This window comes from Hydra viridissima, unplaced genomic scaffold (genome assembly GCF_058129835.1).
Source record: "Hydra viridissima isolate aposymbiotic clone 2 unplaced genomic scaffold, HvirCarnegie_v1 scaffold_9, whole genome shotgun sequence".
Lineage (NCBI taxonomy): Eukaryota > Metazoa > Cnidaria > Hydrozoa > Anthoathecata > Hydridae > Hydra > Hydra viridissima.
In genome coordinates this window covers 13,773,627-13,845,715 of record NW_028324308.1, presented here as the reverse complement: position 1 = coordinate 13,845,715, position 72,089 = coordinate 13,773,627, and the positions used below count along the sequence as shown (strand labels likewise).

Below are 72,089 nucleotides of genomic sequence, written 5' to 3'. Positions count from 1 at the left end.
ACTCGTGAAATGGCACACTGGCGTGTATGTTCCTGTCATTAAAATATTTTTAGGTAAGCAGTTTAATTTTTACTTTAATCAAATAAGTATTTAATTAAATAAATCTAAATATAGTTATCCAATTATAGGTTTTTCCTTTTTTAATCGTAGATGGACATGTGATCATGTGACCTATCGGGTCGTACTTATTTACATCAAAAAAGATATCTTGTTAATTTGCTTACCAGCTCGTTCGTCACACATTTTGTAGCCATTAGATGTCGATGTTTATTGTCATTTCAAAGTAGTTTGGCGTAAATTAATTCAACAGTTTTATGCAGAGACAAAGTTCAGCAACTTATCAAAAGAGTGCTTTAGCCAGTTGCAAGAGAAACATTTCAGCTCTGGTGAAGTTTTTACATGCATCAAAGTAGTCACTGGATTTCAGAATACTGGCTTGTTTCCACTCGACGTCAAATTGATCAGTCAAAATTGAAAACTACTAATATGTTTGAAACACCGTCAACTCAACCTGAGCTTTCATCATCTTGACCTCCAAAATCTGATAGTATCACTACCACTGCTAGCACCAGGAACTACACCATCTCAGCCACTGCCTTCTACATCTACACTAGCAATATGTAGCGTCAGCATATTTGCATAGCATCAGCTTCAAAGTCACCTCCAAAGTCAATTCAGCTGCAAAAAACTTTCAATATTCTAGTAACTCCAGCTATTCAAAACGAAATCCAAAAATATGTTGAAAAACTATTGCAATCGGCCCAATCGCTTGCAGCAGCTTTGCAGCAAAGGTTTCTCATTCAATACGCTGACACAAAAAAGCGAAAAAATGTAGACGTACTAAGGTTCAAAGGGGAGTGTCTCAATAAACCTGAAATACAAGAGCAAAAAAGCAGCAAAGCAAGCTAAAAATACACGTTAGCTTGGTTTTAATGTAATAGCTGCAAACCAAGTTAAATGTAAAAAGTGCGGTAAAGTTTTAGGCGAAGCTTCAACATCTCAGTATATGGAATGGTACCAGTGTGAAAATTCAAAATGCAAGGTTTGGCTTTGTCAAACATGCATACCAAATGGATATGTAAAAGGCGCCGAATTTCATTGCACCAAAAAGTGCCGCACAAGTGACAACTCAACTCAACCTCTAGTACCTCGCATCATCCCAAGAATAAAGTTTCATTCAACTCAATGAAATTTCATTCAACTCAAAAAAATTTCAATCAACTCAACATCATCCCAAGAATAAAGTTTTTTTCTTTGGTTGTTTATTTAATTATTATTATTGGTTACTTTTTGTTTTTTTAAGTGTTATTTTAATTACACATGGATTTGCGTATTTCATTCGCCCAGAATGTGAAGGTAAAATGATATTACTTTTTTTTTTCAATTAAATAAAGTTTCTTATAAACTAAAAAAAAAATTTATTTGAATGTATATATTTAAATACAGCTTAAAGTTCTCAATATTTTTTTTTAAAAAAATTAACAACTTTTTACCGTAAAAAAAATGATTAAAGTTAAAGTGCTTAACTATTTCATTTGACGCCATTTTACTCTAAATTCTTTTGATTTCGGTTTATTTCAAGCGACTGATGTAAAATTTTGTATTTTATCTCAATGAGTTTGTTATTCATAGAGAAAAAAAACGCCTTTGGTTACTTCATTACAACATTTGTTGTATTGTCTCAATTTTAAATGCTGAAACTTTCATTTAAAAACTTAGGCTGTTAATATTACGTTTAATGTTTTGTTTTCTTTTGTTTTCTAAGACAAATCAAATGGAACATCATTTGTTTTTGGCTATGGTCCGTACAACTGCGTCGGGAAAAATCTCGCTCTACTCGAAATCAAATACGTTGCAGTTCAACTCTTGCTGAATTTTTCATTTTCTCTTGATCCGGAATTTACAGATTATAAGCGACGTAGTTTTATAACGGTAATACCATGTAAGGAAATAATGGTGAGGATGAGATGTGAATAAAGCTTTGTTTTATGTGCGTTCGATTTTTTATATAATGAAGTGATTGTTTTTTATTAGTTTGTATTTATTATACGTATTTTATTAATTTGTACATATTTTTTTATCTAATTTGTTAGACCTGTAAATGTTGCACATGTAATGATACCAATACACTTTTACACTGGAATCGCTGGATTTAATTTTTCAACTCTTAAAGATAATATTAAACTAAGAGCGCATCCATCGCCCATCCTCATCCTTATCCCAACCCTTATGTTTACCCCTATCCTTACCCCCCCCCCCCCCCCCCATGCTAACTCCTATCTCTCCCCTTTCGCTACTTTTCTTTTCCCGTCTCTGTTCTCTACTTTCTGAAATGAAAAATAGTTTCAAAAAAGTTGGAAACAATTATCAGTTTACTCCAGCTTTATGTCTTTTAAATGATTTTGAGAAAGTGAGTCCATTGTTAGGATTTTTTCATCTTTTTTCAATACTCTTAAAATTCTTTTGCTAGATTTTCTCAACCATTATTTTTCTTGAAGAAGTACAATACAGCAGAAACATCGTGTGTGCTCAATTTTTATTGATATTTCTTTATAATGGTATTATATTCACTGCCGAGAATTGATCTTCATTAGAAACTTTTCCGTATTTGCAAAACGATTTAATGCCATTGTACAATTGTTTCCAATTGTCTATCTTCTTTCCAAGGTATCTTCAGTTCGTATCCTCCAAATTACTTGAGTTCTGCATTATATTTAGTACTTTAATGTCATCTGGGCTCATTTCATTTCCACTCCGCAAATCTTCATCACGTTCTATTTTCCATAACTTCCTATGGTGTTATGTATTCCATGTCCTTGTTGCTTGATGCTTTTTTTGTAAAATACGTTGATAGGTGTTATGTTTCTTGACAGATCCAAAGAAAAGTTCGATTTCAGTAAAGCTTTTATTTTTGATAAAGAATACCAATACAATACAAATAATATCACAAACTAAATTTTTTTAGTAAAATAGAAAGTTCCTAGAAAGATACAGAGCATTCTGAAACGTTATTATATATCTAGAGGGTTCTATGGAAGATTCTCGAATGTTCTGTTGTATCTAGAAAGCTCTAGAATGGACCATAACATTTCCTCGCCAGCTTAGCTTTAAGGAAAGCAAGCGTTTTGATTATTCTTTGATTTGCAACTACTTGATCGTCTTGCTTTGACTTGTTTTTTATCCTGATCTGTAGGCTCACACGACAACAAAGCGGGCTGCACTATTATCAACTCCTCCACCTCCCCGGAGTCGTAGCGATGCCTGAGTTGTTCAATATGACGATGCCAGACTGGACCATTAGGCTTTGTCTTCACTATGACAGATCGAGGACCGCATACATCAGTGACAATAGCCGTAATCCATTTTGAGTTGTAATCATTATTTGAGCTAAAATTTTACAACTTTAGTCCATAGATTGCTTTGATTGTTGTAAATGAACTGGGGATGGCAAAAGCAGATCGATTTGCGCCCGAATTTGTCTGCCATTGAGTAATTCACTAGGGGACAATCCATTTGCTAAAGGAGTTCGGCGGTAGACCATAAGAAATTCTTGAAGAGCATTCCAAGGAGGTATGTTTGATTTCTTTATGACTTTTTTGAAAGTTTAAACTTGTCGTTCGGCAGCACCATTTGTGACGGGGTGATATGGAGCACCTTTGAGCAGGACGATACCTCGACTATTACACCATTCTAGAAATTCCTGAGAAGTGAATGAGGAATAATTATTGGTAACCAGAGCATGTGGATAACCGAAGTGTGCAAAATCTTCTTCCAGCAAATCAATGGTAGATTTGGCACTGATAGAAGACGTAGAAAGAATACATGGATATTTAGATAGAGCATCAATCATGATAAGCCAATTGGTACCCATGAAATTGATTGCATGATCAAGATGTAGACAACTCCAAGGGCGTTCTGTTAGCATCCATGGATGGACTGCCGGTTTCGATTGAAGGTTCTGATTTTTCGCACTTTAGTACACTGGTGTGCTAGATTAGTGATAGCTGAATCGATGCCTGGCCAATATACGGCAGATCGTGCGAGTTATTTCATTCGTTGAATGCCGAAATGACCTAGTTGCAGTATCTTCAAGACTTGATTTTGAAGAGTTTTGGGGACGACAATACGTGGACCATAGAACAAGCATTTGCCTGAAACTGGGAGAGCTTCGGAAAGTTTTTGGAATTCCCGTATCTCGTCATTATTGTTGGATTCGACCCAACCATCTCGAACATTGCGAATAACTACAGTGATGACAGGATCTTTACTCGACTCGCGGACCAGGATATTCGTATCATGGGTATTGATTTGACGACTAACGGTTTTCACCACACAAATCATTAAATTTTCTTCACTACTTTCCTCCCCATTGAAATTGCGATCATGGTTAACCTGTAATCGACTGAGCGCGTCAGCGTTGCCGTGTTCAGCTGTCTTACGAAACTCGATTTCATAATTGTATTGGCTAAGAATTAGAGCCCATCGAGCCAGTCTATTTGCTGCCATAGCTTGAGTAGCCTTTGTTGGACCAAACAGAGCCAGTAGTGGTTTATGATCAGTGACGATGGTAAAACGACGATCAAAAAGAAATCGATGAAACTTTTTCAAACCAAAAATTATTGCCAATGCTTCTTTGTGAATTTGACTGTAGCGACGTTGACAATCAGTCAAAATCTTCAATACATTTGCAATTGGACGTTCAGAGCCATCTGCCAATCGACGAAACAATATGGCACCAATACCAACTTCTGAAGCGTCTGTTGCCATTCCTAACGGTTTCGAAGGATCGAAGTGAGTCAGAACTGAATCAGATGATAACAACTGTTTCACAGCTTCAAAAGCTGACAGTTGTTCGGATGTCCACTGCCATGGCACATCTTTCTTAATTAGGCGATAGAGCGGGTCTAATGTCATAGACAAATTCTGAGGAAGAAATTCGCCGCAAAACTGTACTTGACCAAGAAAAGATAGCAGCGTATTAACGTCTTTAGGAACTGGGATTGCCAAAACAGCATCAACTTTGTTACCTTTAGCAATACCTTCTGAAGATAACATATGGCCAAGATATTTGATCGAAGAACTAGCGAAAATACATTTTTCTAGACAACAGCGTAGTCCTTTTTTGCTTAGTCGTTGTAGAAGACCACGCAAGTTGGAAATGTGATCGGCTGCGTTGTTGCCACTGACGAGAATATCATCGAGATAGACAGCCACACCAGGTAGATCACTTGTTAATTTATCCATTGTCTCTTGAAAGTACCCCGGTGCTTTCTAATATTGCAACAATATTAATGCTCTTAGATGTGTTTGAAGCAATTCGCCCACTTGTGCTAGCACTACAAAGTTCGCAAGTAGGAATTAGTCTCAGCGACATTCCAACTTATGTCAATCAAGCTAATCATAGTTTAAATGATTTAATTTCGGGTACTCGACAAAAGTATTTCACGGAAAAAAATTTTATTGAAATGAAATCAGTGACTGATGAAATAAGTTTTTCGTTACCTGCCACAAGCCGATTAAAAAAAAAAAAAACTTTGACCTAAGTGAGTTTGAGTTAAACATTTTTAGATCTTTTGTTAACAGTTTTAAAAGTGAACTAAAAAACACTTTCGCGCAAATGGAATTTTGGCAATCGCTTTCGATTTTTGACCCAAGACAATTGCCTAAAACACTCAGCCAACTGTCTAGTTATGGTAAAGAAAGCTTAGAGCAACTTATAACTCACTATGGTAAACCAAAAAGCAGTAATAAATTTGGAGCATTACACATTCAAGTTCCAGATATCTCAGAAACCGAGACAAAAACCGAATTTGAAAGTTTTAAAAATATGTCATTTACTAAACGCCGAGAATGGGAAAACAGTTTCGATATACGTATATCGAAAGAAAAAGATCAAGAGATTTTCATTTTTTCATTTGAGACTACAGACAATTGGTGAATACTTAATGTTTGTAATTTTTTTCACGGAATGTTCACGGTGACTTCTTTGTATTCCAGCCGTGTTTTTACAATTTTTGTTTGTAGCAATATGAACCAACCTCAAAGTTCTGTTGTAAAAATTTAAATGCTACACTTATAATAGAAAAGTAAATGAATAAGAAAGAATTTTGTTCTTACAGCCATACAAACGGTTATTGTAAATAATCGTTTAAACTAAAAAACTTTTGTAATGAACGAGCTTTTTTTTTTTTTTTTTTTTCACTCGTCAGCCGACACCATCCTAAATTCCCAATATTATGATAACGCTGTATAAATTTTATTCCTGGATAACACACTGATATTAAAAAGAAAAAGTTCTTATATATGTAAATCATTGTTTTACATTTTCTTATTCTGGTAAAAGGTCTTCATCAAAAACTTGACTACTCTTAGTAAAAATAACTCTATTCTCCTGACCACCATTAAGGCAAAAACAGGGAAGGGAGGTCCTTTATTAGTGTCAAAATATTTAAGAGAATTAAATTTCGAGTAACAAAAGGAATTTTTAATAAATGGTAGCAAATTACTGTTTACTAAAAACTATTGAAACAAAGTGGCCATATATAAAAATGATCAGATTAGTGCCATATACAGTAATGGCAAATGTTCAGTTATTTTTAATAAATTTATTTAGTTGTGTGCACTTAACGTATTATAGACAATTTTCTTTTTTAAAGAAACATGTATCAAGGGGATACCAAAAAATTAATAACTCGTATAATTTACGTTCGCTTTATATTAATCTTATTAAAGTTCATGTTATAAAAAATATAACAAGAATTTAGCTTTACTTTTTCGTCAATTAAAAGCATGATGAAGCGTTATTATTTTGTGTCAGTAACTAAAAACGTTTTGTTTTGAACATAGTAATGTCGAGGAAAATGGTTCTGGCTTACACTGATATGACCTATGTCAGTTGTAAAATACTCAAATAATGTTAAATAATTGGTAAATTGTTTTACCTCCGCATACTTTTTTAATTTTACAGATGGTTTAGTTTTTTCAATTTCAAGGCGTTTTTCTAAAAGGGCATAGTTAAGGTTTCGCAACTTTAAATTGTGAAAAACAGCCACTATAAATTAAGTAACAGACCAACCATAACCCGTATTACGGGTTGTTTTATTGCTAGTTAGTAGTAAATCTTACAATGTTATTGGTTAACGGACTGTTAAAAACATCCCCAAGTGTTTTTACATAATAAAATGCGCCACGCGAATAGATGAAATCTTTTTCTTCAATTTGGTCTTTACAAATAGCAGTCCAGTCTGCATTTCTTAGCAGAGAGTGTTTTCCTAATGCACGGACAAATTCCAGAGAAGTGATATCAAACTCTATGATTTTGTCAAGGTAAATGTCATTTACATAATCTGGTAGAGTGTAAGTTTCTGGATCAGGACCAGCACAAGGTACAAAAACACGAATAAAATCAGTGTTAGTAAATAACGGGATAAGTAGTTGGCCTTTATTTAGAGAATTTTTTTTTTATCATTTATTTTAAGTGCATTTCTAATATGTCGTGGCGTAATAATGCTTGTATTATTTCCTTTATGGCATCTTAACAAGCATTGTTTACCAAATATAGCCGCTGCACGTTCAATATTTGACACGTTCAATTACTTTTAAAAAGGGGTGTGAAGTTTTGTGCATTTTGTGTTTCTTATTTTTTGCTACGGTGAAAGTATTTCCATAAAACCCCAGCAAATACGAGCTTATGGATACCAGTAATATATATTTGCCAGCGGTGAAGGTTAATAGAGCTGGATCGTTATATATTAGCATCTTTTAATTTGAGCTCTACTGTTTTTTTCAAACTAATACAAGCACCCTTGAACATCAATTGCAGTTGATCCTGCGAGGGATAAATTTTAATATCAATTTTGTTAGCCTTCTTTGCTTAATATTTTGTTTTTCTATGAGCAAAACAGGTTTAAATTACAGAATGAAAAATCTTATAAAAATATGACCGAATGATAAAACACAGAAGATCTCAAAAAACTTACGTTGTAACTCAAATAGAAGATCGCCGTGCAACTTAAAACCACCCTTAACCAGTTTGACACTAAAAAATGGGAGGAGCCAGGCAGTTTCAGGACCCTAGCCTACAGCCACTAGGTATGCATCGCATGATCTTATCCGGTGGTAACTCAGTCCCATCCGCAACGGTGTATTGCTCTTCACGGACGAAGCGCTTGGGAGGTCCATCAGTGAGAGTTTAAAGGGCAGGCTGTCCCTCCTGTGTCATGACTGAATCAACTATCTAATCATAAACAATGATATAATTGGTAGCGCGACGGCGTCCGCCTTCCAGCTCGCCCGGCGCCTACAGATAACGTACGAGAGAGCCAGAAAATATTACAGTTTCCTCAAGACCGACAGCTCTACGAGCTGGTTGTTACGGTGCCTGAGATATATTTACATTCTCAATGACATCTTTAAGCTTCACACCTAAAAACCTGGTTGGCTCATTATAGAGGGCAACAAATACTGATGGCAGTGACCTCATACACTTGGTCCACCTTTCCGAAGAGCCGTGCGCTATCAAAAACATCTCCTTAGCATACTGCGCACTGAATAGTCTTTTAGCAAGAGTGAGATTAAAACGCTCGATTATTCCTTGCTCGCAATGGCTTCTGGCAGCTGTTATCCGCATCTAAACAACATACTTGAGGATAAATGTAGTAACTCCCATAGATTTGCAACCGGGATCTACCTGAAGCAAGTGTGGTTACGATAGATGACCAGGCTTGTATATGTGAGCGTGAGTGTGACTTCCACCGCGATCTTGCTAGTGAGTGCCTCAGCTTCCTTGTAACGACTCGCCACATCAACAACAACCAGAGCACAATTATAAGCCCCGACCCATTCTGTTATGTGGTAGGTGCAGTAAGTCCGCTAAGTGGACCACATAAGGTTTTCTCTCATTAACCATAGGCCTAGCTGTGTCATTGGCTGGAAAGTAGATCTGCCAAATAACCTGATTCCTTAACCATTCATCATCAGCCTTCTCAGAAATTTTCGTGGCTGCCGCGAATTTCTTGATGGCGCGATCTTGCTAGTGACTGCCTTGCTAATGAGAAATTATGATCTACTTGCCTTATAGCTAGCCAAATGGGCAGGATTGGCACGTATTCGCATATGTTTTCAGCTGGTAAGACTCTACTTAGACGTTTTTTAAGTTGGCTCCGCTTTGACCCCGTAATCCGGTAACATACAGGTCAAACTTCTCTCTATTCTCATAGATCCGGTCTCTCAGTTTATCTTGTTGAGCATAATTGAGCTTTTCTCCAAAAGACATTGTCATGTACGTTGTAAGTTACCTCACTATATGCTATGGAAATATGTATTCTCTAAATAAAATTTAATCTTCAGATCATTACAAACCTCCTCGCTTCAGGACAATCATCACACAAACATCCATATGATTGTTTAGAGACTTCTTAAGTGTGGGATACATATGATAAGTGTCTGCTTCTAAGGTGGCTCCCAGCTAAGCTATAAACATTATCAGATTTCATCGTGTCGGCTTCCCTTACCGTAAAGTAAAGGGTGTTTCTTAGCCAGAGAGTCTCTCGCTCAGTATCGAGCAAAGGAGGTAGTGTCTAATCCAACGCTGAACCTATATTTCTTAGAAAAAGTCGTCAACGCTCGCATGGGTTAATCACATTAGCGCAATCCAGGTCTACTAAACACCCTTGGTGCCAGTGCCGATGCAAACCAAGTACCACCACTCCCCAAACCTGTCTTTGCGTATGTGGTACCAGATATGATCCTCATGATCCGTGACTATGCTCTGGTCTCATGATTGCGGACTAGCAGCTTCTATGATCCGAAGATCGACTATTGCCGATTTTTCAATTGCCTGAGCAAGGCTAGCAGGGATCCATTTCTTGTCCACTATCATCTCCCTAGCCCATTCGTCTATCATCAGATAGCTAATCAACTTCCCAGCGTCTTGCATTTCAAATCCAAGCCCAATCCTCAACACAAGTTTTGGTCTAAGCCGTAAGAGATGGCCAGGACTTCAACGCCGACAACTGCGCTAAGATAAGCAACGTCAGCTAATGCTTTCTTATATTCAGGTGCGCGGTAATCATTTTTGGTGACCAGCAATAGCAATTTTCAGAGTAACATGACTTCAATTGGAGCCTAATGTCCAGGCTAGTAAGTGATCAACTGAGTGCTGTGGTGATCCTTCTCTTAAAAGATAGAAGCTCCTTTATTCAGATTATTGATGAGATAGGGGGCGGTATAGACTGGTCTAAAGTTGATGAAATCCGATCACACCTCGATTTGAGACCATATGCCGCTGCAACAATATTCACCAATGATGATAGAGGTGTTGCGCTGCTATGATTTTCTATGCTATCCATTTGTTTCTGCTGGCGTAATGCTTATCAGCCCTGACCTATGTAATAACTTGAAGGAAGAGTCTAAACAGACAAATCATAAAATCAATAATGGCGGAGTTTCTTGAAGAGTTGGCCGGAACAGACGCGGATGAGCCTGTCGAAGATATCCCTGAGCCACAAAAATATAGGGCACCGGAACAGGTTACTGCTATTTATACGGAATATACCGCAAGGATGGGTAGGAGCATAGGCCAAATTGAGCTATAGCGTGGTGGCTGGCCACTGCTGTGAGCAGCGGAAGTAGTAAGAAACTAATCGCGAAGACCTTACACATGACAATTTAAGTAGGATAGATTCGGAACAGGTTACTGCTATATTTACAGAATAAACCGCAAGGATGGGTCGAAGCATAGGCGCCGGGCTTAGCCAAATGGCCACGTCAGCATACACGGGACTTGTCAAGAGATTATTCCCTGTGGGTGACCATGTAGCTCTTAAAAACAATCTCGATAATAACCCACTATAATAACTCGATAATAAATCCGTAAACCTTGATGTTGAGCATTGTTTAGCATTTTATTTAAATCGTCCAGCCTGAGCTGTTTAACATGATCAACGTGGTCAACACTTTGTTGATAAATGAAATCAGAGGATCCTGATTAGCGTACTAAAGTTGTAAATTTGTTAAATAATGATGAAAGAACCGGCAGTTACCGTAGAACAGACAAGTGAGAAGGCTGTTAAGGTGGCAGATCTTCGGCGCCCGCACTAAAAGAAAAACAGTTCTTTCTTCTCGAGTTGGTGGAAAAACAGAAATTGGAGATTGTCGCGAGAGCTGAAAAAAGGTAGATGAGAATAATGCAGGGAACTCCCAGAGACAAGAAAGACCAAAACCAGAAGCTGGCGGTGAGAGGGCCAAGAAAAGAAGGACAAACAAGAAGCGCTTCACTACCGGATTTACTACGGACCCCGGATATATCGCGTTCGACATAGGAGATGTAGCTCTCATCTTTTTCATTGTACAATCGTAAAATCGACAGAAAAAGGCTGATACATAAGTCGAATCTCATTCCCTGGTAGTGGTACCACTCCTGATCTCAAAGCGACAAGTATCAGCGAGGAGCGTGGTTGTGGCAATGCTGAAAGTGGTTGAGTAAGCGCCTTGCATTTTCATGCAGCCTAAAAAACGCAATATCTTCGAGATCATTAGCCGCCATTAAGGACTCTTCATATCAAGGTATCGCTATATGTCTTCGAAAGTTTCGGATTTTCCTTCTATCTTGCTGCTAGACGTTTTTTGCACATCCATGCCAAGATTGTAGAGATAAGCCCTACATTTTTCTTCGAGAACCTTAAATTCAATGACAGTAAATTCTCCATCATTGATGGCGACACTTATGACATCCTGGAGGAAGGTAACTGCCGCACAATGTTGGGTATATAGAGTGTGATAACTCTTCGAAGAATTATCACAATCTATATACCCAAAGATTATTATCTTTTTTCAATGACGCTGAGCAGACTCGATAGGATGCCGCATGTTGCACCAACATATTTAAGAGCTATAACCGGAATTGAGCTGTTTCCAGACGCTACAAGATCAGTAGTGATGACACCAGTCAGAGACTAGTCTTATCAGAGTTAGCAACATTATGTTATACTCGATTATTATTACTCGATTATTATTAATCGCTTATTACCTCACAGAATGTTTGAAGAAACATGTTGCTGCCTCGGTGGTACTAATTGCAGCACTTCTCCTGAGACAAATATAGTCTTTATCGAGTTATTCACCCAAATTTTTACCTATAATGATTGGTATGCGAGTAACCGACAGTTCCTCGCTATTGACTTTTGTATCACTGGCAATCAACATCTTCATGGTTCAGGTTTAAAACTGGGAAACAAGGGCGATAGTATAACTATAAATATAACTCGTACCTCGTCCGTAGCTGATTGTCGATGTGAACATGTTCATCGTGCTTGACGCTGTAGCAAAGTTTGATGGTGGGCGCCACATAGATAGCGCTTATTGAAAGACTCTGTCTCAAAGACTACTGCACATCCAGCCTCATCTGTCGCTACACCCCTACTGCAATTTACCCTGTTAGACGCTGTATGATCCAATGTGTTGACCTTTGGAAAAACCAAGCAGTTAACCAAGCCAAAATCTTAGCCCCTAACCCCCGGAAATACCTCAGATGTTCTAAAATGCATTACCAGGGGCTCCAGATGAGATTGGGCTAGCCCACTTTGTCGTGGAAGACTAAGTGCACCAACAGCTATTGTTGCTGTTGATCAAAGCCTGGCTGAACCAGGTCTGTTGAAAAAAAATTGGAGTTTGATGGAGCTTGCTTACTGTTTAAAACAGCTATTAACTGCTTTACAGTGGCTAGTGAAATGGAGACTGATAAAAAAAATAGTATGTATTGTGATACGTGCCAAAGTTAGTTTGGGTTAAACTTATATCAAGATGCAACAGGTGGTTACTGGTAGTAATATAAAGGTTTCAAAAAGCGGCCTAACAGAGTGTAAGTGTAACAGAGGAATCCTTCTTCAGCCAAAGTCAGTTGGTACTTCAAAAGTTAATTTGTTATATTTATGGATGAAGTTGGAATATGTCACTAGGGTGGTCCATTTTAAAATTTTTTTTTAAATTTTAACGGGGTTTTTACTAGTAATAACATTTATCTAAAATCGCTAAATACCAAAAATTTCGAATTTAGAACGAACTTTACATCCCCCACTAGACATTGGAAGTTCAAGTAATGGATTACGCAAGTGTTGCGCAAAGTTTTTACTAACAAACTGTTGTTTTTTCTTAATGGGGCTCACACAATTTACTTGACAATCACTAAGGAATAATTCTACAAAAATTTGTTAATTTACGACTTATTGTACTTATCCCACAAGAGATTTGTTTTAAAACACCACAGATATTGCGTAACATAATTCAATTTAGTTACTCTTATTCCAATACATTTCAAACATAACAATATCGATACTTTCGTTCCATTATGAATTTAATATTGTGAAATTGCATTTAAGGAAGTGATTAAGTCTTAATTCTCTTGAGACAACTATAGTTCTTAAAAACATGCCGCAACGTTAATAAGTTTAATTTACAACGCTTTAAATGAACCTTATTCTGTATCATTTTAATGTTGCAAAGTATATATCTAAACGTATAGTCAATAACAGCGGTCATATTACAAGCTTCAGTCTTGTATTAAACCAAGACAATAGCTCCCATACTAAAGAAGAGTGCTAGTAAAAGTTTTGGAAATAATGTATCTATTGATGCAGAAGAGTCAGTACTTAGATCAGGAGAAAAACGTTAACTAAATTCGATACATATTCCAGCTGTTGCTGTAAACAAAAGTATTGCCGATAAAAAAAGCAGACATTCTTCTCGTTTAAATCATTGGATTGTTGGTTTTTCCTTAGAAAACTTTAAAGGAGGAAAGCTACCAATAAATAGAGCTGTATTGCAAAAATATCTTTTTGAGAGAGAAAACAATCCTAGAAAAGAAACAAGACTCATTGCAAATCATCTAGCTAGCAAAATTGTTAAAAACTTTTGACTACCTGCTTGCATTCCAACGAAGCATAACAAGAAGGACTGTGCTGATCAGATTGTCCGTTTGGTAAAAGAATATGAGACACTGAAAAAAATTCTTGAAAGTAAAAGACAAGAAAGAAAAGTAAAGCAAAAAGCTACATCTTTTACAATTACACTGGACAGTCTGTTTGATATATCACATACAGACACTTACACATTGCTGAAACACTCTGGTAAAGACGAGTGGCTGATTGACTGAGAATTTCTAAAAAGCCAGCGAAAGTTTCCTCAAGTGGGCTCAATGGCTTGAGTTGACAAAATACTTGCTGAAAAAGAGCGACAACGCTACATCAAACTATAGTATCATGAACGAAAGAAAAGAAAGGAATTGCTTCATATTAAGAAACAACAACTCAAATGTTTAACCATTACTGATAATAATGAAGTCAACGAGGGCGACGAATTTTTTTCAGATATCATGGAAGAAGATGAAAGAGATAAAGGTTTTTCAGTGAAAGAGGAAAAAAAACATCGCAAATCAGCAATAACGATGAAAATTTCAAAAAGAGAACTATTAAAAGAAACGTGACTACTAGACATTGCCGATTCTGGCGCATTGACATTTTCTTAATACTACATTGACAGTTTTCCATAGTTAATGAATTCAAGATGGCGTCGTATTTTTACGATTCTGACGCATTGACAGTTTTCCATAGTTAATGAATTCAAGATGGCGTCGTATTTTTAATTTTCTGCAATCATGAATTGTGAATTCTAACGAATTGTCATTTTTGTTGACTTACCTTTTTGTGTCCTCGATAATCTTTTTGCATCTGTCTCTACCTCGTGTTCTGGACCAAAGAGTTGATCATAGTCCATAAATGTAAAGCACGGTTTTATAATTAAAAGGTTGGAGTGAATTTCCACCCGAGTTTTGCAAACAGATGGGAGCAAATGTCGTCGTAAAATCTTTTCTTGTCGATAGTCTTTAAAACTGAAAAATCTTCCAGACGACACGGGTGACTTCTATTTTGGAGCAGCTGAAACAAAATGTACTGCGCGTTCATGAAACTCTTTCTTTTTAATTCTTTCGGCTTGTCTTTTCCGTACACCAGATCGTACAAGAAAGACAAATCTTTAAAATCTTTGATCAGCTGTTCTTCGAGGTATTCTATATCGTCTCGCTTGCCGACGAGCACGTAATAGATGTAGTTAACGTTTTCATACTGATTCGTGTAGTTGAGTTGTTTGAGAAATATTAAAATGTGTTCTTTGGTGATGCGAGAATATTTCACGTTGGTGTTTTCCGAATCGATCAACAAGTTCAGCGCCTTGAATTTTTTCTCCAATTTTTCAAAGACTTCTTCAGGAATCTTACATTTTTGTTTACCCTGATATTGTTTGATGCATTCTTGAAAGTGGATGATACGCGAATAAGTGTATTTGTTCATCGAGTTGGATCGATCGTTGTCTTTATACGAGACAGCTGTTTCTAGCATTTCTTGCTGCCCTGAACACAAGAGACAGTATTTTTTATTGCTATCGTCCATTTCAAACTGGCTCAGGTCATCGTTGATGCAAAATTTACATTTAGTATGCAAGACAATTTTTTGGGTAATTTTAATATCGGTCCACTGTCGTTGAGAAAGCATTTCTTCTGCAATGGTAAAATATTGACATTTTAGCTGGTTTTTTTCTTCGTCAAATTTAGCACGGTCTTCATACGAAAGTTGCGTCGGCAGGATGTCTTGATATCGCTGGATGAGATGGTTTGTCTTGGCGATGAACGTTATTTTTTCAGTCTTGCGTTTATTCAATTCGTCCTTGATCTCCAACAGATGCTTCAGAGCTTCCTCCGACAGGTCGTGTTTGTTTTCCAAAAGAAGAAACACTGATTTCAAGTGCTCGATATCATCGATGTTATCCTTGTCAAACTTATCCATAATTTTCGTGTTTAATAAGGCAATGCTCATTTTTTTAATGAGAGCGAGTTCATTCTTTTAATTCGTCATCGTATTTTTTCTATTCTACAGTAAACGATATACAGATAAAAAAAATTTGAATTTTGAGTTAAATAAATTTCTTATGTAATAAAAATGGATGAAATAGATGAATTCGATCTTCTTTATATTCTTAATAATGAAGAAGTGAAATATCGTAATGAGAAATCTAGAAGATATCTTAAATTAGAAAAAAACGTTCGAAAGCTTCCAAAGTGTGTTAAAAAATCGTTTATACAAATGATTCAAATGCTATCATTCGAAGAAGTTTTAATAAGATTAAAATCTGCTATTGATACATATAATCATATTGAAATGAGAAAAACAGTGAATAGAAGTTTAGTGCATGCTAACGATGACAAAAGAATTTATCGTGATTATAGTGAAGATATTGTTCAGAATACGAAAGCAAATTTCAATATGAGTAAAATTAAGGAATAATTTTATATATCTTTATATATAAAATTTACAAGAGTTTATTCATAGAATAGCACCTAAAAAGGGAATGCTATTAAAGGGTGAGTTAGGTCCGAGCAATAATCCAGATCCAATAGATTGATAGCCTTTTCCATTTTTAACAAAGAGTCCTTCACCAATAGTAGGTTTCACCCAAGGTCTTAAAAAGACTCCTGATCCTGCAGCAGTCATTTTCATTCCACTTCCATTCTTTTTCAAGTAAACGATTCCTCTTCCTGCAATTTTATCAACCATAGCAGAGCCAGCAGAAGAGCCTACTCCTGCTAACAATCCAGTAGCGAGAGCTGGAACTACTCTTGTTGCAAGTGTGCTGCCTAACATACCTAATAACGGTAAAAGAGCTCCGATAAATCCACCTTCAATGGTTGAGTTGTGTGCAAGTTGTCTTTTGCTTAATTTGAGTGTGACTCCTTTACCAGCTTCATACGCTTTTGTAATTTTGTTCAATTGCGCATGAGTGATAGCGAGAATATGTTCACCGTTCAAGTCTTGATGAGATAGTCTTATATTAACATCAGTCTTGTCTTGAATCGCTTTTTTTATTTTGTCAGATTGACTTTGTGAAATGTTTAATTTTACTTTTTGGTAACTCATTTTTTAAATAAAAGAAAAAAATTATCGTTGAACAGCGCTGCTCGTAAAAAGATCTTGAAGAATAGATGTTATTCTTTCTCTCACGTGAAATCTGAGGATAATGTCTTCACCTCTAAAGTCGATCAAGTTACCGTTTTGATCTAAAATTCTTGTTTCCATTCTTGAAATTCTACCCACCACGATAGGTAAGTATATCAAGTGGAAAGGTTTTTCGGTAATTTTGTAGCCTGGAGGAGTGTCAGGATGAAAAGAGTAAATGTCAGATGTTCTTTTTCCGTCATCATAAGATGCTCCGATTGCATCGTTTGTGATTCTGATGATGGTCACATCGTCTATTCTCGAAAGTGCTTCAGACTCGTAATAGTCAATATAACTTGTGACTTTATCCGGATTAGTCGGATCTTCTTTTTTCTCTACATAGGTATATTCTGCTTTATTAAATCCAAGAACAGGAGCTAAACTGTTATTCACGTTAAAATCCACCCAATATTTTGTTGTAGTTCCAGGTTTTCCAAATTTCAGTGTAGATCTTAAAGTCATTAGGTTTGCACCGATAACAACACCATCCTTTCTATACAAGGTTCCAACTTGTTTTTCCATTTCCTTCTGAAGATAATCATTAATCTCGCTAATTTCATACGCTCCTTCTTCGATGTAAATGGTGTAGCTGTTTGAACCGGCGTTGGGACTGTATCTGAAAACATTATTTGTCGAATTGATGTTGGTATAGCTGTGAATAGTGTCAAAGCCAACAAGAGCCATTTCATACTTTTTATTAGGATCAAATTCAATGGGGTTGTCAAACTCGGTTTGGATGACGCTGTTTCTTATGGTTGGAGTTTCTTTTTTTGCTTTTGCAAGGAGATAAAATCCGCTCATCTTTTTATATAGAGTTGGGAAAATAAAAATTGTCGAATCCGCTTCGATATTTCCCACAATCCTTTTTAGAGGATAAATCAATGACAGCGAATCCGTGAGGTTGAGACCAACAATATTTACAAAACTTTTTAAACTCTTCTATCTTCATATCGCTTGAAACGTGATCTTGATAAATGTGGTTTATGTTTTTAAAGTCTTGAGGAAACAAGCAAATGAAATTAGCATTTTCTCGAATGGTTTGTCTAGGTAGCATAAAATAGTTTTGAGCGAGGTAAAAGCAGTCAACGTTAGAATGTCTTCCTCGGATGTAATATTTTTCACACTTGTTTTGTTTTGTCAATTGCAAATCGTCAAAGATCATTAAATTGTTTTTGGATGAATCAAGATCTTCAGGATTAGGCACATCGTCAGCCGTTTCGAAAAATTGGCATTCCATATCTTCTGTGTTATCCCATTTTTTTGAAATTTCATTAATAACGCATTCAGGGCTTACGTTTAATTCATCAATTTTGTTTTGAATGTTAAACAAATTAAGAATAACTTCCTTTGGCAATTTCTTCTCGAACGAGTTTTTGAGTATTTTATATTCTGGCTGAAAAAGGGATTTTCCAAACACTTGCAAATGATTATAGTCTAACCACCCAGGTCTTAAAAGTAAATTGAGTAGCAACGTTGTTTTTCCACATCCTGATTTCCCAATAATGATTCCACGTATACTTTTAGGCAAAAGCTTGTTGTTTTTCCTTTTGCTTTTATTTACATTCCATGACAAATCAATCACTTCCATTTTTTTATTATGTTGAATATAAAAAAATGTATTGTGTCAAATGCAAAAGAATAACAGAAACGAACAACTTGTACCATTCTATAAGCAAAAGCAATAGAAATATGCTTAAAGGAACTTGTGCCGTCTGCGGAAGAGGCAAATGCAAGTTTGTTTCTGCGAATGAAGTCAATGGAGGAGACTTGGTGGAATCGATCAACAATTTTTCAAAAAAAATAAAGCTTCCATGGGCAAAATTTCCAGGAGAAATGCACATTCCAGGAATGAATTTTGCAGGACCTGGCACAAACTTGGACAAAAGACTCACATCCACAGACATGTATCAAGAGTGGAGCAAACCGGTGGATAGAGTAGACAATGCAGCATACCACCACGATTTAGCTTACAAATATTTAAACGATGTTAAAAGCAGAAATGTAGCAGATCAAATGATGCTTGAAGAAATGAACTCCATTCCAAACCCCACTCAAAAAGAGATTAACGAAAGAAAACTGATCACTCCCATCATCAAAGCCAAAGCTAAATTCGGATTAGGTTTTAAAAAAAAGCACCGGAGAACCTGAAATGGACGGATCAGCTTGCAGAGGAGCTTCATAAACCAGTAATACATCATTTTAAAAGAAGAAAAGTGTTTGTGAACGACATCGATGAAATATGGGCTGCTGATTTGGTTGACATGCATTCGTTTTCAAAATTCAACAACGGTGTAAAATACTTGCTCATGGTGATCGATGTGTTTTCAAAGTATGGATGGATCGTTCCGTTAAAGAGTAAAACTGGAGTTGATGTAGCTAGCGCTCTAAGCAAAATATTTGAGGAGAGAAAGTGTACAAAGATGTGGGTGGATAAAGGAAAAGAGTTTTACAACAAGCATGTACAAGCTCTAGGTGTGCAATTATACTCCACTGAAAATGAAGAAAAAAGTTCTGTTGTTGAACGATGGAACAGAACGATGAAAGAGAGAATGTTTAAATATTTTTCAGCCAACAACACTCATAAATACATTGACGTATTAGATGAAATGGTGAAAAATTATAACAACACCAAGCACTCTTCCATCAAAATGACTCCAATGGAAGCTAGCGATGAAAAGAATAAAGGTAGGGTATGGTGGAACCTGTATGGAAAGGATCAAACATTACCAGCAAAACCAAAATTTTCAATGGGAGACAAAGTGAGGATCGTAAAAAAGAAGTCTCATTTTGAAAAGGGGTATACACCGAGATGGACTGAAGAGGTTTTTACCGTGTTAAATGTTCAGCATACGAATCCACCCACGTATAAAATCGCTGATGCTAACGGTGAAGAAATTAAAGGTACATTTTATGAACAAGAAATGCAAAAGACGCAACAAGACATATTCAGAATTGAAAAAGTCATTCGAAAGCAAAAGAACAGATCACTAGTCAAATGGCTAGGATATCCAGACTCTTTCAACTCATGGGTGAATAATGAAGAAGTGATTTCTATGAAAAAAATGATCTAAAAAATCGTAGATTTTCATTATTCTGAAAAACGAGTTAAATAATTTTCTTTTCTATATAAAAGAAATGAGTTTTATTACAATTGAAAATTTTGATGAGAGTAAATTATCAGTTGGAGAAATTTACGCAGCAACCAAACCAGTCGTATATCAAAAAGTACCAGTAAAATATTCTTATCCAACTGGAGATGATCCTCTTGTATTACGAACACCTATATTATTTTCGTATGGCGTATGCGAGAATAAAGAACCAGCAACACAAAAATTGACTAGTTATTCCATGTCCTTCGTTTGCTTTGATGCTAAAAAGGGAAAGACAGAAGAAGAAGAAAAGTTTATTAGCACAATGGAAAAGATTACTTTGTTCATTAGAGGTGAAGTGGATAAATTGTCACCTAAACTTAAAAAAGGAGGAAGAAAAAAGCAAATTAATTCAGACGAATTGACTATTTTAAAATATAAAGATTGCCATTCTGAAGCAGCACCAGTCTTTTATGCAAAGACATATACTAAAAATTCGAAGAATTTTCATGGATCTGAAGGATCTAAAAATAATGAAGATGGTATACTAATTACTTCTATATTTAATAGAAAGAAAACAGATATTGATATACAAAATGGAGTCAAAGGAGAACGTCATAATAAAAATTTGGTTAGATCTTCTGGACATGATTTTATCAATCAAAGATGTTATGCTATTGGAGGACTTAGAATTGAGGGGGTGTATATTGGACCATCGATTGTGTCTATTCAAGTTAAACTGGTCGAAGCTGTCATCGTAAAAAATGCATCTTTACCTCATAGCATCATGATGTGTGATGACTTGAATTTAGAGGTGAAAGAAGATGAAATAGAACAGGATGAAATGTGATTTTTTAGTTCCATGTAATTTCACTTGTGAAATTTTTAAAATTTTTCTGAATTTTAAAAAAATGATCAACGTTGAAGGAATTGTACTACCGAACAAACCTCTGACCAACTTTCAATTAATAGATGCTGTGAAAAAGCTCAAAATTAAAAACTTTAGAGGTGTTTTTGTGAGGGATGAATTGCCAGAAAAGACAATGAAAAAAGAATGCGGCATTGTGAATACAGGAGATTCGAGCACAGATGGATTTCATTGGGTGTGTTGGTATAAAGACGCTGACAAAAAATACAGTTTTGACTCTTATGCTCAACCTCCTCTTGTCGAGCTAGTTCATTATTTGAAAAGCCCTGTTTATTATAACAGCGAGAGAGTTCAATTTGGTGATACGTCTTATTGTGGACACTTGTGTCTTTACGTCTTGAAAAAATTACAGGAAGGAGATGACTTTCAAAGTGTTGTTAACACACTTTGGTGAAAAATTTTTTCCCTCATTTAAAAAATGATTGACAAATTTGGAAGAACTGAATTAGGGAGGTATTTTTATGATCCTTATTCAGCAACAGCTATAACAGGTGATCTCTATGTCAGAACAGATGGAAACAGCACCATCACTGCAGATTTAGATTACAATTCTCATAAAATCATCAATTTGGGTGAACCCACCAACGCACACGATGCAGCTATGAAGAATTATGTAGATACGCATTCGTCAGGAGGATCATCGATTGGAACTGCAGACTTCGATTTGAACTTTCACAAGGCGATCAATTTGAACGAACCGACCAATCTTCATGACGCCGCCACCAAAAACTACGTTGACGTCAGCTCAAGTCAGTGTGTTAAAACAGACGGATCCAGCACCATCACAGGGATCATCGACATGAACTCTCACAAGTTGATTAATGTAGCCGATCCAACCAATTTAAAAGACGCAGCAACAAAAGGGTATGTAGACACCAAAGTCTCTTACAACACTATTTCATACACCGACATTAACATGACGTCGCACAAATTGACTAATTTGGCTGAACCAACATCAGCTTCGGATTCAGCTACGAAAAATTATGTAGACACGCATGCTTCAGGTGGTACTACTGTGGGAGCTACAGATTTGGATTTGAACTCGCACAAATTGATCAACGTGACTGATCCAGTCAACGCGCAAGATGGAACTACAAAGAATTATGTAGACTTGCTGTTGCAAAAATCAAGTTTGACCAGTGTCGTTCCAGGATCTAGTTTTACCAGTTTAGGGTTTAAGTCTCAGACGGTAGCAGCGTTAACCACTTCTCCTGTGTTTGCGTTTTCTGGAAAATCAGGAGTGCTGAGAAGATTGTGGCTAGCTTTATACAGCTCCTCTGGTACGAATATTCCCGGCCAAGTTTTCATTCGAATCTTTACTGATGGAGAAATCAATGTAGGGAATTATGCAGAAGTGACTGACGGAATTGGAGTGGATCAAACAGGACTTGCCACTGATTTGCTTTTTTCTCCTTTGGGAGGAGCTTTTTACACCAATTCTTTACAGGGATGCAACATGTATAACACCACTTCCTTGGGAGGATATTTCACATTGGACATGCCTTTCAGAAACGACGTCTCCATTCAACTCGTCAACAGAAATGCTACTGCTATCACGTATTGGATTCAACCGTTCATTTCCACACTTGCTTCCATTCCTGCAACCATCCCTCTTTACAAGCTGTACAGCAGAACGTTTCGATATATGAATACCACTTACGGCAGCGAATACGTTTTGATGAACACCAACGGAAAAGGAAATGGTGTGTCGTTGAAATACATCAGGATGCACATCATCGGAGCTTCTGGAAACTGGTGGGAATCTAGAGTCCGAATGTACGATGGAAATTTACCTCCAGGTAACGGCACTGTTCTCACTCCTTGGACACCGTACAACACCAACAATTACACGTATTTTCCAGGATATGACGGTGACAGTACATGCTTCTTTTCCTCCTCAGGATTGGAAGATTTTTATTTGTCGTCATGGAACGGCTCAAATTTAACTTCATTCAACAACACATCGACTGGACTGCTGTATCAATCCACATCCTCCATCGGATCCACCACCACCATCTCCTTTTACAGAAATTTCGGAGAAGCAGATTCTATGCCTACTGTCGCAGCTGGTAGAAGACTCGTTGTCACGCTCAACTCTGGTGATGCTCAAGTCGGTCAATCCGGAAGCTTTTACCTTCTTCTAGGACAAGTCTATTATTACGCTTAAAAATTCGAAGAATTTCCATTGATCCAAATGATCTAATGTACAGATAAAAAAAATTTGAATTTTGAGTTAAATAAATTTCTTTTCATATAAAAAATAACAATGAGTATGTCAGATAATGAATTTTTAGAAGATCAGTGCGATGAACTCTATGAAAGCGAAGACGATGATAGTTCTGTTGCTGAGGATAGGTCTTACAATAGACTTATATTTGTTGACGCTGAAGATGATGATGATCCTGAAGATTTGCCTTACAATGGACCTTACAATGATACTATAGTTTTAGATTACAATTCGATGAGTGTTGAAGAACAAAATGAATATGATGATTATATATATAATGAATTGTTACAAGATATGCGTAATGAAACGGGTGGAAACAACTTTATCATTTACATCAATGATGAGGAGGAGAAAAGAAATAGATTAAAGATTGAGGCGTTGATTGAAGGTTTTAAAAAGGATGAATATAGAGTGTGTGCTTCTGCTGCTTAAAACGATAATCATTTTATTCCTCACATATAAAGAATAAAATGGTGTATTATAAAAATTAATTTTTTTGTGATAATAAAAATGGAGAATCATGTGCATAAAAAAAATTTTTTTAATAACGATCGAAAGGCTCGTCATAAATCATATCTTTTTTTCGACAAGTATTTGAAGCATCCTCCTGTAAAAGTGGGAAGTAAGTATGAAATATTTGCTCAAAAAGACATTACGCTCAATAAACTGAGTCATCAGAAAATAACTTTTATGTTTGGAATAAAACTTAAAAGCGGATTAGCTTTAGTGAATTTGAGGGAAAGCATAAAATCAAAACTGGATTATTTCAATGATCAAATTATAATATCAGAGTCGGTGGATAATGTGATCATGGAAATTCACAGTAACAGCAAGTCAGATGTCATTATTAAAAAAGGGGAAAGTTTAGGCTTTGTCAATTTCATTAATGAGTGAAAAAAAAATATATTTTTTCGTTTAATATAAAATGGAATACAATTACGATGTTAAATCTAACGCAAAAGCGCATGGACTTTATCCAGTTCTTCCAACAGCTCCTGCAGATGATGGAGGGCATGTTTATAGGCTTCAGAAAATAAGCGAAGTCCAAAAAGAGATGGACAACGAGAGGAAAAAGAGAGTGTATTTAAGCAAAAAGTATCATCGCGCTTTCAGAATCATTTCTTTTGTAGACTCTACGTTGCAAGCAGGTGGCGTTGCACTTGGAGTTGTTGGAATTGGAACTTTGAGCATCATCGCTGCTGCTCCTATTGCGATTGCGTGTGAAGGTGTGGCTATTGGAATGGGGTTTTTATCCATTGTAGGAGGGCAAGTCAACAAAAAACTAGCATTAAAAGCGGAGAAGCATGAAAAGATTAAAGTGTTGGCCGAGTCGAAATTGAACACCATCAACAGTCACATTTCAAAGGCATTAGTAGACAACATTGTGAGCGATTCAGAGTATGAATTGATTTTAGACGAGCTTCAAAAGTTTAAGAGTCTGATGAAAGAAATAAGAACTAAAACAAAAATCAACATTGACGAGATAACTAAAGAGTCGTTGATCCAAAAAGGAAGAGAAGATGCAATAAAAGCGTTCAACAACATGTTTAAAAAATCATAGATTTTCCACGGATCCAAAGGATCTAAGAAAAATTAATTTAAAAAACATAGATAAGTTTACGTTTAAGTTTTTTCTTGCGTTTTAAAAAATGTCCTTTTTTAAAATACTAGACCCTAACAAGAGGGATGAACTGGTGAAAGAATTTGTTGAAAGAAGAAAAAGAATCTATCAAGATAGTTTGAATGAGAATATTTATGATGCTAATCTTCAGACTGATTTGAGCAAGCTTTACAAGCCTCTGATTGAAAGCAATGAAAAGATGATCAAGAGCATCGAAGAAAGACGCAATGAACAAGCACCTCCCAGTTTTGATGAGACAAATCATTTAGGAGACATTTCATCCGTCTATTTAAATAAGTATAATAAGCGATTCGTAAACGATGTTAAAAGAAATTTCGAACTTAGTAAAATTAGTGATAAATTATACTTTGGAAAAATGGAGGTGGAGGTGGATGGAAATGATATCATTGTTGGAGGAGAAAGGTATAAAGGAACAAAAGGCCTTTGGGAGCTTATGACAGAATCTAAAGCTCCAAACGAATTAATGAGCAATGTTACCGATGAAGATTTGGAAAATTATGAAAAAATTATTTTCAACTCTGGTGCTATTTTTTCTAATGCAAATCCAAACAAGCCAAAAGCCTCCAGAAGCGAAAAATATCGGAAAATTATAGGTCCTTTTTGGGATAAATTTAAAAGTGAAACTAAAGTCAAAAAAGGCAATGGTGTGATTATTCTTCCAAGCGATCCAAATGCTCTTGTGGAAAATCTCAACTTGAGTATCGCTGCATGGCATGCTGGAAATAAAGAGTCGAGAAATGTAGCTGTTTCCATTTGCGATGAGCTGTTGAGGCAGAATAGGATTAATAAAGACGAGTACAAGGCTATGATGGCGTATATCGATATGAAATAAAAAAAATCTTTGGAAATAAAAAAATGATCGTTTATAGAAATAGATATGTTAAGAAGCATATTGTAGGTGGAAGTGGAATAATAGACACGCTTAAGAATTTCTTGAGAAGAGCGGCATCTTCAAGCGCTTCAAGAGCGGCATCTACTTTGGCTAATAAAATTGCAAAAACTGAACTGGGAAGAGAAGCCATCATGGCTACTAAATCTGCAGGAAAAGAGCTAGCTTCAACAGCCATTTCCACTGCTAAAGATGTAGCTATTGATAAAGGTAAAAAGACCATTGAGAAATTGTATGCCAAGACTGGAACTCCAAAGCCAGCTGCAAAGAATGATCTCAGTCTTAAAAGCAAAGAAATTATTTCGAGCATTGTTAACAAAGCAGCAGCAGCAGCAGCACCGGTTATGAACGAATATTCTATGTTTGGATCAGGATTGTCGAAGAACAACGCGATTAGAATACAAGACTTGGTAAAAAAGGGAAATGGACTTTTGATTGCATGAGGATGCAAAAATTTTTTTCTTTGATGTATAAAAATGGCAAATTCCGATGTTTTAAATTTTACAGAAGAGATTATGGTGGATGAAGAAATTGAGAGATTTGAGTTTCACGAATACGAGCCCGTGAATAAAAATATAAATGTGGATGGAGAAATAAGGATCAATATTGAGCAGCAAGATTTGTTCACGCTTCCATCTGAGGCATACCTTTTGGTTGAAGGAAGACTTTTAAAAGCGGATGGAACTTCTTACGCTGATACAGATGTTGTTACTTTGGTTAACAATGGTTTCATGTACATGTTCAGCCAGATTTCTTATCATTTGTCGAATAACGAGGTGGAGACCATTTACGAACCTGGACAAGCTACCACCATGATTGGATACCTCAAATATCCAGTAGAGTTCCAAGTGTCTGAAGGAATGAATCAGCTGTGGCAAAGAGACACGACAGCTTTAGCAGATCTTGTTAACAACACTGGATTTAAGCAAAGACAAGAATACATCATTACAAAAAGTGAAGAAAAAGGAACGTTTTCGTTCTGCATTCCTTTAAAACACATTTTTGGATTTTGCGATGATTACGATAAAGTGCTCTATGGATTTAAGCATACAATTGCTCTTGTGAGAAAGAGCGATAGTGATGCTATTTTTAGAACAGCTGCAACAGCTGCAGGAAAACTGGATTTGACTAAACTGTCTTTGTTTATGCCTCATGTCACACCATCTGTAGCGGCTAGCAACAATCTTTACAAAATCATTGAATCAAAAGTAAATGTTCCAATTTCGTTCAGATCTAGACAATGCGACACCATCGCTGTTCCTGTATCCAATAACTTTAGTTGGAGATTAAGCGCAAGATCAGCTAGCGAAAGACCAAGGTATGTCATTGTTGGATTCCAAACCAATAAATCTGGAAGTCAAGAACTAAATCCTGCAGTCTTTGATCACTGCGACTTGAAAAACATATATGTCACTTTAAACAGTGAAAGATATCCTGCTGTTGATTACAATTTGGACTTTAACAACCAAAAATACTCAAGAGCTTATAAGGACGCTTCTAAATTTGACAATAGACTTTATGGAGTAAGCGATATCATAAGTCAACCTAATATATCTGCCTTAAACTATAGATACATTTGCCCTCAGTTTGTTTTTGATGTGAGCAAACAGGCTGAGAGACTAAAAACTTCAGTGATAGATGTGCAAATAAAAGCTACATTTAATGCGAACGTTCCTGCAAACACCCAGGCTTTTGCTGTTCTCATTTCTGATAAATTGCTTAGATTTGAATCAGATGGAAGCAGATTTAATTTTGTTTATTGAAAGGACTCAAAAATAATATTTTTAAAATAAAAAATGAGATATACGAAAAAGGATTTGAAAAAATTGCTGAAAGAAAACGGAATTTCCAAAACGTCAAACAATAAAATGTCATTATTAATGCTTGCGATTGAAAACAACTTGATTGATAAAAACATATTGATTAAAGACGTGAAGGAAGATCGACCTGTGGGTAGACCGAAAAAGGATTTAAATCTGTTAAAAGAAGAATAAAATGATACAGTTTTTTCCGTTTTTTCTAGAATGTAGTATCAAAGAGACTGACGCAAATAAAAAAAGACATCTTGAGCTTCTTGCATTTGGAAAAACAGGTGTGTTTCACGAATCTGTTTACGTCACTGAAAACGGAAATTTTAATATTCCAAAAGAGTACAGTGAGGAAGAGAGAGGCAAGCTTTACCTACTTGTATGGAGTGGTGAGACAGAATATTCACGAATGGAAAAGAAAATCAAAGAGCATCTCAGTACTTGGAAAGTCTTGCCTAAAAAAGAAAAGCTAAGAATGATTGACAATTATGTGCTTGGTTTGGATTGTGATTTCGAGGAGAAGAAAAATATTTCTGGAAATCTAAAAAGCGCAATTTTAAATCACTCACTAGGTTCCAATGACATTGTGTATGAAAACTTTAGAATCCTTCAAATCCATGTAAATTCTTCAGATGTTAGAAATGAAAAAAAATGATTTAAATAAAATCTTGATATAATAAAAATATGCCTTACACAAGAAAGTTTTTGAAAAATTTGTTAAAAGAAAATAATGTTTCCAAAACGTCAGACAATAAAATGTCGCTCATGATGATTGCGGTTGAGAACAACTTGATTGATAAAGATGCCATTTTGGAAAACTCGAAAGAGGTGAGACCAGTGGGAAGACCTAGAAAAAATGAGAAAAAAGAAAAGAAGCCTCTTGATCCTAAATATGTTAGACTTGGTTTAATTAGAAATAATCCTTTAAATTTAAAAATAACTCATGTTGATACTGGTGAGGTAGTGGAATACAAGTCTGCTTATGAATCACAGAAAAAGACTGGACATGGATGGCAGTACTTTGAAAGTAGAAATGGAAAAGTAGTAGATGGGTACAAATATGAGATTTCTGGAGTAAGAAGTTTTTAAATTCAATATAAGAATTTAAAAAATTGAAAAATGATATAAATAAAAATCTTGTTTTAATAAAATGGAAAACAAAACGGTGAAAGAATTAAAAGAAATTGCCAAAGGGCAAAAAATAAGAGGATACTCTAAAATGAGAAAGGGGGAACTTATAATGGCTTTGCAGCCTCCTAGAGTTGTCTCTGCTCCTGCTACTTTTCGTAGACGAACGACTGAGGCAAGACCGCTGCCTGAAAGACCTACCATGGTTAGGTTTGTTCGACCAGCTGTAAAAGTTTCTATAAAGCCTACAAAAGTTTCAATAAAGCCGGCAAAAGTAAGGTTTGTTCCTTCTGCAGTGGTAAAGCCTCCTATTGCTCCGAAACCAGCAATCATTCCACCAAGACCTGCAGTAAAACCTCCTATTGCTCCGAAACCAATTCATTTGCAAAAAAACATCCTTGATGAGCCTGTTTTAGATTTAACACCTGTCATAACACCAAAACCAGTCATTCCACCGAGACCTTCATTTTTTTCAAGTCTGAAGACAGCTTCAAAAAGTGTGGCGTCCTATGTTAAAACTAAGTTTGATGATGTTAAAGATTGGATAGAACCCTACGTTCCTGAAGTAGTCAAGGAGAAGGTAAGCAAATCAGCAAAACAAATCGATAAAAAGATAAAGTCTATCAAATCGCTTGTATCAAAAACAGAGTATAAACAGCCTGTACCAAAACCAATTAAAGTAAAGTTTAAAATGACTGAACATTCAGCGGAGGGTTCTGTGAGACAATTTTCTTATAGACCTTCTTCTCGATATACCGACCTTGCAACCTTTTTTAATTTGGTAAGAGAGTCTAGCATTCAAACCATGGAAGGGGAAAGAAACACCAGAGTAAGAATTATTTTAACGTGTGAAATGAAATCTGTAAGCATGATGACTGGTGAAGAAGTGACTCGGGAAGCAAGCTTTTCATCAAGATCAGAGATTGTTCTAGCAACTACAAATGTAAGAGAGCTCATGGGTGAAATGGAAGGAAAAGTCTTGGAAAGTAGTGTCAAATACAATGCTTTAGGATCTAATTGCACTATATCTAAGATTTTAAGAATGGACATTAACTTTACTGATTACGAGCCTATCAGCGGTTCTTCCTATATTGAGCTGCCTAAAGAGCTGAAAGACAAAAAGGCAATCATCAACATGGAAAACAAGGACGATCAATGCTTTAAATGGTCAGTCACTCGAGCGTTGAATTTAAAAAATAGAGACAACGAAAGAATTGATAAAGACTTGGTTCTAAAATCAGAAGAACTGAATTGGGAAGGAATGGAGTTTCCTGTCAAGCTTAATAAAATCAATAAGTTTGAGAAAAATAATCCAGACATTAGCATCAACGTCTTTGGGTATGAAAATAAAAAACTTTACCCTTTGAAAATATCTGACTTTGTAGATCGAAAGCACTGCATTGATTTGTTGCTTATTTCAAACGAAGACACTGACCATTATTGCGTGATTAGAAGTTTGAGTCGGTTATTATCTACACAAACATCAAATCATCAGCACAAAATGTATTATTGCAGAAATTGCTTACAAGGTTATGACCAGGAAGAAAAGCTTCAACAGCATCAACCTTATTGCTATGACAACGATGCAGTAAGAATCGAACTTCCTAAAGAAAGAACGACCGTTCATTTTAAAAACTATAACAAGTCTATGAGAGTTCCATACGTTGTATATGCAGACTTTGAAAGTTTCATCAAACCTCTTAACACTTGCACACCGAATTCGAAAGAGTCGTACACCAAACAATATCAAAAGCACGTTCCAAGCTCCTTCTGCTATTATATCAAATGCTTTGACGATAGACTTTACAAAGGAGAACCAGTCATGTACACAGCTGAAAGCGAAGAGGATGACGTAGCTCAAAAGTTTATAACCATGCTTGAAGCTGACCTTATAAAGATTCTCGACAAGATTGATATAGTAAAAAAGAAAGTGGTAACGGATGAGGATGAAAAGAATTTTGAGACTGCAACTCTATGTCATATTTGTGAATCAGATCTTAACAGTGACAAAGTGTGGGATCACTGTCATTTAACTGGAAAGTATCGAGGAGCTGCTCATAACAAATGCAACTTGAATTATAAACTTCCAAAATTCATACCCATCATTTTCCATAATTTGTCCGGTTATGACAGTCATTTGTTCATCAAGAAATTAGGTGGAAAGCTCAATTGCATACCCAACAATGAAGAAAAATATATCAGTTTCTCGAAAAAAATCAAAGTAAGAGAATTTATTAATAAGAAAGGTAAACTTCAGGAAGTATGGAAAGAGCTAAGGTTTATCGACAGCTACAGGTTCATGAGTTTCAAGTTAGAAGATCTAGCTAAAAATCTAAACAACGACCAATGCAAAAACGTTGCTCAATATTACTCTGGAGAAAAGTTTGATTTATTAAGAAAAAAAGGTATTTACCCTTATGACTGGGTGGACTCGATTGAAAAGTTCTCCGAAACGCAATTGCCTCCTATTGAATCATTCTATTCCAAACTGAATGATGAGGGAATAAGCTGTGAAGACTATGCGCATGCTCAAAACGTTTGGGATGTATTTGGATGTAAAACGTTTAAAGATTATCAAGAACTGTACAACATGTCTGACGTTCTGATACTTGCTGATATCTTTGAAAATTTCAGAGACGTGTGCCGTACCTATTACAAGCTTGATCCTGCTTGGTATTACACCTCACCTGGTTTGGGTTGGGATGCCATGTTAAAACTAACTGGAATTCGGTTAGAGCTTCTGTCTGATATTGATATGCTTAATATGATAGAAAAAGGGATACGCGGTGGAATTTGCATGATCAGCAAACGACATGGAACTGCTAATAACAAATACATGAGTGATTATGATCCTTCACAACCTTCGAAATTCATTCAGTATTTAGACGCCAATAATTTATATGGATGGGCTATGTGTAAGCCTCTTCCTTTTAGAGGATTCAGATGGATGACTGAAGAGGAACTCGCTAATTGGAAATCCATGCCTTGTATTCTCGAAGTTGATTTAACCTATCCCGAAAGCCTACACGATTTACACAACGACTATCCTTTAGCTCCTGAAAGACTAAAAATTAATAAAGTGGACAAGCTCGTTCCTAATTTAAACAACAAAGAAAAATACGTCATTCATCATGAAAACCTAAAACTCTATGAACGACTTGGATTGATCACTACTAAAATTCATCGAGGTGTCACCTTTGAAGAAGAACCCTTCATGAAACAATACATCGATCTCAACACTGGATTAAGAGCAAAAGCTAAAAACGAGTTTGAAAAAGAATTTTTTAAACTCATGAATAACTCTGTCTTTGGAAAAACCATGGAGAATATTCGAAAGCATGTTGATATTAAACTAATCACCACTAAAAAAGAAGTCTTGAAATTGTCAAGAAAGTCTAATTATGATAGAAATACCATTTTTGATGAAAACCTTACTGCAGTTCATATGAAAAGAACAAAACTCTTTTACAACAAGCCTGTTTACTTAGGACTAAGCGTTCTAGACATAAGCAAAACTTTGATGTTTGATTTCCATTACAACTATATCAAACCTAAATACGGAGATCGCGCGAAACTACTCATGACTGACACTGACTCGCTCATCTATGAAATCGAAACGAAAGATTTTTATCAAGACATTTCTGGCGATCTTGAAACCAAATTTGACACGAGCAACTTTTCTAAAGACCATCCTGCTATTGAAAACGCTGGGTTTAAAGTAGGGTTAAATAATAAGATTATCGGCATGTTCAAAGACGAGGCCGGTGGAAAACTAATTAAAGAGTTTGTTGGGCTTCGTCCTAAGCTCTACTCTTACAAAACCTATGAAAAAGAAGAGAAAAGATGCAAAGGGGTTAAAAATAAAGTCGTTCAAAAACACATCACTCATCAAGATTATAAAGACTGCTTATTAAGTGGAAATGAAAAGCTTGCAGCTATGAACGTTATCCGATCTCATCAGCATAACATTTACACCGAAGAAATCAACAAAGTCGCACTCAGCGCTAACGATGACAAAAGACACATCTTGCAAGACGGAATTCACACGCTAGCCATTGGACATTACAAACTAAAACCGTGCTTTACATTTATGGACTATGATCAACTCTTTGGTCCAGAACACGAGGTAGAGACAGATGCAAAAAGCTTGATCGCAGAGTGCAGAAAGATTATCGAGGAAAACAAAGAAATTTCAATTAAGTCAAAATGCTTGATCGCAGAGTGCAAAAAGATTATCGAGGACACAAAAAGGTAAGTCAACAAAAATGACAATTCGTTAGAATTCACAATTCATGATTGCAGAAAATTAAAAATACGACGCCATCTTGAATTCATTAACTATGGAAAACTGTCAATGCGTCAGAATCGTAAAAATACGACGCCATCTTGAATTCATTAACTATGGAAAACTGTCAATGTAGTATTAAGAAAATGTCAATGCGCCAGAATCGGCAATGTCTAGTAGTAACGTGTACAGTTGGTGATGGATCCCGTGTTAGTGAAAGACAACAGCTACTTATTTTGGGAAAGACTTAAGTATTAGGTGAAGCAGCTTTAAATGATGTTACACTTTCTTAATCATTAGTTCACAAAGCAAGATCAGCTAACAGAATTGAAGAAGTTAAATTAATTGAAAAAACTTGGATTCCACCTGAATATTTGGAAAATCATTGGGATGGAAAAACTTTCAAGCAAGCTGCTGGAAAAAAGGAAGAGCGACTTGCTGTGTATGCTGGGCCACTTCCTAAATTGCTAGGTACTCCTAAAATTGCTGACGGGACTGGTCAAACGTAATGTTGTTTAGTGATGAACCTAATTGATAAATGGCAATTAAAAACTTCTGTTGTTGCACTTGTCTATGATACAACATCTGCAAGCAGTGGAGCATATAATGGAGCTGCAATTCTAATTGAGAAGCAAATTGGTCGTTATCTACTCCGACTTGAATGTAGACATCATATTCCAGAGCTCTTTATAAAAACAGCATCCAATACTATTTGTGGTTCGAACAAGTTACCAAGAGTTAGTTGTTTGAATATTTCAAATAAGAATTTCATAACCTTAACAAGAATATAAAAGAACTTAGAGTGTGGGACTGGCCTCATGATCAAAATAGTTTTTTATTTCAACAAGCACTTGAAGTAAAGAAATGGGCAATGGATTGCTTGGAGAGGAAAACATTTTCTCGTGAGGACTATCACGAACTACTGGAGCTTACTCTTTTTTTTTTCGGTGGACATATTAAAAGAGGTTTCCGCATTCCGTATGTTGGTTCTGATCATCATACAAGGTGGATGTCAAAAGCCATTTATTATATAAAAATATACCTACTATCTCGTACTTTTGAACTTACTGATGAAGATGCAAGAAAGCTTGAGAGGATGGCTTAGTACATTTATCTTTTTTACGCAAAGTACTTTCTTCAATCTGCTATTACTTCTGCTGCTTTAGCTAATGACCTGCATTTCTTTTATTTAATGAGGAAATATAAATCAATCGACCTTGAAAATGCAGAGGAAACCATCAAGTCTTTTGAAAGACACCTTGGATACTTATCTGAGGAGCTAGTAGTCATTTCCTTGTTCGACGACTCTGTGAGTTATGCAGAAAAGACTATGATGGGTCAGGCACTTATAAACTTACCAAGACCTAAAGTATTTACTCCATATAAGCCGATGATTATTTGGCGCGACGAAGAAAAACTTTTTTTATTGTCTTTTATTGGCGAAAAGTCATGGTTGCTTTTTCATTTGTTAAAGTTAAACAGACCCCAACCAGTGGCGGATTAAGACTTTTCGGGGCCCGGGGCTATTTAAAAGTAGGAGGCCCCGTTCCACTAACAACGACAAAAATGAGTAAAACTAAGACTTTCTTAAAAACGCTATCACGGATATTTATTTATGTACAAATTTTATATTTATTTTATTGAACTAAGTTGAGTGATTTTTTTCTGCTTTTCTTCCCCGCAAAATCTGCAATCACATCGCTGAAATCCAAAGTTTCTAATAATTTTGACTCAATAGTTAATCTTGCTATATTACTTAAACGACTATGGACCATTGTTGATCGGTGCATGTTCTTAACTCTTTTAAGAGTAGAGAATGATCTCTCAGCCTCGCAATTTGTTATGGGAATAGTTAGAAACAAGCGATATGCTATATAAACATTTGAAAATACATCAATAATATCGGTTTCAACAATCCAATTTAAAACATGCAGAGGAATCAATGTGTTTTCAGTCTCAGATTTATCTTTTTTATGCAAAAAAAAACCCTGGAGGCTGCAACTTTAATAATGTTACAAATTGTTCTATTTCAAATATGAAACTATCTTCTAAATCATTTGAGTACACGTCTACAATTTTTTTCGCGCTAACTTGCAATTCCATGGTACTAATAGTTAACAGCTTCGATAGAAATCCAAATAACTTATTTACGTGGTTGTAACCATCACTTCTTATAGTTAATTGTGTCACAGGTTTGTCAATAATGACAAAAAATGTATTCACTCGAAACTTGTCGGATACGCTTAAAGAATCAACTTGGTTTTCTCCGTTGCTCAATTTTTTAATTACCTTTCTTTTGTTCTTATCCGAATAGTCTTTTTCAATAAACGAGCTAAGTTTTTTTTTGTAGAAGTAGTTGCGCTCCTTCGTTGTCAAAGACCGGAAAAAAATATATAATGCAGCGTTTTTGTTGACAGTTATTTTATTTTTGTGCTTTTGTTTTCAGACAGTTTAGTAAATTTAACTTTGGCTCTTTTAAGTTAATAAAAGATTTAATTTTCAGAGTTAATAAAAAAGCGAGGTATCAAGCTTATAGGAGACATCAAAGACAAATGTTTTGATCAAGTACAGAGAGAACAACTTGCTCAAGTTGTGGAAAAGCATTGAACCAGCTCTAAAGGTGCATATTTCTCAAAGAAATCAATTGAAATTAATTTTCAACAAACAAACAAATAAAATTTCATTGACGTTATTAATTGTATATTTATTAGTATTTCAATAAATCTTTGGTGGGATATGTACAAATAGTCGTAAATTAATAAAATTTTGTATAATTGCTTTCTAATGGTTAATAATTAAATTGTGTAAACCCCACTAAGTAACTATAACAATAAGTGAATAAAAAAGTTGCCCAACACTTGCGCAATCCGTTATTCTAACTTCCAATGTTTTGTGGGGATCTAAAAGTTGTCCTTAATTCAAATTTTTTTGTATTTAGGGTTTTTAGATCAAACTTTATTTCTGGTAAAAACCCTGATTAAAATTTCAAAATAAAGTTTAAAATGGACCACCCTAATATGTCACAGAGAAACATACAACATGAAACCTAAATGAATGATTCTAGCCATACATTACCTGATTAGAGAATCTTTTATTGAGATGTCAACGTAGTCTACCTGGAAACAAATCCGACAATTATAAGCAGTATTATTGCTGACGCGACACCAATTTTTGTCAAGCTTTGATAAATCTAAAATCTTTAACCGTAATATCATTGTGGGTAGTAACACCCAGGCCATTCAGTATTTGGTGGAATCGAGAGAGAGCTAAGAAAGAGACTTCGATAAGAGAGTAACGCATGAAGACTAGTTTACATTGCTTTTTCGTTCCTATCTTGTTTGTCTCGTCAGTATGCTATGTAGTTCACAAATGAATCAGTGTTTTTTAAAAGGGCTGATTTGCTCAAAACCCGTTTTTGAGAAAACTAAAAAAAACTCTTTATATCTTTTAATATTAAATATACAGAATTTGTGTAATATATTTTTAAAAAATATATGCAAGAGTAATATCTTAGTAGACTTTGATAATTGTTATAACATTTCGTTTGTTAATAATTAATTAATGAAATTTCGAAAAATTGGCCCTTTTAAAAAAAATCGAATATTCCGAAATCTAAACTGTTTATATTTTCCGCGTATTGCGGCTAAAAATACAAATCAGCTGGAGAGTGATTTTTTTAAAAAGGGCATATTTGAAACAAATTTGCCTTTAAAAAAAAAAAATGAAAAACTTTTAGGTGGCTTTATTTCTGTAAGAAGATAAAATTTAAACACATTTTTAACATAAATTGATGAAGCTATCATAGAAGGACACAAAACACACAAAAAATGAATTTTAAAAAAAATGTCAAATCAGCCCTTTTAAAAACACTGATTCAAATAAAACAGCTAATTTCATAGCCACATATCTTTTGAAAACATAGCAAGAACAATAATTGTAGTATCCTACTTTCTATAATTATTAACAAGTAATTAGTCTAAAGCAATCTGAATTTACACTATATTAAAATATAAATTTAAAATGTTTTTACATGATTATTAATATAAAATGTAAATGCAGTGGCGGATCAAGGGGGGCTAGGGGGGCTATAGCCCCGGGCCTCACAATTTTAGGGGACCCGATTCAAAGTAAATAATTTTTTATTAACTCTGAAAATTAAATCTTTTATTAACTTAAAAGAGCCAAAGCTAAATTTACTAAACTGTCTGAAAACAAAAGCACAAAAATAAAATAACTGTCAACAAAAACGCTGCATTATATATTTTTTTCCGGTCTTTGACAACGAAGAAGCGCAACTACTTCTACAAAAAAAACTTAGCTCGTTTATTGAAAAAGACTATTCGGATAAGAACAAAAGAAAGGTAATTAAAAAATTGAGCAACGGAGAAAACCAAGTTGATTCTTTAAGCGTATCCGACAAGTTTCGAGTGAATACATTTTTTGTCATTATTGATGTGATAATAGCTGATCGTTATAAAACTTTATTATACGTTTATATAATTCTTGTCATTATATACGTTTATATAATTCTTGTCATTAAAGTTAATTGATGTAAGTTATGAGTCAAGTCATACGCTATTTTTGTAGTTGTCGTATTTACATTTTATGACTTGACTAATAACTTAGTCAAGTCGTACGCTATTTTTGTACATAATTACGCCCTCGAGAATTTTTTGTTTCTGTATAAAAGTTGTAAAAGAATTGAATAAAAAACAGTAGAAAATAAAAGCAAACAAAGTTGTCGTATTCTACAAGCTATTTCGGCAGTATGGCATCCATGGCAAAAATGATTGGAAAATTTGATGGATCTGGAGATGTTGTAGTGTGGTTGAAAAAGATCAAGCTGGTGGGAGAGCTGCAAAAGTTGGGCGATCTTTCATTGATCATGTTATGTTTCTTAACAGATCCAAAGAAAAGTTCGATTTCAGTAAAGCTTTTATTTTTGATTCAGTAATACCAATACAATACAATAATATCACAAACTTAATATTTATAGTAAAATAGAAAGTTCCTAGAAAGATACAGAACATTCTGGAACGTTATTATATATCTAGAGGGTTCTATGGAAGATTCTCGAATGTTCTGTTGTATCTAGAAAGTTCTAGAATGGACCGTAACATCTCCTCGCCAGCTTGGTTTTACGGAGAGCAAGCGTTTTGATTATTCTTTGATAGGCATCTACTAGATCGTCTTGTTTTGATTGTTTTTTTATCTTGACCAGTCGGCTCACACGACAACAAATCGGGCTGTACTATTATTGACTCCTCCACCTCCCCGGAGTTGTAGCGATGCCTGAGTTGTTCAATATGACGATGCCAGACTAGACCATCAGGCTCTGTCTTCACTATGACAGATCGAGGACCGCATACTTCAGTGACAATAGCCGTAATCCATTTTGAGTTGTAATCATTACTTGAGCTAAAATATCTGGCATAAACCAAGTCTCCCACTGAATATTTTACAACTTTGGAAGAGTCCATAGATTGCTTTGATTGTTGTAAATGAACAGGGGATGGCAAAAGCAGATCGATTTGCGCCCGAATTTGTCTGCCATTGAGTAATTCGCTAGGGGACGATCCATTTGCTAAAGGAGTTCGGCGGTAGACCATGAGAAATTCCTGAAGAGCATTCTTAGGAGGTAGGTTTGATTTCTTCATGGCTTTTTTGAAAGTTTGAACTAGTCGTTCGGCAGCACCATTTGTGGCGGGGTGATATGGAGCACCTTTGAGCAGGACAATACCTCGACTATTACACCATTCTAGAAATTCCTGAGAAGTGAATGAGGAATAGTTATCGGTAACTAGAGCATGTGGATAACCGAAGTGTGCAAAATCTTCTTCCAGTAAATCAATGGTAGATTTGGCACTAATAGAAGACGTAGGATGAATACATGGATATTTAGATAGAGCATCAATCATGATAAGCCAATTAGTACCCATGAAATTGATTGCATGATCAAGATGTAGACGACTCCAAGGGCGTTCTGGTAGCATCCATGGATGGACTGCTGGTTTTGATGGAAGGTTCTGATTTTCCGCACAGGTAGTACACTGGTGTGCTAGATTAGTGATAGCTGAATCAATGCCTGGCCAATATACGGCAGATCGTGCGAGTTGTTTCATTCGTTGAATGCCGAAATGACCTAGTTGCAGTATCTTCAAGACTTGATCTTGAAGAGTTTTGGGGACGACAACACGTGGACCATAGAACAAGCATTTGCCTGAAACTGAGAGAGCTTCGGAAAGTTTTTGGAATTCCCGTATCTCGTCATTATTGTCGGATTCGACCCAACCATCTCGAACATTGCGAATAACTGCAGCGATGACAGGATCTTTGCTCGACTCGCGGACCAAGATATTCGGATCATGCATATTGATTTGACGACTAACGGTTTTCACCGCACAAATCATTAAATTTTCTTCACTACTTTCCTCCCCATCGAAAATGCGATCATGGTCAACCGGTAATCGACTGAGCGCTTCAGCGTTGCCGTGTTCAGCTGTCTTACGAAACTCGATTTCATAATTGTATTGGCTAAGAATTAAAGCCCATCGAGCCAGTCTATTTGCTGCCATAGCTGGAGTAGCCTTTGTTGGACCAAACAGAGCCAGTAGTGGTTTATGATCAGTGACGATCGTAAAACGACGACCAAAAAGAAATTGATGAAACTTTTTTAAGCCAAAAATTATTGCCAATGCTTCTTTGTGAATTTGACTGTAGCGACGTTGACAATCAGTCAAAATCTTCGATACATTTGCAATTGGACGTTCAGAGCCATCTGCTAATCGAAGAAACAATATGGCACCAATACCAACTTCTGAAGCGTCTGTTGCCATTCCTAACGGTTTCGAAGGATCGAAGTGAGTAAGAACTGAATCAGATGATAACAACTGTTTCACAGCTTCAAAAGCTGACTGTTGTTCGGATGTCCACTGCCATGGCACATCTTTCTTAATTAGACGATAGAGCGGGTCTAATGTCATAGACAAATTCTGAGGAAGAAATTTGCCGTAAAACTGTACTTGACCAAGAAAAGATCGCAGCGTATTAACGTCCTTAGGAACTGGCATAGCCAAAACAGCATCAACTTTGTTACCTTTAGCAATACCTTCCGAAGATATTATATGACCAAGATATTCGATCGAAGGACTACCGAAAATACATTTTTCTAGACGACAGCGTAGTCCGTTTTTGCTTAGTCGTTGTAGAAGACCACGCAAGTTGGAAATGTGATCGGCTGCGTTGTTGCCACTGACGAGAATATCATCGAGATAGACAGCCACACCAGGTAGATCACTTGTTAATTTATCCATTGTCTCTTGAAAGTACCCCGGTGCTGAAGTGATTCCAAATGGAAGACGTAGCTGAAGAAGTACACCAGTATGTGTACTGAGAGCCAGTCGTCTCTGAGAAATTGGACCCAAACGAATTTGATTATAAGCGTCAGCCAGGTCAATTTTTGTGTATCCATAACCGCCACGCAGTTTACGCAACAGGTCTTCTGGCAACGGCATTGGGTAGCGATGAGGTTCTAGCTGAGTATTAATGGAGACTGAATAGTCGCCACAAATTCGAATCTTTCGTTTTGTTTGTCCCGGAAGCGCGGTCTTTTGAATAGGAACCACAGGTGTACCTTCGTCGTTGAATTGAGTACGTTTCCAAACACCATGCTTGATACCAGCTTCGTAAGCGTCAACCAGATCTTCTTGAATAGCGAAAGGTACAGGTCTTGGACGGCAGAAGATAGGCTTGTAGTCAGGCTTGAATTTTATTTCAAGTTCAAAGTCTTTCAAACAACCCAATTCTGGTTTAAACAGGTCTGGAAACTCAGAACATAGAATTCTGCACCTTTGTTGGAGATCTGTGTCAGGTTTGAGATGCTCAAAGACCTTAGCAACAGTACTCTTGGATGATTTCTTAATCTTTTCATCAACTGAAAGATCAAGTAGTCGAATACCCGATCGGCCAATAAGATTTAGTCCAGGAACAGAAGTTACGTGGAACCAGATCTTGCAACAGGTTGTTGGAGCTTTAACTGATAATTCAACTTTCCCTAGTATCGGAAGTTGATGCTTGCTTGCTGACTCGAATTGTAAATCCGACGATTGAAGATGTGGTTTACCCAAACTTTGCCATAAAGTATGGGTGATGAAATTGGCGGGAGCTCCAGTATCGAGTTCGAATCTTATCGAATGCCCATTGATTTGGAGATTTTGTGTAATTTCATCATCAACATTGATTTGGTTGACTTGGCGAAGTGCTTTAGTCTGTCCATAAATGAATATAGGCTTGACCGTCTTTCGGGATTCAGCTTTTTTCTTGAAACAAACTGCTTCAATGTGACCATTTTTACCACAAAAATTACATTCGGCGTCCTTGAAACGGCAATTTTTGCGTTCATGGGTCGATTTGCCACAACTTCTACAAGCGGTTGACTCAGTCTGAGATTTGTTTTGTCGAGGAGCTGAGGATTTGGATTCCGATTTATGTTGCCCCAACTTATTGATTGGGAGAGACATCGGAGACTTTGAGGGATCAACGGCAGTTTCCTTGGCTACCTTGGCGGCCTCCTCGGTTTCGGTTGCTATTTCTACCGCCTTGGCGAAAGTTAGATCTTCATTTTTGCACTTGAAAAGAGCTTTGAGCACTGCTTCATTTTTAATAGAGCAGATAAAATGTGTTCGAAGAGCTTCATCCAGTGGATTTGTGATGTTAGCAAAGTCGCATGTTGCAGCCAATTGTCGAATTCGAGCAACCTGTTGTGGAATAGATTCACCTTGATTTCGACCAATGCTTGACCAAAATTTGAATCTTTCACGAACAAGAAATTTGGTTGGATTGTATTGTTCTTTCATGAATTGAGCAATTTGATCATACGAAAGATGGTTGACTGTCAAAGGAGTCTCTTGTTGGCTTGCAAGATTGCACAACTGTTTGTAGATGACTGGAGTTTGACAACTGAGAAAATAAGCAGCTTTGTTATTTCTTGTTATACCCCGAGCTTTAGCGAATGTTTCGAATCTTTCCTGATAGTCGACCCATAATTCAGCTGTTGAATCAAAAGCAGCAAAATCTTGAGTGACCTTTGATTCATTGTCTTCAAGCAGTTTGACAATGGCGTCTTGTTGCTCTTTGATTTGTCGCTGTTGTTAGGCTAGTTGTCGTTGACTAGCTTCTTGCAGCTTCTGCATTTCTGCCAATATCGCTACCAGAGTAGCACCGTGTTTTTCTTCCATGAGTAGTTTTTAGAAAATAGAGAGATCTTCGTCGCCAAAAATCTGTTATGTTTCTTAACAGATCCAAAGAAAAGTTCGATTTCAGTAAAGCTTTTATTTTTGATTCAGTAATACCAATACAATACAATAATATCACAAACTTAATATTTATAGTAAAATAGAAAGTTCCTAGAAAGATACAGAACATTCTGGAACGTTATTATATATCTAGAGGGTTCTATGGAAGATTCTCGAATGTTCTGTTGTATCTAGAAAGTTCTAAAATGGACCGTAACAGATCATTCCGTTGTTTCTTGAAGGCAGTGCGTTCGCATTATATGAGCAACTTGAGCAGAGCCAAAAAACTTCCGCTAAGGACATTGAAAAAGCCCTACTAGATGCATTTGCAGTTGATGGTTTCCAAGCTTACGAGCAGTTCAGAGATCGGAGATGGAATGACGGTGAATCTGTCGATGTGTATTTGGCCAGTTTACGTCAACTTATGAATTTGGCCGATATTGAAAGCGAAGAATTATTGCTAAGAGCGTTCATAACTGGATTGCCGGGTGAAATTTCAAAGCAGCTACGAGCACAAGTGAAAATATTTGGGATCAGTTTACAGGATGCATTGAACCATGCAAGAGTACTCATGACGGAAAAAACAAAAGAAGAGTATGTTTCAACAACCATCTCTGAGTTCCATAAAAATGTTAAGAAACCATCCGCTACTGATGTTATCTGCTACAACTGTGGCAAGTCTGGACATGTTGCTCGAATCTGTTTTTCGAAGAAACAAATTGTCAGTGATGGGATAAAATGTTTCAGGTGTGGAAAATCTGGACACATTGCAAGATTTTGTTTGTTGCATCAGGGAAACTCAAATGGGGAATCGCCAGCGCCAGCTGTTTCCCTAAACAACTAACGGCGCTTCCAATATGCACTGTGCAGGTGAACAACTTTGCTGGGAAAGCACTGGTTGACAGCGGATGTACCCGAACTATTATCTCAAACAACATGGCTCGGAAAGCTGGTGTTCGTATTAGAAGACATGATATAATGGTGTTGGCTGTTAATGGAGAAGTTGTGAAAACGGAGGGAGAAGCTGCAGTAACATTAATCATTGAAGGAAAAAAGCTCAAAACATTAGTAATGATTCTAAAAAGTGTTGTCAACGGTATTGATGCTATTATTGGTATGGATGTCATTAATCGCTGTGGAGGAGTGCACTTGTACAATGGAAAAATTGAATTTGGTTTTGTTTCAATTTATACAGAGAAACAAATTGTTGGTATAAATGACAAGGATTTTGATGCTTACTTTGATGGTACAAAGTGGACTGCTAAATATAAATGGAAACAAGGTCAACCACAACTGAGAAATTCTGTCGCGCAGTACAAGGTAAAACCCCAGTTGATACCTCAATTTAATAATGAGATGGACTTATGGGTGAAAAATGGCTGGTTGAAACCATGCAACAAAGAAGAAAAAAGTACAGAAGGGATTGTCCCGTTAATGGCTGTTGAGCAGGAAAATAAAGGAAAGGTACGACCTGTTCTGGACTTTCGCGAATTGAATCAGTACGTTAATTCGCATAATGCCACAAGTGATGCATGTGATGAAAAAGTTAGAAAATGGAGAACTCTTGGTGACAAATTTGCAACACTTGATCTTAGATGCGCCTATATGCAAGTACACATCGATCCGAGTTTGTGGGAGCATCAGAGGGTAATCTAAAAAGAAGAAAAATACTATCTTACACGTCTTGGTTTTGGGTTAAATTCTGCTCCAAAAATAATGTCTTCGATCTTAGGCAGCGTGTTGAATCTAGATGCAGATGTTAGTGAAGCAACTGACCACTACATTGACGATATAATTGTTAATTTGGAAAAAACATCAGTTGAAAAGGTCGTAAATCATTTGGCGCGTTATGGATTGGTAACCAAAGAGCCAGAGCAATGTGATACTGCACGAGTATTGGGTTTGCAACTATTTAGAAATGAAAAAAAGTAGCTTTGTTGGAAACGAGGAAACACCATTCCAAAGTCACAAGATATCAAAACTGAAAAAGTAACACGACGGAAACTTTTTTCGATATGTGGACACTTCCCAGCAAGCACACATACATTGGGCCAACGTTGGCACAACGTCGGAAGCGTTGCTTTATTTTATCACTTAAATGATAACGTCGAACCAAAGTCGGGCCAACGCACAGTGGAAAATAAAGGTGTGTTTCGGACCAAAAATCGATAACTTTTTTGTTACTAAAAATAGAGATTTGAAAATTTTCACAAATGTAAAGTAGTATATGACGCTTCTAATGAAATACTTTTTGTAAGAATTTTTTTGTAATACAATATTATAAAATAAATAAATAAAAATCAAAAACTTCAAAATTGGCAGTTTAATAATTTACACTTTAACATAATTCTTTACAAATATATGAAAATATCTTAAAGTTATTAGAAACGACGAAAAGTACATAAAATGCTTACCTACTAATTATAGAAATATTTAAAACAGTTTCTAAAGAACAATTTTTAAATAGTTGTTTTTATGAAATAATGTATAGGTATGTTAAAGGTACTATATCACAACTACATAAGGACTTTTAGTTCCTGAAATCAGTTCGTTGACTTTCAAAAGCTGCAGAGTATCTTCATCAAGTTCTTGCACATTTTTGTTATACGGTTTTCTATTGCTGGTGATGTACGGATCGGAAGTGTACAGAAGGGTATGAAATACATCCTCATTTGTAACTGATCGAGAACATTTTCTGGCATGATGAAGGCGAAATTTTTTATAATCCTTATTACGGGATTCTTGCGCATCTTCTGAAAGTTGACCGATAGGAAGTACTGCAAAATGCTTTATGATATTTTCTCCGTGAAGTAAGATTTTGTGTACTGAAGATGGCATATAGTACCATCCATAATTGGTCACATAGATTCGGGCAGTTTCTACAGCATAACTACCAAAACTTTCAGCATTTATCATAACACCTGAGGAGAGAGCTTGCAGAATTATGTAAAATCGCTTAATCAAATTTTCATCCACTCCAGTGATTTCAGCAGAGCAGCTTGCATTGTAAAAAAATCTTCTAGCAGTATTACCGTCATTGGTATTACCACTTACTTGTCTTGGTTTGTCAATGATCAACCCTAGCTCTTCACGAAAACGTTTCTGCACCAAGATCTTCTTCTCTTGCTTTAGCCGTTTTTTTTCTTCACTTGTGGCTGCCCATGTTTGGAAAGAAAGGTTGTAAGAAATATGTAATATCATTTCCATACAACGAATCCAGGCATGTAATGTAGACAATCCGTATTGATACGAACTTTCATTTTCAGGCCTAGAAGCCACTTTAGTCAAATCGTTCATTTGCCGTGGAGTAGCTCCACATATTGTACATGTAGATCCAGAAGGCGTATCCGTTAATACCTGAGCCACTTTTCCATCTATCATTGTTAGAAAAAGCTCATGTTTTACCTGAACACTTTTACCATTTTTATTAATTATAGACGGCCGCAAAAAGTTTATTTGGCTCTTTATTTCATCTACAACGGCTTTAGTTTTCTCGGGAGTCTCTTTGCAAAACTCTATGCATATAGGTCGACAAAAACGAACTGATGAAGGTGCCGGATTTTGCCAAACAACTGCGCCAGTTACTATATCAATTAGTTTGATAGGCACCAAAGAACTAGTAAACAAATTTGCATCAGAAACAAGTTCAGATTCCTCTGGAAGTTTCTGCTTGTATTGGCTTTGGCCAGAGGAACCATCACAGCCCCATTTACTATATAAAAGTAAATGTTTGAATTCAATACTGTACACGGAATCTATAGTCAAAATTCTAGCTACAGTGTGATCCAATAAATCTTGCAGTTCCAGAATTTTCGCATGTGTGTTCGTAATTGCAGAAAATGGTGGATAGCAGGTCTGTTTAATTTCTTGAATTTTACAATATGGTGGGAATATGGAACAGTTTCGTTCATTTGTCACCTTCCTCATGTACAAATATTGTGCTTTTGTTAAATCTAAGTCAATAAACACGCTGAGTGCTTCTTCATCCGTTAGCATATTTTTCTGGCTTGCGTTTTCCATAAAACTCGATATTATGTTTTTTTTGTCTTTATCAGCCATCCTTAATGATTCCACAAGTTTTGCTTCTGCTTCTTCTCCTATTGAACGCAACGCCTGAAGATATGTATTAAAGATGTGATCAAATCCATATTTCTTAAGTAACATGGTATTTTTTCTTTTTTTGCTGGATTCTGACGAATCTCCATAAGACACGCACGGTCTTCCGCGTTTTTCAAAAGAAGTAGATGGCGTGGAGTCGGTAATTGCCTCTTCTGAGTTAGGTAAAGGTACACACTATTCAGAATCCAACCAATCACTGTTCTTAGATAAAAAAGCATCCTTTTTCCGTGACGCCTGTATCCATCGTTTATTAAACGACGGAATAATGTGCCTTTGAATATCACTAATGATGAAACACAAGTTGTCCTCAGAAAGTTGATAATTTTCTTTTAAAATTATTGACAGTGACTCAACTGTCCTTCCTCCATCAATATAGGAAAGCAATAATTTACGTTTCGAACACTTAAAAGTTGTCATTTTAACAAGTCACAAAAGTAATGTACATAATATTCAATAGTCAAAAGTGTCGGTTTAATTTCCACTGTGAATTTGTTATACTGATATAAATGTTTCAACTCTTTATATATTGGCAGTGTACATTCACCACAAAATGAGTGTAAAAATACAAGAATGCCATGGTATCAATAAAAAATTGATAATAAATTTAAAAACATATACCAAGCTATTGTTATAAATTAACAAAATTTAAAACCACGATAAAAAGCGGTTTTCTGTTTTTTTTACTTTTATCACTTTTTTCTCGATAATTTCGGAAACCGCACGTTTCTGCAACTGATTCTTATACATGTTTTTAATAAACACCAAGGCTACAATACTATATTAAATTTAAAGCGTGGGGAAGCGTGGGTAACTGCCAAAAGTCTCAGTGAGCTTGAAGAATATTTTTTTTTTCATTTATTTTATTGTTCAAATAATTACTCCTAAACTGAACCATTTAAGTAAAAATGTATAATTTTCTTAAAATCTCCATAAGATGAGCTTTTCAAAAATGTATAATACTTTATATTTATTCCTAGAAAGTTTTATAAAAAATTAACTTTTAAAGTGATGAAGCGAACAGGTTTGAAATGAACATCCGCAAAAGTAATAAACAGTAGGGCTTCAAATCTTTTATTTTTACATAAAATTATGTGAAATTCCTGCATTATAGTAATGATTGACTATTAAACTATTAAATAAAATTGAAATATAATGACAGTAGCGACATCATAAAAAACATTTATGATATGCTATTGCTCCAATTTTCCACTGTGCAACGTCAGAATACGACTGAATTTTTGCTTTTTGAATTCGTTCAGTGTGTTACAGGTTTTAGTGTTTAATAAGTTTTCCGCCATTCTTAAAAAAACCCGTTTTTAGTTAGCTGTTGGTTATGCAAAGAAGTTGTAAAGAAATTATTCTAAAACAAAGAGATTGAATCACGAGAAGAAGTGGTCGTTATAGAACTCGGAAAGGTTGAATCATGAGAATATGTAGTCGTTAAAGAACTCAGAAAGGTTGAACCACGAGAAGAAGTGGTATTAAAAGAATCAAAAAAGATTGAATCACGCGAAGAAGTGGTTGTGAAAAGAAATCCTCTTTGTTAGAATCCAGTTTGTTAGAGAGATAAGGTACTTTATTTCCATTTTTGTGTTTATTTAACTTTAAACTAGTAGTTTACTAATTATGTAGCTACATAATTTGTAAATAAACTTTTTCTATATTAGAGATAGTAGAATTTTTTAATTTTGTATCAAGAACTTGAGTACCCTGTTTATTATCATGGCCTGAAGCAAGTTTGTGCTGCTTCACCAAATTCTCCTCAGAGCAGCACTGATTGCAGGAGAATCTACAAAATTGTGCTATAAAGCTTCTATTAGGCTACTATATCATGCATTAAGGCTACATTTTATGCTCTTATACTTGTATTTTATTCAAAAGATATGTTTCTTAATAAAAATTGAATTGACGAATCAATATTTGGACTAATCAATATTGATAGTAAATTTCTTAATGTTCTAAAAAAACTTTAAGTAATTTACTGTTTTTATATTTATGATAGGATGTAAAATTTGTAAAAGATGTAAAATGCTAGAATGTAATAATAGTAATAATAATAAATTTTTTGCTCTACACATACAATGTGGTGAGTCTAACATCTGTAGATGTTAAACTTTGACAGCTTTGGAAAAGTGTTCATTTTATTTTTCATTTTTTCATTACTTTTTTATATTTTTATTTTCTTTTGTTTGTTTTTGAAACAACCAAACTTGTTTTTGAAGACATTCACATTATCAGAGTTGATTATCTCTCCTGTTTAATTATTTCAATTGTTAACTGTTAGGTTTGTGAAGAAATTAAATGAACTGCTGAACTGCTTTTGCATTTTCTGAGTATGACGTCTTTTTATTGCATATTTAATTATTTTAGGAGGATGATTCCATTTAACTTTAACCATATTTTTACTTATTTTATAAAATAAAATTGAATTAAATCACCTCTTGCTCTTCTTATTTTTAAAGTAGTCAAGTTAAATTTTTTTTTAAATTTTGTTTTTTTGTATTAATAATGGTTTATAATATTAGGCTACTAATACTATACGATATAATTTAACTGGTACTAATAGTTTAGATGGCTGCTTCATATGCAACAAACAGAAGAAGAGTGAGAGAGCAAGTTGATAAGATATATAAGAAATTTATGGTGAAAGTTATCAGAAAAGTAATGTGTCTACCTGCAGTATTTCTAATGATTGTGAAAATGTTTGTTATGATGACAATTCATATGAGATTGATATTGACAATGATGAAGATAATTTTCCTTTTCAAATTCTTAATAATCACTATGACGATGATCAGGATGAACGCTATTTCACATCAGACTTAAAAAATTAAAGTGATCTGGATAGCAATCCTGATGAAAAAGGTATTATCGCATCTTTAGCTGAGTGGTGTGTTAATTTAAAATTTCTTTGTTTCATTATTTACTGAATGAAACTTTTGTTAAAATTTTTTTTTTCAGTTATGTCTAGTGAAGCATTTGTTTTGTAATTTGTCATTTGTTACCATATCCCTCTTTAACAGCTGTTAAAGAGGGATACGGTAATGTATTTTATATGCATTTGCAGCATTTTAATGGTGATTGGAATTCATATATTATTTGTATAAGAGAATTTTGAAGCATTTTACTTCTAGTTTTTGCAGTAAAATACTAATACTATTTTTCAATAATTTTTATTTAGATGTGGCATTAAAAAATGAAAGTGAAATATCAACAAATGTACTAATTATTTTTAAAAAAATATTTTGTCGCCATGTTTATGCAGGTAACACATCAAAAAAATTTTATGTTTTTATTTATAGAAATTTTATTTGTATATAGTGCTTATATCTTACATATGTTTGTTATTAGCTATTTTATTATTTAAATATAGATTTTGTATTTGATGTGTGTGTGTGCGTGTGTGTATGTGTGTGTACATACATACAAACATACATACATACATACATACATACATACATACATACATACATACATACATACATACATACATACATACATACATACATACATACATACATACATACATACATACATACATACATACATATATGCAGTGGCATAGGAAGATCATAAATGTTGTGGGGTGGGGGACTAAAACAAAAGTTAAGGGGGGAAAATCAAAATTTGAACGAAAAAAAAAAAAGGATATTTTAATAATTTGAAGAGGTTACACCCCCTCTATTATTACAAAAACAAAGCAATAATAAATTATTAGAAATCACTTTTAAAGACTTTTCAAAAATCCAATTAGCGATTAGTCCTCCCCTCTCCCTCCCGATTTCTGAAAAGTCTTTATTGACGAAACTTTGTGTAAAAAAATTGAAACTGATAAGTGTTTGCTAATAATATATATATAAATACAAAAATATATGAACACCTATAATTTTAGCAGTAGCTATGGCAATGCCTAAAGCTCATAAAACGAATGATGCAAGTTCAAAGATTTCTATCAAATTGTATAACGAGGAACATTCGAACGTTGTTGTAGTCTCAAGTGAAGTAAAGATGCAAGATTCGTAAGGATGCTTAGCAGTCGAGAAGAACGTTATTTTGTTTGAACATTTGTACAAATATTTTAACATAATTATGTTTATTACAACAAATATTGATTTTCTCTTAGTAATTGTTTAATTTAAGTTGGTTCATTAATCAATGTTTTATTTTCGTTCATCAGCGTCAAATTTTATTCTAACTTATTTGGACATTACATTTTATTCAACATTACAAAGAAGTAGTTACGCTTTACTTAAAGAAACAGTTACCCTTTAGTTGAAAAAAGTTACACTTTAGTCAAATAAATAGTTTTAATTTGATTGCAAAAACTTTGTTTTTGATTGAAAAGATAAGCACACCTTTTGAATCAAAATCAAAGTTTTTGCAAACAAGTAAAACTAATATTATTTGAATTATACGTTGGACCAACGTCAGAATGCGACGCTCGCCCAACGTCGATATCCGACGTTGGGCCAACGTTAACCCAACGGTTGGTTGCGACGTCGCGCCGACTATCAAATCCACGTTGGCTCGATGTCGGTTGCCGACCATCGACCAACGAATTTTTCGACGTTGATCCAACCTTGGGCCAACGTCTATGTGCTATCTGGGTTATTAGGTCACTATCCTGTTGGAGGTTGGCTCAGAATTGCCTGCAGTTTTATAAAACGACATAGTCAAGGAGATGCTTGGGATGATCTAATCGGAGATCAAGCTCAGTCATGGTTGATTGAAATATTGCGCCGATTGGAAGTTAGTGATTCTGTGAGAGGAAAATGGAATGCTGAAGGAATTCAAAATGGAGCGACATTGTGGTGTGATGCAAGCAGCATGGCAATGGGGGTTGCTATAGAATACAATGGCGTAATAATTGAGGATGCAGCCTGGCTTCGAAGTATAAATGATGTCATGCATATTAATATTGCTGAATTAGATGCTGTGGTGCGTGGGATAAACCTAGCTGCTAAGTGGCATATAAAGAATTTGTCAGTATTCACTGATTCAGTGACAGTTCATGGATGGTTAAAAAGTATGCTGACTGAAAGTCATAGGGTTCGATCAAATGGATTATCAGAAATGCTTATTAAAAGAAGACTTTCTCTTTTGCAAGACTTAATAAAAGAATATAATATAAACATCACATTGAAATGGATTCCGTCCTCCAAAAACAAAGCTGACGTGTTGACAAGAGTTCCAAAAACTTGGATAAATGAACTTTCACAAAAAAATACTAAAGAACTAGCTGGGGTAAGTATTGCTGAAGAAATTCGTAATTGTCACTCAAAGCATCATTTTGGCGTTAATCGGACAATGTTTACAGTGCAACGAAGACTTCCGCACGTATTAAGAAAAGACGTTGAAGAATGTGTTCGCAATTGTTGCCAATGTAATTCAATTGATCCAGCACCAGTAAAATGGGAAAATGGAGTGCTAGATGTACCAGACACATGGTATAGAATTGCTTGTGATGTGACTCACTATAAAGGGTCGCCATATTTAACAATGATTGACTGTGGACCAAGTCGGTTTGCAGTTTGGAGAAAGTTGCCGTGCGAAGATACCAAAAGTGTAGTAAATCAATTGGAATCCGTATTTAGGGAGCATGGCCCACCGCAAGAACTGTTGATGGATAATGGAGCGGTGTTTAAATCCAAAGAATTTTCAAACATATGTGAAAAATGGTGTGTAAAAAGGAAGTATAGATGTGCATATAGACCTTCAGGGAATGGGATAGTGGAGCGTAACCACCGCACAGTAAAACGAACAGCTGCGAGGGCGCAAATATGTCCGTTACTAGCGGTATTTTGGTAACTACTATAAAAGGAGAGTTCTGGCTCATTTCATAACATTTTTGATCTCCGTTTTGTATTTTCTAACATTTTTGATCTCCGTTTTGTATTTTTTTTGATAATTGAGGGGTGTGAAAATGTATTGATCTCCGTTTTGTATTTTTTCGATAATTGAGGGGTGTGAAAATGTTTTGATCTCCGTTTTGTATTTTTTCGATAATTGAGGGGTGTCTGTAAAACGTTTTTTCATGACGATCACGTCATGAAAAAAGTTTAATGGGTGTAAAGGTGTTTAAATCTTGCGCGAAAAATTTCTTTTTTTCTTTGTTCATGCTCTTGTTCTTGTTTTTCTTCGAGAATGGACTTGTACAGTTCAATTTCGCGGTAACCTAAACCTTTGTCCCTTAAGTATTCAATGAATTTAATGCTTCTGATTTTTCCATCGTCGTTTCGCAAGATTCTCGTTTTTCCGTTCATTTTTATTTGGCCAAGAAAAAAAATTTTTTCACAAAATTAAATTTAAAAAAGGGATGCTTGAGAATGGGGAGTTCGGTCCGAGAAGCAATCCGGAACCGATGGATTCGTAACCTTTTCCGCTTTTGATGTAAAGACCGTCTCTGACGGAGCCTCCTTTGATCCAGGGTGTTAAAAATAATCCGTTTCCTCTGTGAGTGCCCATTTTCATTCCGTGTCCATTTTTTTTGACGTAAACGACACCCCTTCCTGAAATTTTATCAATCACAGTGGACCCAAGCGAAGAGGCAGCTCCGCCTAATAAACCAGTGGCAACAAAGGGAGCGGCTCGAGCAGCAAGCATTCCCAATAAAGGTAAAAGAGCTCCGATGAATCCTCCTTTGACATTTGCGTTGTGTTCCACTTGAGTCTTGCTCATTTTAATGGTGACTCCAACTCCTCGATGGAGAGCGTCCAAAATTTGTTGGTGTTGTGTGTGTGTCACAAGCAAAACGTCGTTTCCTTGGAAATCCTCTCTTGAAATCCGGATGCTAACGGGTTTTCCTTCCATCATGGATTTTTTTATTTTTTCGATCTGTCCCTGGGACACATTTAATTTGACACGAATGTAATTGCTCATTTTTTAAAATGCCGGAAAAATATATTTATTTCACTTCTCGAATGTGATATCGGATCGTGATGTCCTCTCCGCGAAAGTCGATTAAATTTCCGTTTTGATCGACAACGCGTGTGATCATCGTGGAAATTTCAGGTACCTTGACAGGGAGGTAGACCAAATGGGTGGGTCTTTCGATGATTTTGAATCCAGGACCGACCGATGGGTAAAAGGAGTAAATGCAATTGAGTTGTGAGCCGTTGATGTAGGCTGATCCGATAACGTTGTTGACGATTCTGATTGTGTTGACGCTTGAAATCCTGACAATATCGTCGGACTCGTATTCTGAATTGGAGTCCAATTGTCTTTTTGTGAATCCCAAAAGAGAGGCGATGCTGTTTTCGACGTTCAGGTCCATCAAATAAATTACTCCGAGTTTGACGGTTGATTTTAAAGTGTTTGAGTTGGATCCGATTTTGATGTTTTCAGGTGAGTAGCTGATCTTATTCGCAGCGACGTAACTTGCGCTTTGTGACGCGTAATTTTTGATTGTGTTTGAGACGGTTTTTTGCAAATAATTGTTGATGTCGATGATGTCGTAGCTTCCTTCTGGAATGACGACGTTTTCCCAATTGACACCGTTGGTCATGCTGTACCTGAAAGAATTGTTTTTGCTGGTGATGTTTGGAAAGCTGTTGTACGTCTCCAGGCCTAGAAAAGCCATCTCGTAGGTTTTTTCTTTTTCAAAGGCGATTTTGTCCAAAAATTCTGTTATGATTACGTTGGAATTTCCATCCACGTCGATGATGATGCCAGACATTTTTTTTTAATGGATGAAAAATTTTTTTAAAAGGATTCTTTCGGAAAATAAAAATCGTCGAATCCGCTTCGATATTTTCCCTCGTATTTTTTTGAGGTTAAATCGATGACGGCAAATCCGTGGTGTTGAGACCAACAACGCTTGCAAAATTTTTTGAATTCTTCTTTTCCCATGTCGCTCGAAACGTGGTCTCGAAAAATGTGGTCCATATTTTTTTGAATCTTGAGGAAACAGACAAATGAAATTGGTGTTTTCTCGGATGGTTTGTCGTGGGAGCATGAAGTAATTTTGAGCGAAGTAGAAGCAGTCGACGTTGGAGTGTCTTCCGCGGATGTAATATTTTTCGCACTTGTTTTGCTTGGTTAATTGAAGGTCGTCAAAGATCATCAAATTGTTTTTTGTTGAATCGAGGTCTTCAGGTTCAGGAACATCGTCAGCCGTTTCGAAAAATTGACAATTCATGTCCTCGGTTTCGGAAAAATTTTTTGAAAGGTCGTTAATGACGCATTCTGGGTTTAAATTCAATTTTTCCATTTCGTTTTGCACCTTGAACAAATCGAGAATGATCTTTTTTGGCAAATTTTTTTCGAACGAGCTTTTGAGTATTTTGTACTCGGGCTGGAAAAGAGATTTCCCAAAGACCTGCAAGTGGTTATAATCCAGCCATCCAGGCTTGAGCAGCAAATTGAGAAGCAGCGTTGTTTTTCCGCAACCGGATTTTCCAACGATGATTCCTCGAATGCTTCTCGGCAAAAGCGGGTTGTTGTCTCTTTTGCTTTTTCCAATATTCCATGACAAATCGGTCACTTCCATTTTTTTTGTGTTTAAAATGTACTGCGTCAAATGCAAAAGAGAAACCGAAACCATTCATTTGAGAAACGAGATCTCAAAAAACAACAGAAAAATGCTCAAAGGAACTTGCGACTCTTGCGGAACGACCAAATGCCAGTTTGTTTCTTCACATGCGCTCAAAGAATCATCTTCGCATGGATCATCTTCAACAAAAGGGGGAGACTTGGTCGAATCGATCAACAATTTTTCAAAAAAAATAAAGCTTCCGTGGGCAAAATTTCCAGGAGAGATGCACATTCCAGGAATGAATTTTGCAGGACCTGGCACAAACCTGGACAAAAGGCTAACATCAACCGACATGTATCAGGAGTGGAGCAAACCGGTGGACAGAGTGGACAATGCGGCATATCACCACGATTTGGCATATAAATATTTAAACGACATTAAAAGCAGAAATTTGGCAGATCAAATGATGCTTGAAGAAATGAACTCCATTCCAAACCCCACTCAAAAAGAAATAAGCGAAAGAAAGATCATCGAGCCCATCATCAAAGCCAAAGCCAAATTCGGATTAGGCGTCTCTGCGAATCCAAAGGGCTCTAAAAAAAAAAATTTTTTTCAAGTTTGAAATGGACGGACCAGCTTGCAGAGGAGCTTCACAAACCGGTCATTCGTCATTTTAAAAAAAGAAAAGTGTTTGTGAACGACATCGACGAAATATGGGCTGCTGATTTGGTTGACATGCAATCGTTTTCAAAGTTCAACAATGGTGTCAAATATTTGCTCATGGTGATCGACGTGTTTTCAAAGTATGGGTGGATCGTTCCGTTGAAAAGCAAAACGGGTCTTGAAGTGGCTGAAGCGTTGAAAAAGATTTTTGGTGAAAGAAAGTGTGTCAAAATGTGGGTGGACAAAGGAAACGAGTTTTACAACAAGCACGTGAAAGCGTTGGGTGTTCAATTGTACTCCACTGAAAACGAGGAAAAAAGTTGCGTCGTCGAGCGATGGAACAGAACGATGAAAGAAAAAATGTTTAAATATTTTTCAGCCAACAGCACCAACCGATACATTGATGTTTTGGACGAAATGGTGAAAAATTACAACAGCACAAAGCACTCGTCCATCAAAATGACACCGATTGAAGCCAGCGAGGAGAAGAATAGAAATATGGCCTGGATGAATCTGAATGGAAAGATGCCAAAAGAAAGATCAGAGCCGAAACTTTTAATGGGAGACAAAGTGAGGATCACAAAAAAGAAGCCCCATTTTGAAAAAGGGTACACGCCGAGATGGACTGAAGAGGTTTTCACAGTGTCCAAAGTTCAGCGAACGGATCCATCCACGTACAAGATTGCCGACGCCAACGGTGAAGACATTCCAGGCACTTTTTATGAGCAGGAGATGCAAAAGACTGATCAGAGCATATTCAGGATTGAAAAAATCGTTCGCCGAACAAAAAGCAAATCACTGGTCAAATGGAAAGGATATCCAGACTCGTTCAACTCATGGGTGAGAAATGATGAACTGATCCGTTTGAAAAAAACGAGTTAAAAAAATTTTCTTTTCTTATTAAAAAGATGAATTTCGTGACGGTTGGAAATTTTGACGAGAGCAAATTGTCGGTTGGAGAGGTTTATTCCGCAACCAAGCCCATTCAGTTCCAAAAGATTCCGCTTTTTTATGAGTACCCCTCTGGGAAAGCACCTTTCATTTTGAGGACACCCGTTTTGTTTTCTCTGGGTGTGTTTGAGAACTGCAACTTTGGAATGAAAGAGCTGGAGGGATATTCCATGTCCTTTCTCGGTTTCGACGAGAAAAAAGGGATGAGCGAAAAAGAAAAAAAGTTCATCGATGTGATCGAAAAGGTATCAAAATTTCTTCGCAAAAAAGTCAAGGAAATGACTCCCACTTTGAAAAAGGGAGGGAGAACAAAGAAAATAATGACAGAGGACTTGTCCATTTTGAAAAAGAAATCCGATAATCCGAATGAATCGCCCATTTTTTTCGGAAAATTGTTCACAAAGAAAAACGAGGAAGGAATTGAAGTGTCTTCTTTGTTTTTCAAAAAGAAAGCGAAAGAGCTGGTGAAGGTGAGTCCTTTGGAATATGTTCGGCAAAAGTGCAACGTCGTTGCCTCTTTGAGAATTGAAGGTGTTTTTGTGGGAGCACAGATCGAGTCCATTCAGGTTAGAGTTCCAGAAGTGATCATTGCGAAAAAGGTGTCTTCAGTTCAAAGCATCATGGGTGACGATTTGGATTTGGGTGAAATGGAGTCTGACGAAGAGATGTGAAAACACGAAAAAATGGAGTCTGACCAAGAGATGTGAAAACACGAAAAAAAATGAAAATAAAATGAGTTAAAACATTTTCTTTTCATATTAAAAATGCATGCCCCTCACAAGATGTACAAGAATGTCGCGTCAGCAGAGAAGCACGTTGATTCGAACCTGGACATCTCGAAAATGTATTTGGAGCACATGGATGGCAGGATCAAAGAGTTGGAGCGATTCAAAGAGTCGGACCGGACCAAAAATTTGGAAAATTTGGTTGACAGGATCAAAGAGCTTGAAAACCTGGTGGAGACAATCAAAAACCTGCAAAAAAAGACATCGCAAAATATTGTTGTGGCAAAAAAAGAGTTGGATCACCCAAACTGTTTTAACATAAACGGGCACCATGAAATTTTTGCTCAGAAGGACATTAAATTTTCAGCTCTTTCTCTGACGACAATATCGTTGTCCGTTGGGTTGAGTTTTGACAGAGGCATCGCTGTCGTCACTTTGATGAACAAAATAAGTGACCAATTGAACTTCTTCAAAAACGATGTGATTTTTTCAGAGTCTGTGGATGACGTCGTTTTGGATGTGAGCAACAACAGCACCAATGACATCATTGTCAAAAAAGGCGAAATGCTTTGCAAAATAAATCACATCGATTCGAATTAAAAAAAAATCCGTCTTTGTTAAAAAGATGGAGATAATCAAAAACACTGAAAAAATTTATCCGACTCTTCCAACAGCTCCGACGGATGGAGGTCACATTTACAGGCTTCAAAAAATAAGCGAGATCCAAAAAGAAATGGAGGATGAAAAAGTGAAGAGAATGGCTTTGAGCAAAAAGTACCATCGAGTGTCGAAAATCATTCGTTTCGCTGACGATGGGCTGCAAACGGTGTGAATTGCTTTGGGGATTACTGGTATTGCCCTTTTGTCAACCGTCGTTGCCACCCCAGTTTCGATTGCGTGCGAGGGGATTGCGGTCGGAATGGGTGCTTTGTCCATTTTCGGAAACCAACAAAACAAAAAAATGATGTTGAACGCTGAAAAGCACGAAAAATTAAAGGTTCTTTCCGAGTCAAAATTGAACACGATTGGCGATCACATTTCAAAATCGCTCATGGACGGGTTTGTGAGCGATTCCGAATACGAATTAGTTCTCAGCGAGCTTCAAAAATTTAAGGTCATGTCCGAAGAAATCCGGACAAATGCAAAAATCAGCATTGACGAATTGACCAAAGAGACGTTGATCCAAAAAGGAAGAGAAGAAGCCATTCAAGCATTTAACAACATTTTCAAAAAGTGAACGCAAACGCAAACTCGTTTGTGTTTAAGTTTTTTTTCTCAGTATTTTAAAAATGGAGTTCTTTAAAATACATGACCCGAAAGAGAGAGATGAGATTGTCAAAGAATACATGGCCAACCGTGAAAAGCTTTACAATGAGAGCCTCAACCGGAACGTTTCAGATGTGAGTTACCAGGCTGATTTGTCAAAGTTCTTCAAGCCTCTGATCGAGAGCAACGAAAAGGTGCAAAACGAGCTGAAGAGCATTGCATACAAAGAAGTTGACAACACTCCACTGGCTTTGACTTATCCAGAAAGCCCATCTGAAAGCTTAAAAGGTGTTGAAAAAACGTTTGGAAAAATGAATGTGGGAAACATTGCTTTGGAATATTTGTCGAAATATGCAGCCAAAAAATTTTCTGCAGATCGAGTTTTTGGGATTCACGCAAAAGAACGAGGAAAAATGTTTATTGGAAACAAAGAAATTTTCATCGATGAAAACGACATCATTATTGATGGAGAAAAGTACAAGGGGACGATTGGTTTTTGGGAGCTGATTTCAAGATCCAGACCTGATATGACAAAGGTAACAAATGAGGACTTGGGAAATTATGAAAAAATACTGGTCGAAACACATGCGATGGAGAGAGAAGGGAGACCTACCGTTCGAGCTTCGAGAAGCGAAAAGTGGGAAACAATTGTTTCAAAAATTTGGGAAAAAAATTACACAAAAACGAGGGGAACAAAAGGTCGTGGAGTTATCATTCTTCCGAGCGATCCAAATGCTCTGGTGCAGCGACTCAGTTTGAGCATCGCCGCTGGTCATGCTGGAAATATTGCATCGAGAAACGAAGCTGTTGCCATTTGTGACGAGCTTTTGAGGCAGGGGGAAATCAACAAAGAGGAATATCGATCGATTCAAAAATTCATCGAGTCGTGAAACACGAATTAAAAAAATTTTCTCATTTTAAAATGCTCATTGTGAACAACAGAAGATATGTGAGAAAGAACGTGGTTGGAGGAGGAGGATTCGTTGACACGTTTAAAAATTTTTTGAGGAGGATGGCAGCCTCAAACGCATCGAGATCGTCTCTTCATTTATTGAGAAAGGCAGCGGCAAGCGAAATTGGAAGAGAGGCCATCACCGCAGCCAAATCTGCAGGAAAAGAATTGGCCACTTCTGCCGTTTTGACCGCCAAAGACGTTGCCATCGACAAAGGAAAAAAAGCGATCGAAAAAGTTTACGCCAAGACAGGGACAGTGAATCCGAACCAATTGGTCAATACGATTGCAAACGAAGTGGCAAAGGTTGATCCATACACATATATCAATCCAATGGAAGAGCTGCACAAAAAAATGTTTGGTTCGTCCATTCGTCCAAAAAGAAAAATGACGAAAAAGAATGCGACCAGAATTCAGGATCTCGTCAAAATGGGGAGCGGGCTCTTGATTGCGTGATTTTTTTTTTGACGCAGGATTCACAAACGAATTAAATTTTTTTTCCTCATTTAAAAAAATGATAAACACCGACAGATTGAGAGTTGACGAAATGCCCGAGTACGAGACCGGCATTGAAAAAGTTGATTTTTTCGAGTACCTTCCAACAAACCTCGACTTGAATTCTTCAGGATCAATTGTCTTTGAGATTGATTGTCAGTCTGTTCTGACAGTTCCATCTGATGCTTACATCCTCGTTGAAGGGGTTCTGAAAAAAGCAGACGGAACCGCTTACGCAGCAGCAGACCAGATTGCTCTGGTGAACAACGCCATCATGTATTTGTTCAGCGACATCACTTACGACTTGTCAGGACAGCAAGTGGAAAGAGTCATGTATCCAGGTCAGGGAACAACCATGCTTGGATTGCTGAAATATCCTTTCGGTTTTCAGCTTGCCGATGGTTTGAAGCAAATGTGGTACAAAGATACTTCAAACGCCACCGGAAACTCTGGATTCATCGTCAGACGAGACCACTTATTTGCAGACACCACCTCCATTGGCGCATTTTCTTTCAGGATCCCTTTAAAGCATATTTTTGGTTTTTGCGAGACATACAACAAAGTCGTTTACGGATTCAGGCACACCATAACCTTCACAAAAAAAGAATACGACGACGCCATTTACAGAGCTGGGACTGTTGGTGCAGGAGCGATCGACATCAAAAAGTTCAGACTTTTCATGCCAAGGCTTGAGCTTGATGTTTTGAAAAAATCCGAGTTTTTGAATTTTATGACAAAGAAAATCACCGTTCCAGTTGCTTACAAAGCAAACAAAGTCGAAAGGCAAGCCATTCCAGCGGGTCTCACAGAATTCACTTGGACCCTTGGAAGGATCACGGACAAAAGCGTTCCGAGATATATCGTGTTTGGTCTTCAGACAAACAGAGGGTCAAGTCAAACCACAAATCCAGCCGTGTTCGATCATTGCGACATCAGCAATTTTTTCGTGACCGTCAATGGGATCAAATATCCGAATTACAATTACGACCTGAATTTTGGAGAAAAGAAAATTGTCATGGCCCATTCCGACGCGTTCTTGTTTGATGAAAAATATTATGGCACAAACGAGCTTGTTTGCCAATCCGGTTTGACTCTGCTTGAATATAAAAATTTGTATCCGTTGTTTTTTGTCGACATCAGCAAGCAAAAGGAAAGAGTTGTTTCCGAAACGGCTGAATTGGTTGTCAACCTAAAGTTCAGAACGGCAGTGCCAGACAGCACCGTCATTTTCGCAGTGATCGTTTCCGACAGATTGACGCAATTTGTTTCAGACGGAGCAAACATGAGCGCTGTTTATTAGATCAAAAAGACCGTCATGAGATTCTTGACAAAAAAATTGATTTAAAAAATTTTTTCTTTTTAAAACAAAAACATGAGACTCACAAAAAATTATCTGAAAAATTTGCTGAGAGAAAATGGCGTCACAAAAACCTCAAACAATTTGTTGACTTTGCTGATGATTGCGGTTGAGAACAATCTTGTGAGCAAAGATTTGCTTTTGGAAAGTGCAAAAGAATTCAAGTCGGTGGGTCGACCGAGAAAAGAAAATGCGACAACGGAAAAATCAAAAAAACCGATCGATCCAAAATACGAGAGGCTTGGTTCAATTCGAAAAAAACCTGTGTCTGTGAAAACGACCAACATCGAAACCGGGGAGGAGGTTGAATATGGATCCCTTTACAAAGCGATGAAAATGACAGGTCATGGCTGGAGATATTTGGAGCGCAGAGATGGAAAAGTGGAGGATGGGATCAAGATTGAGATTTTAAATTCAGAAAAGCTCGAAAACCGAAAAAAAAATCAAAGTCCGACAAAATGAAAAAAAATTTTTCAATTCTCGCAAAAAAGAATTGAAAGAATTGATTTTGAAAAAAAAATTTTCTTGGCCAAACAAAAATGGAAAGCAAAATGCGAAAAATCGGAAATCCCGAAAAAATAAGAAAAACCAAAAAAATTGAATTTGAGTTAAATTTTCTTGACAATAAAAAAATGGAAAGCAAAATCGCCAAAGAAAAAAAAGTTTCGATGGCAACATTGAAAAATCAAGCTCGAGACAGAGCGATAAAAGGATTTTCAAAAATGACGAGGGAACAACTCGTTGAAGCCATAAAAACAACAAGACCTGTCATTGGTCATCCTCGTAGACGAACGGCAGATGTGAAGACTGCTCCTCGTTCTATTGCTCAAAGCCCTGTTCCTGCTACGCGTCCTGCGATTGCTCCGCATCAAACTGTTCAAAAGCCTGTCATCGCTCCGAAACCAGCTCTTCCTCAAAAACCAGCTCTTCCTCCAAAGCCGTCATCACAATATATGCTTGACGCTCCTGTTCCAGATTCGTCTCCTGTGATGGTTCCTGGAGTTTTTTCAAGTTTTTCGACAGCTGTGAAAAATGCGGTCGTCAACAGTTTCAACAGCTTGCTTGAGTTTGTTGATCCTTTTGTTCCAGAGGCTGTGAAGAAAACAGTGAGCAATGTGGGGAGCGAAGTGAAGAGAAAAATCGAATCTCTCAAAATAAGAACCCTCAAATCAATTGTTCAAGGAACAGTTTACAAACCACTCAAGCCACTCATTGATTTTCATTTGACCGATCACGCGCTGAGACATGTTGCCAAACAATTTTCACATCAAGTCAAAGGAAACCAAAAGGACGCTTCAGACTTTTTGAATTTGGCAAAAGACGGCGTGATCAAAATTCTTCAAGAGAATAAAAACAAAAAAGCGATCCTCGTTTTGACAATCGATATGGAGAGCGTCAGCCTTACAACTGGAGAGGAGACGCATCGAATCGTTCCTTTTTTGTCAAAAGCTGGGATTATTTTGGAGTCGACGGACTTGGGAAAATTTTATGAAAAAGCAAAAGAGGAAATCCTGGAAAACATGGAAAAATACAACAAAATGGGCTCGAATTGTACAGTGTCAGCCATCTTGAAAATGGACATCAATTTAATCGACTACAGACCCATCGGTGGTCGGTCGTATATACCTCTCGACGATTTTCTGTCGAGCAAAAAAGCAATCATCAACATGGTGAACGAAGGCAATGAATGCTTCAAGTGGAGCGTCACCAGGGCGTTGAACATGAAAGAAAAAAACGGAGAAAGGATTGACAAAGTCTTGATCGAAAAATCAAAAAAAATAAATTGGGAAGGGATTGAATTTCCTGTCAAACGCGATCAAATCAAAAAATTTGAAAAAAACAATCCAGAAATCAGCGTCAACGTTTTCGGTTACGAAAAAAAATACATCTACCCTTTGCAAATATCGAAATGCTTGAACAGAAAGCATGAAATCGATTTGCTGCTCATTTCAGACGGAAAAACAAATCATTATTGTCTGATCAAAAATCTGAGTCGACTCATTTCATCCCAAGCATCCAACAGAAACGGGAGAAAATATTTTTGCAGAAATTGCTTGCAGGGGATGAAAAGCGAGGAAGATCTTTCAAAGCATTCAATTTATTGCAGAGAGCACAGTGCGGTTCGAATGGATCTTCCTCCAAAAAATTCGTTCATGAAATTTGAGCACATCGAAAGGTCGATGAGGGTTCCATTTGTGGTTTACGCGGATTTTGAAAGCTTTGTCAAACCGATGGACTCGCGCGAACAGAACCCAAACCAGTCGTACACCAAACAGTTTCAAAGACACGTCCCGAGTTCTTTTGCCTTTCACATCAAATGTTTTGATGAAACCGTCTATGATGGCGAACCATCCATTTCCGAATCGTCAAACGAGAACCAAGACGTGGCTCAATTTTTTGTTGAAAGTTTGGAAAAAGAAATAAAAGAAATTTTTGGGAAAAACTTGAAAAAAAATATGGTTTTCACAAAAGACGACGAAAATAATTTCAAAGAAGCCACCGTTTGTCACATTTGCGAAGAAAAAATTCTCGATGCAGAAAAGGTGCGCGATCACTGCCATTTTACTGGAAAATATCGAGGAGCAGCCCACAACGAATGCAATCTGAAATGCAAAGTCCCAAAATTCATTCCGGTCGTTTTCCACAATCTGTCAGGTTACGACAGCCATTTGTTTATCAAAAAATTGGGTGGAGAAATAACCTGCATCCCATGCAACGAGGAAAAATACATCAGCTTCTCGAAAAAAATCAAAGTGGGGGAATACATTGGGAAAGACGGAAAACCGAAAGACAAAAAAATTGAATTGAGGTTCATTGACAGTTTTAGATTCATGACCTCCAGTTTGGATACTTTGTCGAAAAATTTAAAGCCGGAAGAGTTCAAAAACCTATCAAAATATTTTGAAGGAGAAAAATTCGATTTGCTTCGAAAAAAAGGCGTTTACCCTTACGGTTGGGTGGATGGATTCGATAAATTTCAAGAAACGCAATTGCCTCCAAAAGAAGCGTTTTTCTCAAAACTCAACCACGAGGGAATAAGCGACGAAAATTACGCGCATGCGCAAAAGGTTTGGGACATGTTTCAATGCAAAACGTTCAGAGATTATCATGATTTGTACAACGTGTTGGACGTTTTGATTCTGACCGACGTCTTTGAAAATTTCAGGGACATTTGCATGGAACATTACAAGCTCGATCCAGCCTGGTATTACACATCTCCCGGGTTGGCTTGGGACGCTTGTTTGAAAATGACAAAAATAAAATTGGAATTGTTGAGCGACCCAGACATGCTTCGAATGATCCAAAAAGGAACCCGTGGAGGGATCAGCATGATCTCCAACCGGCATGGAAAATCGAACAACAAATACATGGGCAACTCGCACGATCCAAGCCAACCATCAAAATTCATTCAATACTTGGACGCCAACAACCTGTACGGATGGGCCATGTGCAAACCTCTTCCCACTCACGGTTTCGAATGGATGACAGAAGACGAACAGTCTGATTGGAGAAAGGTTCCATGCATTTTGGAGGTTGATTTGGATTATCCGGAAAGTTTCACGACGAGCACAAAGATTACCCTCTTGCCCCTGAGAGAATGAAAATTGGAAAAGTGGACAAGCTCGTTCCAAATTTGAACGACAAAAAAAATTACGTCCTCCACTGCGAAAACCTGAAGCTGTACGAACGATTGGGAATGAAAATTTCAAAGGTGCACCGAGGCATCAAATTTGAGCAATGGGATTGGATGAAGCCGTACATTGACTTCAACACCAAATTGAGAACAAAAGCCACCAACGAGTTTGAGAAGGAATTTTTCAAACTGATGAACAATTCGGTGTTTGGAAAAACCATGGAAAACATCGAAAAGCGAGTGGACGTGAGACTGGTCACAAAAAGGGAAAAAGCCGTGAAATTGTCGGCCAAACCAACTTACGACCGGCACACGATTTTCGACGAAAACTTGATTGCCGTTCACATGAAAAGAACAAAAATTTTTTACAACAAACCCATTTATTTGGGGATGTCCATTTTGGATTTGAGCAAAACCTTGATGTTCGAGTTCCATTACGACTTCATCAAAAAGAAATATCCAGGTGGTGACGCAAAGCTGCTGATGACAGACACGGACTCGCTGGTTTACGAAATCGAAACAGATGATTTTTACAAAGACATTGCTGACGATGTGGAAAAAAAATTCGACACGAGCGATTTCAGCAAAAGCCATCCAGCCATTCAAAACGTCGGGTTCAAAGTGGGCTTAAACAAAAAGGTCATTGGGATGTTCAAAGACGAAACCGGAGGAAAACAGATTGAAGAGTTTGTCGTTCTCAGGTCAAAACTTTACTCTTACAAAATCCATCAAGAAAAACAAGAGAAAAAACACAAAAAATGCAAAGGTGTCAAAACAAATGTCGTTGAAAAATACATCACCCACGACGATTACAAAAAATGTCTCGAAACCAAAAAAGAACAGATGAACAAAATGAACGTCATCCGATCTCGTTTGCATGACATTTACACTGAAGAGATCAACAAAACCTCTCTCAGCGCCGCTGATGACAAAAAGATCATTTTGGAAGATGGAATCCACACGTTGGCTTATGGTCACCACAAATTAAAAAAAATTGCAGAGCCAGAGTCAGAGGCAAAAAGGGCAATCGAGGAAAACAAAGAAATTTCAGGTAAGTGACAAAAAGGTAAGTGACAAAAATGAGGAGACCAAAAGGTAAGTGACAAAAAATGAGGAGACTAAAAGGTAAGTGACAAAAAATGAGGAGACCAAAAGGTAAGTGACAAAAAATGAGGAGACCAAAAGGTAAGTGACAAAAAATGAGGAGGAAAAAAATGAAATATAAAAAAAGAATGCATCCGCAAAACACCAGAGCCAGAGGATTCGTTTGCGAATTAAAAAAAATTTTTTTAACAAAGAAAAAATGAGAAACAAGAAAATCAATGTGAAGGGAATTTTGACCAATTTTCAATTGATGTATGGAATTGATTTGCCAAACGGGGCTTTGACCAATTTTCAATTGATGGAAGCAGCAAAACAGTTAAAACTAAAAAACTTTCGTGGAGTTCTTGAAAGAGATACATTGCCGAAAAAACCGAGAAGAAAAGAATGCGGTATTGTTAACACAGGTGAATCAAACACAGGAGGATTTCATTGGGTGTGCTGGTTCAAAGACGGAGACGCAAAGTTCAGCTTTGACTCTTACGCTCAACCCCCTCTCGTCGAGCTCGTCGATTATTTGAAAAGCCCTGTCTTTTACAACAGCGAAAGGGTTCAATTTGGAAACACGTCTTATTGCGGTCACTTGTGTCTTTACGTCTTGAAAAAATGCGAAGAGGGAAACAGCTTTCAAGACGTTGTCAACACCTTGTGGTAAAAAATCAAAGATTTTCCAGAGATCCAAAGGATCTGATCGAAATTTAAAAAAATTTTTTGCCCTTTTAAAAAATGATTGACAAATTCAACAGAAACGAGTTCAGCGTTTATCTTGACAATCTTGCAACAGACTCAGCAAGCAACGTTTACATCAAAACGGATGGATCCAGCACCATCACTGCAGATTTGGATTTCAATTCGAACAAAATCATCAATTTGGCAGAACCAACCAACTCACACGATGCCGCCACCAAGAATTATGTCGACACGCATGCCGGTGGAGGAGGAGGAACAGTCATTGGAACTGCAGACTTGGATTTGAATTTTCACAAGGCGATCAATTTGAACGAACCAACAGCTCTTCATGACGCTGCGACAAAAAATTACGTCGACGTCAGCTCAAGTCTGTGCGTTAAAACAGACGGATCCAGCACGATCACGGGAATCATCGACATGAACTCTCACAAGTTGATCAACGTTTCCGATCCGACGGCTTTAAAAGACGCTGCGACAAAAGGGTATGTGGACACCAAAGTCTCTTACAATAACATTTCTTACGTCGACATCAACATGACGTCACATAAATTGACCAATTTGGCTGAGCCTACATTAGCTTCAGATTCAGCCTCAAAAATTACGTTGACACGCATGCGTCAGGATCATCGATCGGAACCGCGGACTTGGATTTGAATTCTCACAAACTGATCAATGTGCTCGACCCGTCAAGCGAACAAGACGGAGCGACAAAAAGCTACGTCGACTTGTTGTTGCAAAAATCGAGTTTGACCAGCGTCGTTCCAGGATCCAGCTTCACCAGTTTGGGGTTTAAGTCTCAAACGATCGCAGCGTTAACCACTTCTCCTTTGTTTGCGTTTTCCGGAAAATCTGGAGTGCTGAGAAGGTTGTGGCTGGCTTTATACAGCACCTCTGGCACAAATATTCCCGGTCAAGTTTTTGTTCGAATTTTTACTGACGGAGAAATCAATGTGGGGAATTATATAGAAGTGACTGACGGAATCGGAGTGGACGCTACAGGTCTTGCCACCGATTTGCTTTTTTCACCATTGGGAGGAGCTTTTTACACCAACTCTTTGCAGGGATGCAACATGTTTAACACCACTTCCTTGGGAGGATACTTTACGTTGGACATGCCTTTCAGAAACGACGTCTCCATTCAACTGGTGAACAAAAATGCCACAGCCATCACGTATTGGATTCAACCGTTCATTTCCACTCTTGCTTCCATTCCTCCCACCATTCCTCTTTTCAAACTTTACTGCAAATCGTTCCGATATTTAAACACGACGTATGGCAGCGAATATGTTTTGATGAACACCAACGGAAAAGGAAACGGAGTCTTTCTCAAATAAATCAGAGTGCACATCATCGGCTCTTCTGGAAACTGGTGGGAATCCAGAGTCAGAATGTATGATGGGAATTTACCTCCTGGAAACGGAACCGTTTTCACTCCTTGGACTCCATACAACACCAACAATTACACCTACTTTCCCGGATATGACGGTGACAGCACATGCTTCTTTTCCTCATCAGGATTAGAAGATTTTTATTTGTCGTCATGGAACGGCTCAAATTTAACTTCCTTCAACAACAAATCCACAGGCCTTCTTTACCAATCCACTTCATCCATCGGTTCCACCACCACCATCTCTTTTTACAGAAATTTCGGAGAAGCTGACTCCATGCCCAGCGTTTCATCCGGAAGAAGGCTTGTCGTCACTCTCAACTCCGGCGACGCGCAAGTCGGTCAATCTGGAAGCTTTTACCTTCTTCTCGGTCAAGTCTTTTATTACGCATAATTTCGCGCAAGATTTAAACACCTTTACACCCATTAAACTTTTTTCATGACGTGATCGTCATGAAAAAACGTTTTACAGACACCCCTCAATTATCGAAAAAATACAAAACGGAGATCAAAACATTTCACACCCCTCAATTATCGAAAAAATACAAAACGAAGATCAATACATTTTCACACCCCTCAATTATCAAAAAAAATACAAAACGGAGATCAAAAATGTTAGAAAATACAAAACGGAGATCAAAAATGTTATGAAATGAGCCAGAACCCTCCTTTTATAGTAGTAGTTTGGTACAATGCAACACCAACGGTGGGAACAAATGAGAAATCTGCACCTGCTTCTCAGAAAAATATGTACGTCTGGCGTCTACCAATTCAAGAGGAGAAAAACACTGAAACTCAGGAAAGATCACAACGAGTTATGGAAACTTATAGAATTGGAGAAAAAGTCTACGTTCGCCCTGCTGATGCAAAGTGCACTTCAGTTTGGAAAATTGGTACTGTAACTGACATACTCACAAGCACAAATATTGAAATTGATAGTGTACCAAGACATGTGCGAGATGTGAGAATAGCTCCTGCCTCAAATGTTTCAAACGCTTCAAGAGAAACTATTATCAATGAAAAGATTGACAGCGATGAAAGTGATTTTGAAGATTTAGACATTTTTGCTGCACAAGAGGAAGAAACCGAAGAAACAGTTGTTAACGCTGAGGAGGAAGCTGGTGGCAGAGAAATCGTCGAAAATTTATTACCAGCGATCAGACGATCAACCAGAGAAAGGAGAAAGCCGACATATTTAAATGACTATGTTACTTAAGAACTTTAGTTCTTGGGGTGATGTGATAATAGCTGATCGTTATAAAACTTTATTATTACGTTTATATAATTCTTGTCATTAAAGTTAATTGATGTAAGTTATGAGTCAAGTCATACGCTATTTTTGTAGTTGTCGTATTTACATTTTATGACTTGACTAATAACTTAGTCAAGTCGTACGCTATTTTTGTACATAATTACGCCCTCGAGAATTTTTTGTTTCTGTATAAAAGTTGTAAAAGAATTGAATAAAAAACAGTAGAAAATAAAAGCAAACAAAGTTGTCGTATTCTACAATTGACAAACCTGTGACACAATTAACTATAAGAAGTGATGGTTACAACCACGTAAATAAGTTATTTGGATTTCTATCGAAGCTGTTAACTATTAGTACCATGGAATTGCAAGTTAGCGCGAAAAAAATTGTAGACGTGTACTCAAATGATTTAGAAGATAGTTTCATATTTGAAATAGAACAATTTGTAACATTATTAAAGTTGCAGCCTCCAGGGTTTTTTTTCGCATAAAAAAGATAAATCTGAGACTGAAAACACATTGATTCCTCTGCATGTTTTAAATTGGATTGTTGAAACCGATATTATTGATGTATTTTCAAATGTTTATATAGCATATCGCTTGTTTCTAACTATTCCCATAACAAATTGCGAGGCTGAGAGATCATTCTCTACTCTTAAAAGAGTTAAGAACATGCACCGATCAACAATGGTCCATAGTCGTTTAAGTAATATAGCAAGATTAACTATTGAGTCAAAATTATTAGAAACTTTGGATTTCAGCGATGTGATTGCAGATTTTGCGGGGAAGAAAAGCAGAAAAAAATCACTCAACTTAGTTCAATAAAATAAATATAAAATTTGTACATAAATAAATATCCGTGATAGCGTTTTTAAGAAAGTCTAAGTTTTACTCATTTTTGTCGTTGTTAGTGGAACGGGGCCTCCTACTTTTAAATAGCCCCGGGCCCCGAAAAGTCTTAATCCGCCACAGTGTAAATGTTAACAGAATTAAAAAAAAAAAAAAAGAAAAAAAAAAGCCAAATAGCTACTTAGAAATGTACATTTTAAGTCTCTGGAAACGAGAGTGCTAAAAGCAAAATTATTAAATTATTTTATTCCGCCTAAATGCCGGTGTTGAATAAATTTATTTCCCCTATAAATTTATTTCCGAGTCGCACGCCGATTGGCTTAAGAGGTCCGCCCGAAAACTAAAGAGCACCCATATAAACTAAACAACAACACCCATAAATTTAATTCCGATATTGATTAAAAGTTATCAAATAAATAAATTGGCAAATTCTGATATATTATTTTTACATTTAGGGTGGAATGCAAGAACCGAACTTCAAATTTGAAGTCGAACTTCAAACCTAAAGTGCGACTTGAGCGAATGCACAAAGCGAACTTCAACTCAAGTCAGACTTGAAAACCGCTAAAAATAGACCTTTTTCAAGTCTGACTTCAAACCAGACTTGAGAGAGCAAAAATTCCTTCCGAATGCAAAAACCCAACTTGAAATTTCAAGTCAGACTTCAAATCTCAAGTCTGACTTGAACGGAATGCAAGAAGCGAACTTGAACTGAAGTCAGACTTGAAAAACGAGAATTTTTGAATTTTCAAGTCATTTTTTCAAGTCTGCTCCAGACCAATCTTGAAACCAAACTTGAAAAAAAAAACAGACCGCCATTATCATTTTGCTGATGCGTAACAAAACTTTACTATTACTATATAACTTATTACAACCTTTGCAAATATGAAAATGAGTCTTTAACAAGCAAAAGTAGTTACTTGGGCATATTGACGTAATTAATTTAGAATGTTACATTGTGATAGTATATTTGTCAATGAATTCATTACAGAAAACTGAATACCAACATTGTGAAAACGTGTGTCTTTTAAAACATCCTGTAACTCGTATGTAATGATCCAACATGTCATATTTTGATGCCATTAGAAATGTTTATTAGCTTTTTGAAATGTCGAACTTCCTAGCATTATAAAAGCTGTTGATTAAGGCACGTTTTTGTGATACAGTATAAAAGTAAATTCCATTTAGTAATAAACAGTTGCAGTTATACAAAGAAGTGATACGTGTAAAAGGAGTAAAAGAGAATTCACGAGAAGAAGTAGTTATAATATGAAGTATTAAAAAAAAATTGTTTTAAAACGTTCAAAAATGAATCGGTATGAGCTGAATTTTAGAAGAAGAAGAAGAAGAAGAAGAAATATGCCAAATCTCATTCCAAGGTTTATTATTGACAGAGCCAATCCTTTAGAAGTTTATAATGATATAGAATTTAAAAGGCGCTACAGATTTTCCAAAGAAACCTTTTTAATATTGGCTAATGACATTATTAACAACAATGTTAGCAATCGAGGGTGCCCTCTTTCATCTGTACAACAACTGGCTATTGCATTTCGGTTTTATGCTACTGGTTCATTCCAAGTGAGTAGATATTCAAGAAATGGTATTAGACAATGGTACCTTTTTATTGTATTGTATTCTTATTGTATTCTTATTGTAGATTTTGTATTATGTTTTTAAATAACACCATTTTATAACAACAAATAAAGTAATCATATACTCAAGTAACAATAAATAAAGTACTTCACATTTAAATTTGTATGATTTGATCTAATTAAGTACACTCTTTTAGAGAGTAATAGGAGATTTGGAGGAGCTGAAAGTTAATCAGTCAACTGTTTGTCGAGTAGT

The 72,089-nt window shown here is 36.5% G+C and overlaps 4 protein-coding genes and 1 pseudogene across 6 annotated transcripts in view; all 5 read left to right on the top strand.

Moving 5' to 3' along the window:
• LOC145185767 (cytochrome P450 3A14-like) overlaps nt 1–2,143 on the top strand; it is a 9,937-nt gene extending 7,794 nt beyond the window's left edge. For both annotated transcript variants that reach the window (XM_090097901.1, XM_090097902.1), the window contains exon 6: nt 1,766–2,143. In XM_090097901.1, coding sequence (XP_089954027.1) covers nt 1,766–1,977 — 212 coding nt within the window. In that variant the 3' untranslated portion in view covers nt 1,978–2,143. The remainder of the gene's footprint in view (nt 1–1,765) is intronic.
• A 24,186-nt stretch (nt 2,144–26,329) lies between these two features.
• Nucleotides 26,330–27,577, top strand: LOC149884165 (uncharacterized). The gene has a single exon (XM_090098712.1). The coding sequence runs from the start codon at nt 26,330–26,332 to the stop codon at nt 27,575–27,577; it is 1,248 nt and encodes a 415-aa protein (XP_089954838.1).
• Nucleotides 27,578–49,017: 21,440 nt separating this feature from the next.
• Nucleotides 49,018–50,553, top strand: LOC149884164 (uncharacterized; annotated as a pseudogene). The gene is made up of 3 exons (XR_016456008.1): nt 49,018–49,312; nt 49,629–49,712; nt 50,340–50,553. The product of XR_016456008.1 is annotated as an uncharacterized LOC149884164 (transcript).
• A 424-nt stretch (nt 50,554–50,977) lies between these two features.
• LOC149884163 (uncharacterized) lies at nt 50,978–52,255 on the top strand. The gene has a single exon (XM_090098711.1). It carries the CDS (start codon nt 50,978–50,980, stop codon nt 52,253–52,255), a length of 1,278 nt encoding a protein of 425 aa, XP_089954837.1.
• A 6,293-nt stretch (nt 52,256–58,548) lies between these two features.
• Nucleotides 58,549–59,415, top strand: LOC149884162 (uncharacterized). The gene has a single exon (XM_090098710.1). It carries the CDS (start codon nt 58,549–58,551, stop codon nt 59,413–59,415), a length of 867 nt encoding a protein of 288 aa, XP_089954836.1.
• Nucleotides 59,416–72,089: the final 12,674 nt, after the last annotated feature.

Bases quoted from the DNA above. Each gene is read 5' to 3' on its own strand.
- LOC149884163 (XM_090098711.1), top strand. From the start codon at position 50,978: ATGTCGGTTGCCGACCATCGACCAACGAATTTTTCGACGTTGATCCAA.
- LOC149884162 (XM_090098710.1), top strand. From the start codon at position 58,549: ATGGAGTTCTTTAAAATACATGACCCGAAAGAGAGAGATGAGATTGTC.
- LOC149884165 (XM_090098712.1), top strand. From the start codon at position 26,330: ATGGTGGATGAAGAAATTGAGAGATTTGAGTTTCACGAATACGAGCCC.